We start from the raw sequence: 71,916 nt of genomic DNA, 5'->3' as shown, positions 1-71,916 counted from the left end.
CAGCCATGTCGCCTAGAGTTCACAGTAGGCCTCTCAGTTTTCGGGGACTCTCTCTCTCTGTTTCGTTTGATTTGTTAGCCTTAATTATATTATATTGTGTTATCTTGTATTTCGATATCATATTTAGTAAAATAAGTTTTTCCTCCTTAGATTGTCGCTGTTTTATCCCACTCCCCTTTTCCCCCTCCTTTCCGGGCCCCGGGGGGGGGGCACGGGGTGGCTTCCTCTGTCACGGGCATAGGTAAATCTAAGTAACCGGTGACAGATTTTTTTGGTGGAGAATGCGGGCATAGAGCTTTTTAGCTTTTAGAACGACTCTCTCTCTTTGCTCTTAAAGAGCTTCATTATGGGAGTGTTGGGAGTGTTATCTTTTCGTAGCTGCTCACTGAGAACGTGACCTTGAAATACCAGACAAATTGTCAACATTAAGGGCAGCTGCACATTCTCAACATTGCTGTCTAACTTTTGTGTAGAAAACAAAGGGATTTCTTTCTCCCTTAGAGCAAAGCTAGCTAGCTCTGACTTTTACAGAGCCTGCCAGCTATGAATCCACTCTTCATCCCAGTTGCTCTGTTTAAGGGATTGAAAGCAATTATGATCTTCTCAAAGTATTGGTCAACTATTAACACCATAATTTGGTGTTGTGGAATCGTGCAGGTATATAGCCTAAAAAGGTGGATACTGATGGAGACACCTGCCTGGTACTTTTATGAGATGTGGTATGGTCAGAATTTTGGCATCTACACCCCAGATGGAATTGTGAATCTTACAAACACTTGCATCCCAGATGGAATTGCGAATCTTACAAATACTTGCATCCCAGATGGAACAGGCAATTTTACAAACAGCACCATGTTTAATTCATTGTACAGGCTAAAAAAACCCTTTTTTTTTAGGTTGTACTCTCAGATTTCCACACGCCTTTCAATAACTGAGATAGCGCTCATACTTGCATGCATGTTATCACTATTAATGAATGCATATATGTTCCTATGCATTCGTTCTATGCGGAAGTCTCCTCCAGAACCAGAGAATGATGACTGGCAGGGAATATGGAAAGGTTTAGGAAAAGTCTTAGAAGCATGGGGACCCGCAGTGTCATGGGATTTCACTCTTGAACACCTAAGGGACCCTAAGAAATTAAGTGAGTATTTGGGTCAGAGATCTAAGGAGGTAAACCTTATGTGGGGTTTGGCTTATGCATACCGTGCTTTGTATCATACTATTCTGGAGAGAGAGAGTTTCCGATCTGAGATTCTAGCCCAAGTTAACTCTGATCAGTCACAGGAACCATCAGTAGCAATATCAGTTGCCCCTGTGGAAGGCAAGAAATGGAAACGGGTGTCCATGCGTCTAGAACGAAAAGAAGGAGAAGCAGAGGGGGGAGCAGCAGAAGACCCAGGTGCCGGGCATGGAGCAGTACCGAAAAAAGCAAAGGCAAAAACCAAGAGGCATGAAGAAGAGACTGATGAGGAGGAGGAAATCACCTATTGTCGACCTCTGAAGCTGACTGAAATCCAAGGCTCAAGAAAGGAGTTTACACGGCATCAAGATGAAGGTATCCTTGCTAGGTTGCTTCGCTGCTGGGACAACGGGGCCAACAGCTTGTCTCTAGATGGTAATGAAGCTCGTCAACTAGGAAGCATTGCCCAAGATGCAGGTATCGACAGAGGGATTAGCAGATGTTTGGATGGAGCTGTCACTCTCTGGTTGCGGCTGTTAGAAGCCGTGAGAGAAAGGTACCCCTATAAGGATGCTTTGAAGCCTAAATTTAATAGTTGGAATACCATCCAAAAAGGTATCCAGTACCTGAGGGAATTAGCCATGGCGAAAATGTTGTACGACCCTGATCCAAGCGAACATGATTCTGAGAGAGTGAGGGCCGATCCTGACATGTGGCAGAAAATCACAAGTACAGCACCAGAGAGAATTGCACAGTCATTGGTAACAGGATTTAAAGGATTCGGGGACAGATGGCCCTGAGTTGTTGAGCTGATTATAATGCTTCAAACTGTCAATCAGCAACTCCCCCGACTGCATGCCGCAGTTTCTGCCATCTCACGGCTAGAAAACCGAGTAGATGAAATGTGCAAGAAATTGTTTCCATCAACTAATCGTAATGATCCCGTAATAGTATCAGAAACAACTGATGAAGGTCAATCCTCGAACGGGCCACCAGGTCTAATGAAGGATCTGATCAAACTAGTCCAGTCCTACTCCTCACCTGCATCATCAAAAGTCTCAGCTGTTAAACGCACATGCTTCCCAGCTCAAGCAAAGAACAACAGTACAATTGCACTGCGTGTTTCCATGTGGCGCTACCTACGTGACCGTGGAGAAGACATGAGGAAGTGGCATGATCAGCCCACTTCTGCAATACGAGCATGGGTGAAAGAACTACTAGACATACCAACCACCAGTGGAGTTGCCAGTCATCACAGGTAACCAATAGAGGGGCACTGCCCTCAGTCAGGGGAGGGAAAGGGATAATAGAGTTTATTGGACTGTGTGGATTTGATGGCCTGGCACATCAGAACCACAGGAATATAAGGCGCTGGTGGATACCGGTGCACAGTGCACCCTAATGCCCTCCAGTCATGAAGGGACAGAATCAATCCATATTTCTGGAGTGACTGGGGGCTCTCAAGAATTGACTGTGCTGGAGGCTGAAATAAGTCTCACTGGCAAAGACTGGCAAAAACATCCTATTGTGACTGGCCCAGGGGCTCCATGTATACTGGGTATTGATTACCTCAGAAGGGGCATTTCAAGGATCCTAAGGGGTATTGATGGGCCTTTGGAATAGCTGCTGTAGACATGGACAACATTAAGCAGCTGTCTGTTTTGCCTGGCCTGTCAGAGGACCCGTCTGTTGTGGGGCTGCTACGAGTAAAAGAGCAGCAGGTACCGATTGCTACAAAGACAGTGCACAGATGGCAGTATCGCACCAACAGGGATTCCTTGCTCCCCATTCATGATTTGATTCGCCAGATGGAGAATCAGGGAGTGATCAGTAAAACTCACTCACCTTTTAACAGTCCCATATGGCCAGTGCGTAAAGCCAGTGGAGAATGGAGGCTGACAGTAGACTACCGTGGCCTGAATGAGGTCACACCCCCATTGAGCGGTGCTGTGCCGAACATGTTGGATCTCCAGTATGAGCTGGAGACAAAAGCAGCCAAATGGTATGCCACCACTGACATTGCCAATGCCGCCTTCTCTATTCCTTTGGCCGCAGAATGTAAGCCACAGTTTGCCTTCACCTGGAGGGGCATTCAGTATACTTGGAACCGTTTGCCCCAGGGGTGGAAACACAGCCCAACCATTTGCCATGGGTTGGTCCAAACTGTACTGGAACAGGGTGGTGCTCCTGAACACCTGCAGTACATTGATGACATTGTTGTGTGGGGCGATACAGCAGAAGAAGTTTTCACAAAAGGAGAGCAGATAATCCAAATTCTTCTACAAGCTGGCTTTGCTATTAAGCAAAGCAAAGTAAAAGGACCTGCCCAGGAAATTCAGTTCTTAGGTATAAAGTGGCAGGATGGGTGTCGCCACATCCCAACAGATGTGATAGACAAAATCACTGCCATGTATCCACCAACTAGCAAGAAAGAGACACAATCTTTCCTGGGTGCAGTGGGCTTTTGGAGGATGCACATTCCAAACTACAGCCTCATTGTAAGCCCCCTTTATCAGGTGACGCGGAAGAAGAAAGATTTTGCATGGGGCCCTGAGCAGCAGCAGGCGTTTGAGCAAATTAAACAAGAGATACCCCGTGCCCTGGCTCTGGGGCCACTACAGATGGGACATGATGTAAAGAGCATCCTCTACACTGCTGCTGGAAAGAAAGGTCCCACTCAGAGTTTGTGGCAAAGAGACCCAGGAGAGACGCAAGGCCAACCCCTGGGATTTTGGAGTTGAGCATACAAGGGGTCTGAAGAGTGCTACACTCCAACTGAGAAGGAGATCTTAGCCGCCTATGAGGGGTTTTAGGCTGCTTCTGAAGTAGTTGGTACTGAAAAATAGCTCCTTCTGGCACCTTGACTGCCAGTGCTGAACCGGATGTTCAAAGGGGAGGTTCTTTCCACCCATCATGCTATCGATGCCACTTGGAGCAAGTGGATTACCCTGATTACACATCGAGTGAGAATGGGGAATCTCAATCGTCCATAAATTTTAGAGGTGATAATGGACTGTCCTGAAGATAAAAATTGTGGAACATCACCAGCAGAAGAGGTATCATGTGTGAAAGAGGCCCCACCATACAACCAACTACCAGAAAATGAGAAGAAATATGCCCTGTTCACTGATGGATCATGTCTCATTGTAGGGAAGCATCGCAAATGGAAAGCTGCTGTGTGGAGCCCCACACAATGGGTTGCAGAGGCCTCCAAAGGAAATGGAGAATCAAGTCAGTTTGCAGAGGTAAAAGCTGTCCAGCTGGCCTTAGATGTTGCTGAACAGGAGAGGTGGCCAGTGCTTTATCTTCATAAAGATTCATGGATGTTCGCGAATGCGTTATGGGAGTGGTTACAGCAGTGGGAATGGAGGGGTAAACATATTTGATTTGCTGAACTGTGGAAGGACTTTGCTGCCCGAACAAAGATTATGGTATGATGACCTTGGGCCATCAAGGAAGAGATGAGACATATACATGAGCTAGAGACCGAGGGGTGGATTTAACTGTGGACGCTATTGCGCAGATTATTCATGACTGTGCCGTAATCCTGTGGTGGCATGGCACCCTAGAAAGAACTGAGTCTGATCATGGGACACATTTCAAAAATTCACTTGTGGATACCTCAGCCAGAGAACATGGCATTGAGTGGATTTATCATATCCCCTATCATGCACTAGCCTCTGGAAAGACTGAACGCTACAACGGGTTTGTAAAAACCATGTTGAAAGCAATGTGAGGCGGAACATTTAAGAACTGGGAGAAGCATTTGGCAGAAGTCACCTGGATAGTTAACACCAGAGGATCTGTCAGTCGTGATGGTCCTACCCAATCCAGCTCCATACATACTGTAGAGGAAGATAACTTCCCTGTAGTACACGTAAAGAGCATGTTGGGAAAAGCTGCTTGGGTCCTTCCAGCCTCTGGAAAGGGCAAACCACTCTGTGGAACTGGTTTTTCCCCAGGGAGCTGGGTGCACTTGTTGAGTGATGCAGAAAGATGGGGATGTTCAATGTGTACCACAAGGGAATTTGATGTTGGTGGATTGCAGTCAGTAATTCCATGTATATATATGTATAAAGACCTTTGTGTGTAATGCATTTTAATTACTGTTTATTTGCATTCAGATATGATTTCTAAACATGATATTGTGATGTAGAATAAAGGGTGGAATGCCTTGGTTTTGTAATTTTTCCTATTGGAATACTACATATCGTAGTTAGTAAAACAAGGTTTCCTCCTTCGGTCGTTGCTGCTGCTCTGTTTGTTTCCTTGAGCCCAGCTCCCATCTCCCCCGTTCCCTTTTCCCTTCCCATTTGTTGGGGGTCTGGGGGCACACGGGCCTACTGCCCCCACTGTCATGGACACAGACTGACCTAGATAACTCTATGACAGTGCCAGCAAGGAGACAAGCCATGATACAGCCATTCATATTGCTGGATACTGACTGCTGTCCCGAAGTGCTGCTGTAGAGACAACAGGACTGTTGTCAGACATGCAAAACCTTCAGGACTCCACAAATGTTAGGACTTGAGGGCACTGTGGCAGTGAAAATAGAACAGGACTGAAAAAGAACACGTTGTGCTGCTGTCCATGGCTGTACATCCCCCAGACCAAAACAAGGAAGGAAGAAAGAAGAGCAAAAGAAAAGTTTATTTTAAAAGATTTTTATGAAGATTTTAAACAATTCAGGGAATCTGGTTTCATGTTTGCATGAGCATTTAGAGTGAGAAAACGGAAAGAGTATTGGAAAGAAAAAATGAAATAAATTGCAAAAATACAAACAATAATAAACTATAAAGAACCATCACAGGGAATCATGTGAGGAAGTTGGGCATTTTAATGAAGCTGGAATAGTGCGTATTTCAACACTTTCCTCAGAGCGTGCTTGATCTCCCTGTTCCTCATGCTGTAGATAATAGGGTTCAGTACTGGAGGAGCCACTGCATAAAGAAGTGCCACTGTCAGATCCAGGAGTGGGGAGGAAATGGAGAAGGGCTTCAGGCAGGCAAAAGAAGCAGTGCTGAGAAACATGGAGACCACAGCCAGGTGAGGGAGGCACGTGGAGAAGGCTTTGTGCCGTCCCTGCTCAGAGGGCATCCTCAACACAGCCATGAAGATCTGCACATAGGACACAACTATGAAAACGAAGCATCCAAAGAATAAACTGGCACTAAAAATTATAAACACAACTTCCCTGAGGTAGGAGTCTGAGCAGGAGAGCTTGAGGATCTGGGGGATTTCACAGAAAAACTGGTTCACAACATTGCCTTGGCAGAGAGGCAGTGAAAACGTACTGGCAGTGTGCAGCAGGGAATGGAGAACCCCAGCGCCCCAGGCAGCTGCTGCCATGGTGGCACAAGCTCTGCTGTCCATCAAGGTCCCGTAGTGCAGGGGCTTGCAGATGGCAACGTAGCGGTCATAGGACATGATGGTGAGAAGGGAATACTCTGCTGACATGAAGAAGGTAAAGAAAAAGAGCTGTGCAGCACATCCTGTGTAGGAGATGGCCCTGGTGTCCCAGAGGGCGTTGGCCATGGCTTTGGGGAGAGTGGTGTGGTGGAGTGGTGGAGATGCAGCCCAGGTCGAGGAGGGCCAGGTTGAGGAGGAAGAAGTACATGGGGGTGTGCAGGCGGCGGTCGCAGGCTACGGCTGTGCTGATGAGGCCGTTGCCCAGGAGGGCAGCCAGGTAGATGCCCAGGAAGAGCCAGAAGTGCAGGAGCTGCAGCTGCCGCGTGTCTGCCAACGACAGCAGGAGGAACTCGCTGATGGAGCTGCTGTTGGGCATCTGCTGTTCCTGGGCTTGGAGTCCTGCTCAGAGTGCAGAAGATAATGACAAGCCCAGATCATTCTCAGAGACACTCCTCCTGCTATAATATGAAATGTTTTCATTCTCCTACAACAGTGTACATTTAGCACCATTACTTGCATTTAATTTCATGTTGTTCAGCATTTCTTAAGCAGAAGCAGTATATGGAGCTCTAACTTTCCTCTTATTTTCTTATTCCTCCTCCCTGGATATTTTCATGTGCTTCATGTCTCATATTTTTAACCCAGCTGCTCTTAGAGCCCCAAAACAGCCTCTGTGCCATTCAGTGTAAATTCTAAAAAGCTGCCTGCTTGCAGGTTAATTATTCATGTCTACTGAAAATAGGGATATTTTCAATTGGTTCCATCCTTCAGGAAATGGGATACTGAGAGCACATCATGTGTGACTGTTCTCAAAACAAGAAATTGATTGAAGAAAAATTCTCAGAGCTGTGACAGCCCCTTTTACATTTCTGCCTCCAATCCTTTCTGCATTCCCCCAGAACAGGAAATTGAAACCCGCTGCATTGGCTCTGCTCTTGCAAAGTACCCTCAGAAACATACTGTTGTGCAGTGAAGCTGTGATCCTCTGACCTAGGCAGCAGCTGTGGCAGCACAAGACATGCCGGGGGCTCCTTCCCCCCACCCGTCTCCCCGCTGCGCCCTGGGCAGCTCCCCGGGCAGGCTGAGTGCTGAGCCTGGCAGGCGGCAGAGTCCCATACCCGGCACACAGCCCCTGGGGCACAGCAGGGACCCTGCTCTGCAGGACAGCCCTGGGCACCCGCCTGCAGCCCCGGCTGCACAGCCTGCAACCGTGCTGGGACACACAGCCCTCAGGGCTGTGATTTCATACTGCAGTATGGAAGCCCTCAGCTGGAGCCGAAGTCTTTTTCCACAGTAAAGGAACATGCAGTGCCTGTGGCCATGTCTTCTATGGGATGTCCCACATTTATATAATCCTCTATTAAAAGCAGCTGCATTACCTACTGCAAGAGACTTACTATGTCATGATCTGTGAGCATTGTTCTTGCTGTGTGCTCACAGCTTTCTCACACAGTACCCATCTTCTAAGTTCTCTCCAATTTTTCTCCTCTCCTCTGTCACCTGCAGGCTGTGCTGTGCACAAGAGCTGCTCCTGGGCACAGCTGCCTCTCTAAAGATCTGCACACTTTTATGAGCTCCCTGTGTCCCAGGAGCCTGGTCCAGCTCAGCATAAGATGATGTCAGTTTTTATGTTTCCCACTCACCTCCCCTGAGATGTCCCTGGGTCCTCATGGCCATCAGCTCCTGAAAGACAACAGTGTGCTTTGAAATCTGCTCAATTATCCACCAGACAATTCCTGACATGAGGTGAATCGTACCAGGGAGTGTTTGATGAAACAAAAATTGCACCCAGACAACAAGAAGGAGGGTTGGACTTCCCCTGTGCAGGGCAGTGATCCAGCAGAGGCTGTACAGGCACCTCATCCCCAGATGGAAACCTTGGGGCTGAAATGGGATTCAGTGCCCCACGGACCCACAGGAGCTGGGATTCCTCTGGTTCAGCTAAGATGTGTACAAGGAGTTGTACAGAGCAGCTTTAATATCTTCTTTATAACTGTAAATTAATAAACTATAAATGTCTGCTAGATTCTGGCTCTTTAAGCTCTCTCTAGATAACTCTCCATTTTGCTGAACAAGTTTGAAAACCTGAAGAAGATTACAGAAAGGCACAAGACACAAGATGCTCTTTAGGTTATAATGGGCCCCATGGCGCATTTGATGTTTAGTCCATCAATCTCCAGTGCAGAGAGAAGTTTGCACATAGTGCTCAGCAAGACAAAGTCATAAGTAACAGTGAAGTTTCTTGGAGTATTAATGGGCCCACTGAGGGACATTACAGGCAAGATTCCCAAGGGACTTGTTAGAGAAGATAATTGGAAGACAAGATTACAGGCAATGAAAGGCACTGGCATGGTGGCTCTAATGCTAAGAAACCCCTCCTTTGCCTTACGAAATAGACAGGCCAAGCCCTGATCCCCATACCCTTGTCATGGAGATCTGGTCTCATGTTGGCTCAGGACCCTTCCTGGGGCAGTGGGATGGAGGTCTGTATGATGTTAAATGAAAGACATGGGGACAGAAGATCCCAGGCTCTGCATGGTGTGCAAGGATACTGTCAAGTTCATGTCCCATGTGTGCCCTGTGTTTCATTGCAGGTTGCGGGTTGTGAGAAGGGCCCAGTCTGAGCAAGCAGTCTATCCCAATGAAACTCTGAACTTCAGATCTCTCAGTTCCAGTGCCCTCCTGTGCACACTCTCTCATAGTTTGATGTTTTTGATGTTCTGCATTGCCCAGAAGTGCACCCAGTGCTCCAGGTGAGGCTGCAGCAGTGCAGAGAATACAGTGACAATCCTTTCCCTCACCCAGCTGGCAATAACTTGCTTGATGCACTCCAGAGGACCGTTGGCTTTCCTGGCTGCCTGGGTACACTGCTGACTCACATTCAATTTGATGCAGACCAGGACCCCCAATCCTTTTCAGTCAGACCACTCTCCAGTGTCCCATATCCAGGCAGTGTGTCCAGGGTTGCCCCTACCCAGGTGCACAATCAGGCACTTGTTATGCTTTATGCACTTGGTGCTTAGTACCAACTGGTACCCACTTCTCTGCCTTGTTCACATCTCTCTGCAAGTCCTCTCCACCCTCAGTGGTGGAAACATCACATCCTCATCTGGTCAAATCAGCAAACTTGCTCAGAACATCTTCTAGTCCTGCATTCAAGTCATACATAAAATATGAAAGAGAAGTGGCCCTAAAGTGGAGCTCTGGGGAACCCTGATAGTGAATATCTAACAGCCTTAATGAACCCACTGACTATAGTCCTTTGGGCCTGACCTATTGGCCAACTGTTCACCTACCACGTTATGTTTCTGTCTAGCCATATGCAGTACATTCTGTCCAGAAGGGTGCTGTGAGAAATAGTCTGAAAAGATCTACCGAAATACTCAAGGATTACATCAACTGGATTCTCTTGTTCAGCTAAATGGATAGCCATGTCATAAAAGGATCTATAGTTAAACAGGACCATCTCCGTTGGAACTTGTGTTGGCTGCAACCAATGACAGACATTCAGCAGGGCTGAAGCGGCTGCTTCCAAAGGCAGGGCTCCCGTGTGGACTGTGGGATCTCAAAATGGACTCCAAGGGGCCCGACTGGTCTGGCCCAGCCAGCAGGCTGCAGCACGGCCTGGTGAGGCTCAGTCCTGACAGGCCTGTCTCCGCAGCCCTGAGGGTTCGTACAGCAGAGCTTCTGCCCAGTGGGACCACATCCATACAGCAAGGCAGGCTTCGGCTGGTTAGTGAGCGAGGCTGGGAAAGCTCACTGTTGTAGTTTTGTAATGTGGTTGGTGTTGCTATTCCACATCAGAACATCATGTGGGATAATGGGAGTTAAGAAGACAAGTTTTTCTTTCTTTTCTTTTTCTGTGGACTGCCTTAAATGGGCATGGGGGGAAGGAAGTAGCACTGGAGGGAAGGTCAGGAAGGTGTCAAGGTTTAACCCGGTTCCCTGCAGGAGACAGCGTGGTTGGAACTTCCCACTTCCCGCAGCCCATCGGTGAGATTTGGACTTGTTTTTCTCCTTGTTGAAAATCTCTCTTTGCTGTTTAGTGTCACAGGGTTCATTAAAATGCCGCTTGTTCTCAGATCGTTGCTTTTTTTTTAAATTTTTTCCCTCCCTAGGGGGAAATTCCCATTCGCAATCTCCCTCACCGTCCCCTCTCTTGGGGCGCATGTGGCCAGGCTGTGCCTCCATGCAGTACCGCGCTGTTAGAGCAGGGAGGCACTTTGTTCCTTCTCTCCCTGTGTATATTCCCACTGTCACGGACTGAGCTCTGGAGAGAATTCCATGATAAAACACGTCAATCACATCACAGCTTCAACTATGGCACTTATGACTATTGGATTGCAAGCAACACGTATTGCGTAGCCACCACCTGCATCCTGATGAGTCCTTGGATGAACTAGAGAATAGTCGGTGTAAAGCATAAGGTCACAGAGCCAATTTCCAGCCACATGAGCACCAGTCGTGACTGATGTACCCTTTCTTTTCGAAGAGCCTCTGCACAGCATCCTTCACTCACTGCATGGCGGTAGTGGTGTTTTTTTCCCTGTCGGAGGTTCTATTCCTTTTGAGCATGTTAAGAACCTCAGTCATTACCGTGATCCCGGTGGCCTTGGTTAATGGCCAATGGAGGGTGGAGCAGCACCCTCTGAAGTTCCTCCTCTTCCTCATCCTCCTCATCCGCCAGCACTCGAAATGCCCCTGGCATGTTGCAAGACACAGCCACTGAGTAGGTGTGAATGAGGGATCGCCAAGGGTCATGGCATGTCAGGTTGTCAGTGGTGTTTACCGACACATTGAAGGTCATAACTGAGATATTAGGTCTCGTGCTGTAGTTCCCTGGCTTCAAGAAATATCCAGGGAGGGGAACCCCAAACCAGCAGAGTGAGAAAGGGTCCCCTACAGATGCGAAGGCCAGGCATATCACGCCATTCTCCTGGTGGGAAGTCAGAGTGGCCAACTCTTTCCAGAAATGAGATGCCACATGGTTGAGCAGAAGTGAAAGTTCGAAGGACAGGCATTGTAGAGGTCTTACCCTAGAGTTCATGGAAGATTCTATTTCATGATTTATGAAATCTAGTCGTGAACTGAACCATCTTTGTCTGGAGTATATGACTCCCTGATTGTCCAATCTGGTCTGATTCTGCAAACACAATGACAATGCAAAGCACCAGCAAGTCACTGCTATCTTTGCTAATTCTATAACTGACAATAAATGAAAAGCAGGTGTATCCTTCTATTCAGGCTTAAATATGGGGAAGTCTTGAACAGAGCACAGATCTCCTTGATGTAATGCTGGACAGTTTCATCAAAACTGGTGCCACAGGGGATTTAGGATCCATTAAGGCTGAGGTTACAGCAACAACCGTGGACCTTCTTGAACCGTTCTCCTCCGACTTCTTTGTCTCCTCTCCTCCCACCCCAAGTGCATTTAGCAGAGATGAGCCTGCTGTCTATCAAGAGCTTTCAGCCATGGAGCCCCGGAAAAATCTCCTGGGGAAGCAGTGAGGAAGAGAAACTCCAAACCTCTAGTGTGCTGATCTGGGCGGGCCCCTGGGACACAGGGAGCTCATACAAGTGGGCAGTGCTGCAGAGAGACAGCTGTGCCCAGGAGCAGCTCTTGTGCACAGCACAGCCTACATCTCCCAGAAGGAGAGAAGAGAAAAAGGAGAGAGCTTCCAGGATGTGTGAGGTGTGAGGAGGCTCTGAGTTTCCTGCAGGAGCATTGCTCACAGAGCATGACACGGTAAGTCTCACTTCAGACCATGCAGCTGCTATTGATAGAGAGTTATCTCTATGTGGGACATCCCATAGAAGACATGGCCGCAGGCACTGCATGTTTCTTTACACTGGAAAAAGCCTTCTGCTCCAGATGAGAGCTTCTGTGCTGCAGCGCCAGAGCACAGCCATGAGGGCTGCGTGTCCAGCAAGGCTGCAGGCTTTGCAAAAAGGGCTGCGGGTGTGTGCCCACAGCTGTCCTGCAGAGCAGGGTCCCTGCTGTGCCCCAGGGGCTGTGTGCCGGGTATGGGACTCTGCCGCCTGCCAGGCTCAGCACTCAGCCTGCCCGCGGAGCTGCCGAGGGCGCTGCGGGGAGACGTGTGTGGGGAAGGAGCCCCCCGGCATGTCTTGTGCTGCTACAGCTGCTGCCTGGGGCAGAAGGATCACACCTCCACTGCACAACAGAAGGTTTCTGAGGGTACTTTGCAAGAGGAGAGCCAAGGTAGCAATTTTCTATTTCTTGTTTGGATGGAAGGGGAAAGGATTGGAAGCAGAAATCAAAGAGTCTGTCAAATATAAACACAGCTCTGAGACTCCTAATTCTTCTTCAGTCAATTGCTTGTTATGTGAACTGTCACATGTGAAGTGTTTTCAGCCTCTCCATTCACAAAAAGGAACCTTTCCAGGGGTGGAAACTATTTGAGATTATCAATTTTGTTGACAAGAATAATGCACTTATATTGCAAATAGGCATGTTTTCCTGAACAGAAAGTGAAGGGCACAAAGGCTGGGACTGGGGATTTTAAGAGCAGTGAGGGTAAAGATATGAGACACAAAACAGATGAAAAAGTCCAGGGAGAAGGGATAAGAAGATGAAAGGAAGGTTAAAACTCCATAGGCTTCTTCTGCTTATAGAATGGTGAACTTAATGAAGTTAAATTCAATTAGTGTTGCCAAATGAATATTATCATAGGAGAATGAAAACATTTCAAAGCATATTAGGAGGAGTGTCTCTGAGAATGGTCAGGACATGTCATTATCTGCTGCACTCTGAACAGGACTCGGAGGCAAGGAACAACAGCAGATGTCCAACAGCAGCTCCATCAGTGAGTTCCTCCTGCTGCCGTTGGCAGACACGCGGCAGCTGCAGCTCCTGCACTTCTGGCTCTTCCTGGGCATCTACCTGGCTGCCCTCCTGGGCAACGGCCTCATCAGCACAGCCGTAGCCTGCGACCGCCGCCTGCACACCCCCATGTACTTCTTCCTCCTCAACCTGGCCCTCCTTGACCTGGGCTGCATCTCCACCACTCTCCCCAAAGCCATGGCCAACGCCCTCTGGGACACCAGGGCCATCTCCTACCTCTTTACCTTCTTCCTCTCAGCAGAGTTGTCCCTTCTCACCATCATGTCCTATGACCGCTACGTTGCCATCTGCAAGCCGCTGCACCACGGGACCTTGATGGACAGCAGAGCTTGTGCCACCATGGCAGCAGCTGCCTGGGGCACTGGGGTTCTCTATTCCCTGCTGCACACTGCCAGTACGTTTTCACTGCCTCTCTGCCAAGGCAATGTTGTCAGCCAGTTTTTCTGTGAAATCCCCCAGATCCTCAAGCTCTCCTGCTCAGAATCAAGTCTCAGGGAAGTTGTGTTTCTCATTTTTAGTTTAAGTTTAGCCTTTGGGTGCTTTGTTTTCATAGTTGTGTCATATGTGCAGATCTTCATGGCTGTGCTGAGAATGCCCTCTGAGCAGGGACGGCACAAAACATTCTCCACGTGCCTCCCTCACCTGGCTGTGTTCTCCCTCTTTCTCAGCACTGCCTTTTTTGCCTACCTGAAACCTCGCTCTGTTTCTTCCCCACCCCTGGATTTGACAGTGGCACTTCTGCTCTTTGTTTCCTCCAATACTCCATCCTATTATCCACAGCATGAGGAACAGGGAGATCAAGCAGGCTCTCAGCAAACTGTTGCAATACGCACTATTCCAGCTTCCATACAGTGCCCATCTTCCTCACATAACTCTCAGTGATGGTTCTTTATGTTCCATTTTTGTATTTTTGATTTTTTGTAATACTGTAATCTGCAAATAAGTTGCAGTTTATTTCACTTCCTCTTTCCTACCAAATTTCCATTTTCTTACTTCAGGAGCTCAAAGAAACATGGAACCATATTCCATGAATAGGTTAAGAGATTAATAATAAGCTTTAAAAATCGACTTTTCCTTCGCTGTTCTTTCTTCCTACCTTGTCTGGGTCTGGGGGGTTACAGCAATGGACAGCAGCAGAACGTGCCCTTTTCAATTCTGCTCCCTTTATACAGCCACAGTGCTCTCAAGACCTCTTATTTCTGCAGGCCTTGTGTGTCTCACAACAGTTCTGTTGTCTCTACAGCAGCACTTCAGGACAGAAGTAAGTAGCCAGCAATATGAACGGCTGTGTCAGGGCTGGTCTCCTTGCTGGCACTGTCATAGAGTTATCTAGATCAGTCTGTGTCCACGACAGGGGGAGCAGTAGGCCCGTGGGCCCCATGGCCCCCAAAAAATGGGAAGGGAAAAAGGAATGGGGGAGATGGGAGCTGGGCTCAAGGAAACAAACAGAGCAGCAGCAACGACCTAAGGAGGAAAACTTGTCTTACTAACTACTATATATGGAATACCAATAGGAAAAATGACAAAACCAAGATATTCCACCCTCAATTCTACATCACTATATCATGCTTAGAAAACACATCTGAATGCAAATAAACAGTAATTAAAATGCATAACGCACACAGTTCTTTATACTACCCCAGTGGCGCAGTGGTAGGAATGCCGCCTTGCAACACTGTGGCCCGGGTTCGAATCCCCCCTGTGGCGCAAGTGGTAGAAGTGCCACTGTGCTACACAGAAACTCAAATCTCGGGGGTTGGACTCGATGATCTCTATGTCCCTTCCTACCCGCACGAGACTATGAGACTATGAGACTATGAGACATATATATACACGGAATTACTGACTGCACTCCCCCAACATCAAATTCCCTTGTGGTACGCATTGAACATCCCCATCTCTCTGCATCGCCCACCAAGCGCACCCAGGTCCCTGGGCAAAAACAGTTCCACGGAGAGGTTTGCCCTTTACAGAGGCTGGAAGGACCCAAACAGCTTTTCCAACATGTTCTTTACATGAACAACAGTGACCTTATCTCCCTCTGCAGTATACAGGGGCTGGATTGGCTAGGACTATCACAACTGACTGATCCTCTAGTACTGACCAACCAAGTGGCTTCTGCCAAATGCTTTACCCAGTGCTTCAGTGTTCCACCACCCATTGCTTACAACATAGATTTCAACAACCCATTGTATTGATCTTCTTTATCAGAAGCTGGTGCATGGTAGGGAATATGATAAATCCAAACAATGCCATGATCTTTCGCCCAAGTATTTATAAGGGAATTTTTGAAAGTCATCCCGTTATCAGACTCTTCTTTCTGGGGTGCCATGCTACCACAGGACTTGTTTCTCAAGACCCAATATGGTGTTAAATTCAACAGATTTAGTGGTCAGTGACTAATTCCAGATATGTGCTGAGTCCTCCCAGAGAGTGTTTGCTCAAGGAGGGCACTCATACAAGGATGGGATATAATAGAATCATAGAATCACCAAGGTAGGAAAAGACCTAAAAGATCATTCAGTCCAGCTGGTCACCTATCACCAATAGCTCCCACAAATCCATGGCCCTCAACACAACATCCAATCATTCCTTGAACACCTCCAGGGTCACTGAATCCACCACCTCCAACCTAGGAAGTCCATTCCAGGTCCCAAAGTTCAGGACGTGGCATTTGGTCTTGGTGAACCTCATCCCATTGGCTTCAGCCCAGCTCTCCAGCCTGTCCAGATCCCTCAGTAGGGCCTTGCTAACTCCAGGAAGATCCACACTCCCAGCCAATTTGGTGTAGTCTGCAAACCTACATAGGATGCACGCAGTGCCCTCATCCAGGTCATCAATAAAGATACTGAAGAGGACAGGCCCCAGCACAGACCCCTGGGTAACACTAGGTAGGCACACAGGTGGGCGTCCAGGCTGGTCTTGAATATCTCCAGAGAAGGAGACTCCCCAACCTCTTGGGCAGTATGTTCCTGGGCTCCATCACCCTCACTGTAAAGATGTTCTTGCACACATTTGTGCAGAACTTCCTATGCTCCAGTTTCTGTTCCATTTCCCCTTGTCTTGTCTCCACACACTGCTGAAAAGAGCCTGGTCTCTCCACTTTGAACCCACACCTCACATATGAGCACTGACATGAGAGCAACCCTCTCCACCTTTCCCCTGCGAGCAGAGCATAGCAGAAGAGACACAGTCCCCATGTATCACGCAGTGTTACTCTGCTTACCAACAGAAGAGGCCAGTCTTTCTCTATGCTTCATCTGTGGCATACTCCAGAGTTCAATACACTGCAAAGCTATGGCACATCTATGTTCTTGCAATGATGACACCTTAGTATGCTCTGGGCTTGCATTTCAATTGCATCTAATTAAGTCTAGGGTCATACCAGTTGATGGGAATCTGGCAAATGTTGTCTCATTGTAAGGAAGAGCAAGAAAGATGACAGGGGCAATTATGGACCTGTCAGTCTCACTCCAGCACCTGATAAAATTAAGGAGAAATTGATGGTGGGAGTTATGGAAAAACAGCTGAAGGACAATTCTGTCATTGGTTGCAGCCAACGCAAGTTCCCGAGGGGAAGGTCCTGTTTAACTTCAGGTCCCTTTATGACACAGTTGTCCATTTAGTTGTACCAGGGAAGCCAGATGATGTTATACTTGAGGATTACAGTAGAGCCTTTGATACTGTTTCTCACAACAACCTTCTGGGCAGAATGTCCTGCATACGGCTAGACAGAAACAGAATGTGGTGGGTGAGCAGTTGGCCAATAGGTCAGGCTCAAAGGATTACAGTCAATGGGTTCCATCAGCCTGGTAGACGGTCACTATCAGGGTTCCCCAGGGCTCCATTGTAGGGCCACTTCTCTTCCATGTTTATGCAGATGACTTGCATGCAGGACTAGAAGATGTTCTCAGCAAGTTTGCTGATGAGACCAGATGAGGAGGTGCAGTTGCCTCCACTGAGGGTGGACAAAACTTGCAAAGAGATGTTGACAAGTCAGAGAAGTGGGTACCAGTTGGTACTAAGCACCAAGTGCATAAAGCATAACAAGAGCAAGTGCCTGATTGTACACCTGGGTATGGGCAACACTGGACATAAACACTGACTGGATATGGGACACTGGAGAGTGGTCTGAATGAGAAGGATTGGGGGTCCTGCTCAACATTAATTTGGAAGTGAGTCAGCAGTGTGCCCAGTCAGCCAGGATAGCCAACGGTCCCCTGGAGTGTATAAAGCAATTTCTTGCAAGCTGGGTAAGGGAAAGGATTGTCCCTCTCTGCTCTGCGCTGCTGCAGCTTCACCTGGAGCACTGGCTGCACTTCTGGGCAAAGCGGAACATAAAGGACATAAAACTATGGGAGGGTGTGCACAGGAGGGCACTGGAACTGAGAGATCTGAAGTTCAGAGTTTCATTGGAACTGATTGCTTCTTCAGACTGTGCCCTTCTCACATCCGACATCCTGCGATAAGACACAGGACACAAGTGGGATATGAACTTCACAGTATCCGTGCGCTGCATGTAGAGCCTGGGATCTTCTGTCCCCACGTCTTTCATTTAACTTCATACAGACCTCCATCCCACTGCCCCAGGAAGGGCCCTGAGCCAACATGAGAGACAGGATCTCCCTGCCAAGGGTCTGGGAAGCAGGGCTTGTCCTGTTTGCTTCTTAAGATAAAGAAGGATTTTCTTAGCATCAGAGCCACCATGCCAGTGCCTTTGCCTCACTGGAGTCATGGCTTCCAATTATCTGCCCTAACTAGCGACTAAGGAAGGTTGCTTGCTAATGGCCCTCAGTGGGCCCATTAATACTCCAAGAAACTTCACTGTTGCTTCTGACTTTGTCTTGCTGAGTTCTTTGTGCAAACTTCTCTCTGCACTGGAAGTTGATGGATGCAGCACCAAATGCTCCCTGGGGCCCATTAAAACTTAAAGAGCCTCCTGTGCCTTGTGCCTTCCTGTTCTCCAGGTTTTCAGAACTTGTTCAGCAAAATGGAGACAGCTTAAAGAGCAAGAATCCAAAATGCATTTATTGTCTATTTATTTATTGTTTGTTCTATACAGGAAGTAAAAGAAGCACTTTGCAACTGATGTCAATCCAGGATGTCCCCAATGAGTTCTATTCTGTTTCTGTGTGGACAAAGTTCCTCCTCAACCAATCTACCCCACTTCTACTCACATTGGCCTCATGGGACTTGCATCACTTTTCCTCACATCACTCTTCTCCTCTGCAGTCACCCGCTCAGTATTAAACCTCCTTTGTACCAACTCCCACTGGCTTTCCACAGAGAACCAGCTGCACATGGAAGAAGAAAGAGTTCTCTTTATTTACGTCCAACAAACAGAAGGAAAGGTGATGCAATTGAATGAACAGTCAAACACAGTGATCAACTGCATGCCATGTCCAAGCTGCTTCTATTGAGGTTTATCTTTCATAGGGAATATCTGCACAAGAAATGAGTTAGACACAGATAGGATGGGATAGACAGAATCACGTTGAAGGAGTTGAAAGCAGACTTTTGAGGAATGGAGCAAATTCCAGTAATCACCCTGGATAGATCAGCCAGGGAGTTGGGAGGTATCAACTTAAAATTGAACAGGACTCGTGAGTATTTCAGAAATTGAGACGGGCTAACACATTCTTCTTGATTTCTATTTATCTTCAACTTTTTTTCACATTTACTGACATTAATGAACATCTTTCAGAATTCATGCTTTTTTTAAAAGCATGAAAAAAAAAAAGAGAAAGAGAAAGAGAAAGAGAAAGAGAAAGAGAAAAAGAAAGAGAAAGAGAAAAAGGGGAAAAAAAGAAAGTGAAAAAGGAAAAGGAAAAGGAAAAGGAAAAGGAAAAGGAAATGACATAGAAAAAAAAAGAAAGAGAAAAAGAAAAGATAGGAAGGGCTAGATAGAATCACGGGGAAGGAGTTGACAGCACAGTCCATCAGACTTTGGCGAGATGGAGCAAATTTGAGTTATCCCCCTAAAAATCTGAAATCAGACAGATAATTGGGAGGTATCTGACTGAACAAAGAGCAAGGGATGGGGAAATCTGGCAGGCTGTGGCAGGAGCATGTGTCTAAGTGGCCTGCTGAAAACATGCCCTTAACCACAGCCATTTATTTAGGAGAGCTGAAGACATCTGGAGGATGAGGGACATCAAATAGGCTGCAGGGAAGAGCAGTGGCGACGCCAGGATTTCGTAACAGGGCATTGGCACTGGCACCACTGTCTGTGTCCCTGAACCTGAAGGCATTTGTGTCCAGCAAACACAGTTGTGGAAAACATCGTAGTTTCAGAAAAAGAACTAAAAAAAAAAAAAAAAGTCATCATATCACGCCAAAGATTCATATGTACAACTTAAAATTAAACAAGACTCATGAGAATTTCTCATGTCGAGAAGGGTTAACACATTTTCATTGATTTTGATATCTGTTTTCAATTTTTTGTCTCAGTTTGACTGACATTAATGAACATCTTTTAAGCTTATGGCCTAAATATAAATAAATAAATAAATAAATAGATAGATAGATAGATAAATAAAAAGATAAATAAATAAATAGAAAGTGATCCATTTGCGTCTTGCACTTGGCCTGATGCCTCTTTGACCTTCACAGTTCAAACCAGACTGTCATTGCCGGAGAGTATGAGATCCAGCAAAGAACAGGGACTTCCCACATGGTTTACAAGCACTGGCACACATCAGGAGCAGCCCAGGCACCTTGGGCATCACCCAGTGTCTGTGTGTGAGCTGCTGCCTCCCAGCTGAAGGACCAAGGACTCAGAGCAGGAGCTCACATGCAGGCAACTCCTTGTGCACTTCTGAGCTGAACCAGAGGAATCCCAGCTCCTGTGGGTGTGTAGGGAGCTGAATCCCATTTCAGCTCCAGGATTTCTGTCAACGGATGAGACTCCTGCACTGCCTCAGCTGTATCACTGTCCTGCACAGGGAAAGTCCAAACCTCCCCATCCTTGTCTGGGTGCCCTTTGTGATTCATCAAACGATCTCTGATAGTACTTGTTATATGTCTCCTCTCAGTCACTGACCACTGGACATGTGGTGGTTAATTGAGTGGATTTCAAAGCACAGTCATGAGGCTGTTGTCTTTCAGGAGCTGTTGGCAATGAGGACCCAGGGACATGTCAGGGGAGATGAGTGGGAAGGATAAAAATGACATCATCTGCTGCTTGCTTGTCCGGGCACCTGGGACACAGGGAGCTCATAAAGGTGGGCAGAGCTGCAGAGAGACAGCTGTGCCCAGGAGCAGCTCTTGTGCACAGCACAGCCTGCAGGTGACAGGAGAGAAATTGGAGAGAGCTTACAGGATGTGTGAAATGTGCGTGGGCTGTGAGCTTGCTGCAGGAGCATTGCTCACAGACCACGACACGGTAAGTCTCTCTGCAGACCGTGAGCTGCTTTTCATAGAGGGCTAACAATCTGGGACACCCCATAGCAGATCTGGCTGCTGGCAATGCATGTTTCTTTACTGTGTTAAAAGCCTTCTGCTCCAGCTGGGGGCTTCCATGCTGCAGTGTCAGAGCACAGCCCTGAGGGCTGTGTGTCCCAGCATGGCTGGAGGCTGTGCAGCTGGGGTTGAAGGCAGGTGCCCAGGGCTGTCCTGCAGAGCAGGGTCCCTGCTGTGCCCCAGGGGCTGTGTGCCGGGTATGGGACTCTGCCGCCTGCCAGGCTCAGCACTCAGCCTGCCCGGGGAGCTGCCCAGGGCGCTGTGGGGAGACGTGTGTGTGGAAGGAGCCCCCCGGCAGGGCTTGTGCTGCCACAGCTGCTGCCTGGGGCAGGGGATCACAACTCCACTGCACAACGGAATGTTTCTGAGGGCACTTTGCAAGAGGAGAGCCAAGGTAGCAATTTTCTATTTCTTGTTTGGACGGTAGGTGAAAGGATTGGTGGCAGAAATCTAAGAGTCTGTCAAATTTGAACACAGCTCTGAGACTCCCAGTTCTTCTTCAGTCAATTGCTTGTTATGTGCAGTGTCACATGTGAAGTGTTTTCAGCCTCTCCTTTCACAAAAATGAACCTTTCCAAGGGTGGAACTATTTGAAATTATCAATTTTGTTGACAAGAATAATGCACCTATATTGCAAATAGGCATGTTTTCCTGAACAGAAAGTGAAGGGCACAAAGGCTGGGACTGAAGATTTTAACAGCAGTGAGTGTAAAGATATGATACACAAAACAGATAAAAAAGTCCAGGGAGATGGGATAAGAAGATGAAAGGAAGGTTAAAGCTCCATGTGCTTCTTCTGCTTATAGAATGATGAACTTAATGAAGTTAAATTCAATTAGTGTTGCTAAATGAACATTGTCATAGGAGAATGAAAACTTTTCAAAGTATAGTAGGAGGAGTGTCTCTGAGAATGGTCATGACTTGTCATTATCTGCTGCACTCTGAGCAGGACTCCAAGGCAAGGAACAAAAGCAGATGCCCAACAGCAGCTCCATCAGCGAGTTCCTCCTGCTGCCGTTGGCAGACACGTGGCAGCTGCAGCTCCTGCACTTCTGGCTCTTCCTGGGCATCTACCTGGCTGCCCTCCTGGGCAACGGCCTCATCAGCACAGCCGTAGCCTGCGACCGCCGCCTGCACACCCCCATGTACTTCTTCCTCCTCAACCTGGCCCTCCTCGACCTGGGCTGCATCTCCACCACTCTCCCCAAAGCCATGGCCAACGCCCTCTGGGACACCAGGGCCATCTCCTACACAGGATGTGCTGCACAGCTCTTTTTCCTTCTCCTCTTCATGTCAGCAGATTTGTCCCTTCTCACCATCATGTCCTATGACCGCTACGTTGCCATCTGCAAGCCCCTGCACTACGGGACCTTGATGGACAGCAGAGCTTGTGCCACCATGGCAGCAGCTGCCTGGGGCGCTGGGGTTCTCTGTTCCCTGCTGCACACTGCCAGTACGTTTTCACTGCCTCTCTGCCAAGGCAATGTTGTGAACCAGTTTTTCTGTGAAATCCCCCAGATCCTCAAGCTCTCCTGCTCAGAATCAAATCTCAGGGAAATTGTGCTTCTCTTTTTTGGTTCCAGTTTAGTCCTTGGGTGTTTTGTTTTCATCGTTGTGTCATATGTGCAGATCTTCATGGCTGTGCTGAGGATGCCCTCTGAGCAGGGACGGCACAAAACCTTCTCCACGTGTCTCCCACACCTGGCCGTGGTCTCCCTATTTGTCAGCACTGCTGCTTTTGCCTACCTGAAGCCCCCATACATTTCCTCCCCACTCCTGGATCTGACAGTGGCAATTCTGTATGCAGTGGTTCCTCCAACACTGAACCCTGTTATCTACAGCATGAAGAACAGGGAGATCAAGCACGCTCTGAGGAAGGTGTTGCAATAAGCACTATTCCAGCTTTGATGAATGCATGTTTTCCTCACAGGATTCCCAGTGATGGTTCTTTATGTTTTATGTGTTTTAGATTCTTTGATTGTGTGTAATATGGCAACCCCCAGAAATATGCTACTGGACAGATAAATAAAAATTTATTTCACTTCTTTCCTACCTAATTTCCATTTTCTAAATTTAAGAGCTCATGTAAACATGGATCCAGATTCCCCGAATAGGTTAAAATATACCTAACATGCTTTCAAAACAGACTTCTCCTTAGCTCTTCTCTCTTCCTACTTTGTCTGGACCTGGGGGAGGTACAGCCACGGACAGCAGCACAACCTGCTCTTTTCATTCCTGCTCTCGTTACACTGCTACATTGCTCTCATGTCCTCTCATTTGTTCAGGCCTGATGGTCTCGTGGGTCTCATGACAGTCCTGTTGTCTCTACAACAGGAGCAGCACTCCGGGGCTGCAATCAGTTGCTGGCAATATATACGACTGTTTCACAGCTGATCTCTTTGCTGGCACTGTCAAAATCCTCAGGAGCTATTGGAACTAGCTCTCGATCTCCAGGACATAAAGAAGTGAGGGCGAGTCAAGGGGACTACTGGAAAGTGTCCTCCCTTCTCTCCTCTGTAGCCAGACTCCCTGAGGACTCATAGTAAAGTGTGTAATTACTAACCTTATCGACAGTGTTACTTCCGTAACTCAAAGATGACCCCAGAGATGAATGTGCGCAAAACTTCATCTTCTCAGCTGCCAATTTTATCATGATATAAACCAAAGTCAAACAACACAGCAAAATAAATATCCTAATCCAGCCCCAAGAGTTGGCAAACACTGAAGCAGGGAAAAGAAGCTGCAAGGAATGAGCTGTGCAATGCCTGTGTAATGCCTGTGCAAGGCTGAATGAGCTCCACAAATAGGGAAACAAACAGCATCATGGCCAGCAATTCTACAGCTCCCACAAAGCTCTGCGTTATCTCGCTCTGCATAGATGTACTGTTATGTCAAGTCCTGGAGCTTCACATCGGGCACCAAAAATATGATGGTAGATGGAGCAGCAAACAGTGCTTTGTGCACTGCCCCATTCCCAGTGGGATGGGGAAGGGAACTGGGGGAAAAAAAAAAAAAAAAAAGTACAACTCATGAAATGATGCTATTTACTAAGCGAGATGAAAGGAGACGTGTAATAGTTCTCACTATATATCCAGATATATGGGATGGTATATAACAGCTGATGCACAAGCACTTGCTCAGCACCACCAGAAAGATTCCAAGCTGGTCTCTGGGCAGCAGAAGAGAGTGAGATGAACTCCCATCCTTTCAGTACTCCTGCTTGCTGTCAGTTTGCACGGAATGTCCCTTTGACTACTTCCAGTCAGCCGTCTGCAGTCCACTCCCTCCCAGCTCTATGTACCCTCCATTGACCATGGCCTTAGCTCTCTACAACACTGCTTAGCAGCAGCTGTAAACACCACAGTGTTATCAGTTTTTTTCTTGCAGAACCAAAACACTGCACCAGAGCAGACAGTCTGAAGAAAACAATTCCATCCCAGCTGTAACTCAGATACCTGCTTGTCCTCCTCCTCTTGTTCTCCTGATCAGGAAGCAAGGAACAGAATCTGCCGCTCTCCTCTCTGAGCCCTTTCCATCAGTTCTCAGCTGGCTCCTCTGCCATCCCCAGGCAGAGCTCAGTGCACACTCACAGAGGGCAGCAGCCTTTCCTCACCTTCCTTGCCCATCCGTCATAAAGAATCTGTGCCTGCTACACTACAGTTCAGAGGAGGGAACCATCCCACCATGTCTCTGTGAGACAAACAAGACCATAGGCCTGCAAAGGCAAAGAGATTGCGAGCTCACTGAGTGAATGTTTGTGGTCCTCTCATTAGTGTAAAGACTTCAGAAAGCATACCTTCCAGAAGCATGTTTTGATTTAGCCTGGCTGGGCTTTGCATCTGCACCATGGTACTGGTGTTCAGAAGGTGTCACACAGGTTAGAGACCCATTGTGGGACTCAAATTTTTTTGTCAAGCACTGACACTACCAGGACACGGCTTTCTTGAAGGTCTTCGGCTGCATTTACCAGCTGGCTGGGGGTATGCTGAAGACCTTAGGGAACTGCTATTCTGTTGTAATTCAAGAAGAAATTTACAGAGCAGCAGCCATGGATCAAGATAAGGATTTCACAGAGCAGCAGCTGCGGAGCAGGATAAACAGCATGAGAACTAAGGACACCTCTAGGAAAAGAAAGAATGCCTGTTGGCTTTGAAGGAGTGTTTAGGTTTGTTATTGCAGTAGCTTTCCTCTAGTTAATGTGTGTGATTTTTGAACTCCCTAGTCTGTGTGCTATAAAAGTATGGCTTTTCAAGCAATAAATGAACACAACTATATTTAACCATATTGGTGTGTGGCTGTTTGTCCCAGCGCTCTGTCCTTTTTCCTTCAGGTTCACATGATCGCCAACATGTTGGGTCCTGCAATATCATGGGATTTCACTCTAGAACACCTGTATGATCCCGAGAAACTAAGCCAGTATTTGAGTCAGGGATGGTGTAGCCTAGATAGGTCTAAGGGAGTATGACTTATTTGGGGCTTGGCTTGTGCTTACTGTGCTCTATATAACACTGTTCTGGAAAGAGAGAGTTTCCAAGCTGAGGTTCAAGCCAAAAAGGGAAATCCCCAAGTCAATTCTGATCAGTCACAGGAGGCACCAGCAACAATATCAGTTACCTCTGTGGAAGGCAAGAAATGGAAATGGGTGCCCTCACATCTAGAACGGAAAAAAGAAGTGGAGGAGGAGGCAGCAGAAGATGCAGGTGATGGGTCTGGATCAGCACTGCGATAGGCAAAAGGAAAAGTGAAGAGGTACGAAGAAGAGAGTGATGAGGCAGAAATCTCTAGTTTGTCTCTGAACATAACTGTCTCAGTGCATAAAGCCAGTGGGGATGTAGGCTGACAGTCTCTGAAACAGAGACTCTAGAAGTCTCTGTTTGTTGACCCCTGAAGATGTCTGATATCCAAGGCATAAGAAAGGAGTTCACATGGTGCCAGAATGAATCTCTTGTTACCGGGTTGCTTCACTGTTGGGGCAGCGGGGCCGGTAGCTTGTTTCTAGATGGTAACAAAGCTCGTCAACTAGGAGGCATTTCCAGAGACCCAACTATTGACAGAGGGATGAACAGATGTATGGATGATGCTGCCACCATCTGGGAGCGAATGTTACTGGCTGTGAGGGCAAAGCTTCCCTTCAAAGACAATCTGAAGCCTCTGATGAAAAAGTGGGATACAATTGAAAAAGGCATCCAGTACTTGAGGGAAATAGCAGTGGTGGAAATGTTGCATAACCCTGATTTTCATCCTAGCTACCTTCGCCAAGAACATGATCCTGAGAGAGTGAGAACGACATATGGCAAAAACTCACCAAAACATCACCAGAAAGTTACACCATTACTTTAGCAGCAACATTTCAAAGGAACGTGAAACAAGATGGAAGACCCCTAGTTTTCTAATTGGTTCTTACACTGCAAAACTTTGAACAGCAGTTACCTCCAACTCACGTCTCCATTTCAGCCATCTCAGAAGTAACAAACAAACTGAATCAAGATGAAGAGTGAGTGTCTCAGTTCATTAATCATGATGATCCCGTAGTAGTATCAGAAACAACTGATGAAGGTCAATCACCGTACGGGTCACCAGTTCTAATGAAGGAGCTGAACAAAATAGTCCAGTTTATTAAAGGTGATGAACCCTCCTCCTCAACTGTATCATCAGAATTCTCAGCTATTAGACACATGTGCTTTCCAGCTCAAGCAAGGAACAACATGAAGAATGCATCAGGTGTTTTCTTGTGGTGTTACCTATGTGACCACAGAGAAGACATGAGGAAGTGACATGATCAGCCCACTCCTGTACTGCGAGCATGGGTGAGGGAACTACAAAACAGACCAACCACCAGTAGGGCTGCTCCAGTTATCACAGGTAACCAATAGAGGGGCCCTGCCCACAGTCAGGGGAGGGAAAGGGATAATACAGTTTAATGGACTGTGTGGATTCGATGGCCTGGCACATCAGAACCACAAAAATATAAGGCGCTGGTGGATACCGGTGCACAGTGCACCCTAATGCCCTCCAGTCATGAAGGGACAGAATCAATCCATATTTCTGGAGTGACTGGGGGCTCTCAAGAATTGACTGTGCTGGAGGCTGAAATAAGCCTCACTGGCAAAGACTGGCAAAAACATCCTATTGTGACTGGCCCGGGGGCTCCATGTATACTGGGTATTGATTACCTCAGAAGGGGGCATTTCAGGGATCCTAAGGGGTATCAATGGGCCTTTGGGATAGCTGCTGTAGATATGGACAACATTAAGCAGCTGTCTGTTTTGCCTGGCCTGTCAGAGGACCCGTCTGTTGTGGGGCTGCTACGAGTAAAAGAGCAGCAGGTACCAATTGCTACAAAGACAGTGCACAGACGGCAGTATCGCACCAACAGGGATTCCTTGCTCCCCATTCATGATTTGATTCGCCAGTTGGAGAATCAGGGAGTGATCAGTAAAACTCACTCACCTTTTAACAGTCCCATATGGCCAGTGCGTAAAGCCAGTGGAGAATGGAGGCTGACAGTAGACTACCGTGGCCTGAATGAGGTCACACCCCCATTGAGCGCTGCTGTGCCGGACATGTTGGAACTCCAGTACGAGCTGGAGTCAAAAGCAGCCAAATGGTATGCCACCACTGACATTGCCAATGCCTTCTCCTCTATTCCTTTGGCTGCAGAATGTAAGCCACAGTTTGCCTTCACCTGGAGGGGCATTCAGTATACTTGGAACCGTTTGCCCCAGGGGTGGAAACACAGCCCAACCATTTGCCATGGGTTGGTCCAAACTGTACTGGAACAGGGTGGTGCTCCTGAACACCTGCAGTACATTGATGACATTGTTGTGTGGGGTGATACAGCAGAAGAGGTTTTCACAAAAGGAGAGCAGATAATCCAGATTCTTCTACAAGCTGGCTTTGCTATTAAGTGAAGCAAAGTAAAAGGACCTGCCCAGGAAATTCAGTTCTTAGGTATAAAGTGGCAGGATGGACGTCGTCACATCCCAACAGATGTGATTGACAAAATCATTGCCATGTCTCCACCAACTAGCAAGAAAGAGACACAATCTTTCCTGGGTGCAGTGGGCTTTTGGAGGATGCACATTCCAAACTACAGCCTCATTGTAAGCCCCCTTTATCAGGTAACGCGGAAGAAGAATGATTTTGCATGGGGCACTGAGCAGCAGCAGGCTTTTGAACAGATTAAACAAGAGATAGCCCGTGCTGTAGCCCTGGGGCCAGTACGGACTGGACAGGATGTAAAGAACATCCTCTATTCTGCTGCTGGAGAGAAAGGCCCCACTTGGAGTTTGTGGCAAAGAGCCTCAGGTGAGACCTGAGGCCGACCCCTGGGATTTTGGTGTTGAGCGTACATGGGATCCAAGGAGGGCAACACTCCAACTGAGAAGGAGATCTTAGCTGCCTATGAGGGGGTTTGGGCTGCTTCTGAAATAGTCGGTACTGAGATGCAGCTCCTTTTGGCACCTGGACTGCCGGAGCTGAACTGGATGTCCAAAGGAAAGGTTCCCTTCACCCATCATGCTACTGATGCCATTTGGAACAAGTGGATTGTTCTGATTACACAACGAGTGTGGATAGAGAACCTCAGTCATCCAGGAATCTTAGAGATGATCATGGAGTGACCTGAAGTTAAAAAATTAAGCACATCACCAGTAGAAGAGGTGTCACGTGCCAAAGAGGCCCCACCATACAATGAACTACTAGAAAATGAAAAGAAATATGCCCTGTTCACTGATGGATCATGTCGTATTGTAGGGAAGATTTGCAAATGGAAAGCTGCTGTATTGAGCTCCACATGACAGGTTGCAGAGGCCACTGAAGGTAAGGGAGAATCAAGTCAGTTTGCAGAGGTAAAGGCTGTCCAGCTGGCCTTAGATGTTGCTGTATAGGAGAGGTGGCCAATGCTGTATATTTATACTAATTCATGTATGTTCGCAAATGTGTTATGGGGGTGGTTACAGCAGTGGGAACAAAATAACTGGCAGTGGAGGGGTAAACATATTTGGGCTACTGAATTATGGAAGGACATTGCTGCCCGAACAAAGAATATGGTTATAAATGTGCATCATGTAGATGCCCATGCACCCAAGTGTCGGGCTACTGAAGAACAGCAGAATAACAATCAGGTAGATTGATAAGCCAGAATTGAGGTGGCTCAAATAGACTTGGACTGGCAGAACATGGGAGAGCTATTTCTAGCTCGATGAGACCCATGAGACCTCGGGCCATCAAGGAAGAGAAGCGACATATAAGTGGGGCAGAGACCGAGGGGTAGATAATAGGGTTCAGTGTTGGAGGAACCACTGAGTACAGAAGTGCCACTGTCAGATCCAGGAGTGGGGAGGAAATGGATGGGGGCATGTTTGTAAGGATCAGGGGAAAGACCTGTAGGTGTGACATCTTGCTAAAAGTCTCTTATAGACTGCCTAATCAAGATGAATTGATGGGTGAGGCATTCTATGAGCAGCTTACTGAAGTCGCACGATCGCCAGCACGCATTCTCTTGGGAGACTTCAACTTCCCTGATATATGCTGGGAATATAATAAAGAGCAGAGGAATCAGTCCAAGAGGTTTCTAGATTGTATAGAAGACAGCTTCCTTACTCAGTTGGTATGAAGGCCTACCAGGGGTGGTTCCTTGCTAGACCTGCTCTTCACTAACAGTGAAGGACTGGCAGGAGTTGAGAAGGTTGGGGACTGTCTTGGGCAGAGTGGCCATGAAATGGTAGAATTCTCTATTCTTGGAGATGTCAGAAGGGTGACTAGCAAAACTACTATCCTGAACTTCTAGAGGGCGGACTTTGACCTGTTCAGGACACTTGTAGCACAGGTCCCTTGGGAGTTGCTCTTATGGGTAAAGGGGTCCAGGAAGCCTGGACACGCCTCAAGATGAAAATCTTAAAGGCACAAGATCAGGCTGTCTCTGAATGCCATAAGGTGAGCCATAGGGGAAGAAGACCAGTGCAGATGAACTGGGAACAACTGTTGAGACTCAGGAAGAAAAAGAGAGACCCGAGGCCGACCCCTGGGATTCTGGAGTCGATCATATAAGGGGTCTGAAGAGTGCTACACTCCAACTGAGAAGGAGATCTTAGCCGTGTATGAGGGGGTTCGGGCTGCTTCCGAAGTAGTTGGGACTGAAACACAGCTCCTTTTGGCACCTCGACTGCCAGTGCTGAACCGGATGTTCAAAGGACAGTTTCCCTCCACTCATCATGCTACCGATGTCACCTGGAGCAAGTGGATTACGCTGATTACACAGCGAGCGCAAATGGGAAACCTCAATCGTCCAGGAATCCTAGAGGTAATCATGGACTGGCCTGAAGATAAAAGGTTTGGAACATCACCAGCAGAAGAGGTATCACGTGCTAAAGAGGCCCCACCATACAAAGAATTACCAGAAAATGAAAAGAAATATGCCCTATTCACAGACGGATCATGTCGCATTGTAGGGAAGTATCGCAAATGGAAAGCTGCTGTGTGGAGCCCCACACGACAGGTTGCAGAGGCCACTGAAGGTAAGGGAGAATCAAGTCAGTTTGCAGAGGTAAAAGCTGTCCAGCTGGCCTTAGATGTTGCTGAACGGGAGAGGTGGCCAATGCTGTATCTTTACACTGACTCATGGATGGTGGCAAATGCCTTATGGGGGTGGTTACAGAGGTGGGAACAAAATAACTGGCAACGGAGGGCTAAATCTGTTTGGGCAGCTGAATTATGGAAGGACATTGCTGCCCGAACAAAGAATATGGTTGTAAAGGTATCATCATAGTATCATAGTCTCGTGCGGGTTGGAAGGGACCTTAGAGATCATCGAGTCCAACCCCCGGGATTCGAGCCTCTGTGTAGCAGAGCAGCACTTCTACCACTTGCACCACAGGGGGGATTCGAACTCCGGGCCCCAGTGTTGCAAGGCGGCGTCTTTAACCACTGCACCACCGGGGCACACAAAAGGTGCGTCATGTGGATGCACATGTGCCCAAAAGTTGGGCTACTGAAGAACAACAAAACAACCATCAGGTAGATAAAGCTGCCAAAATTGAGGTGGCTCAAATTGACTTGGACTGGCAGAATAAGGGTGAACTATTTCTAGCTCGATGGGCTCATGAGACCTCAGGTCATCAAGGAAGAGACGCGACATATAAGTGGGCCAGAGACCGAGGGGTGGACTTAACCATGGACGCTATTGCGCAGATTATTCATGATTGTGAAACATGTGCCATAATTAAACAAGCCAAAAGGATGAAACCTCTCTGGGAGGAAGGGCGATGGCAAAAGTATAAATATGGGGAGGCGTGGCAGGTTGATTATATCACCTTGCCACGATCTCGCAGTGGTAAGTGTTATGTGCTCACCATGGTAGAGGCAACCACTGGGTTGCTTGAAACATACGCAGTACCCCATGCAACTGCTCGAAACACCATATTAGGTCTTGAGAAACAAGTCCTGTGGCGACATGGCACCCCAGAAAGAATTGAATCTGATAATGGGACACATTTCAAAAATTCCCTTATAAATACTTGGGCCAAAGATCATGGCATTGAGTGGATTTATCATATTCCCTACCATGCACCAGCTTCTGGTAAAATTGAACGATATAATGGGTTGTTGAAAACTATGTTGAAAGCAATGGGTGGTGGAACATTTAAGCACTGGGAGAAGAATCTGGCAGAAGCCACTTGGTTGGTCAATACTAGAGGATCTGTCAATCGTGATGGTCCTAGTCAATCTAGCCCCCTACACACCGTAGAAGGAGATAAGGTCCCTGTTGTACATGTAAAGAACATGTTGGGAAAAGCTGTTTGGGTCCTTCCAGCTTCTGGAAAGGGCAAACCTATCCATGGAACTGTCTTTGCCCAGGGACCTGGGTGCACTTGGTGGGTAATGCAGAAGGATGGGGATGTTCAATGTGTGCCACAAGGGAATTTGATGCTGAGGGAGTGCAGTCAATAATTTTATGTATTTATATATATATGTTTGCATGTGTAGTGTATTTTAGTTATTATAGTTGTACATTTAGTTATGTTACATGCAATTCTACTATTTAGCTATCACAATTTTACATACGTGTATATATATATGTATATATATTAACCATGATGTAATAATGTAGAATAAGGGGTGGAATGTCATGGTTTTGTAATTTTGTAATTTTGCTATCAGTATTCCACATCATAACATCATGTAAAGCATGGATACTTCTGTTGAATGTGCAGTCCACAGAAGAAGACTACATATCCCAGAGAACAACAGGGGTAACAATAAGTCACGGGACCAGGACTCTATATAATCTCGTTCCCAGGCTGGAGTGCCCTCCTTCTTCTCTCGAACTTCTCGGAGAGTGGGAAGCGTTCCAGCCGTGTCGCCTAAAGTTCACAGTAGGCCTCTCGGTTTTCGGGGACTCTCTCTCTCTCTCTGTTTCGTTCGATTTGTTAGCCTCAATTATATTATATTGTGTTATCTTGTATTTCGATATCATATTTAGTAAAATAAGTTTTTCCTCCTTAGACTGTCGCTGTTTTATCCCACTCCCCTTTTCCCCCTCCTTTCCGGGCCCCGATGGGGTGGGGGCCCACGGGGTGGCTTCCCCTGTCACGGGCATAGGTAAATCTAAGTAACCCGTGACAAATACCCAGGGTACCAACTACTGTGGGCAATCAGCCAGCTCAGAACATCTGCCTGTAAATGAACAGACGCTTTGTACTTTGAAAGCATCAATGGAAAGCCAGTGCACCTACACCACTGTCCATTACCCATCAGCTCAGCACCCCACTGCTCCCAGCTCCCTTCTGCATCTGTCTTGTCAAAAGAAACCTTCCCCAGATATTAACTGGAAGAGGAACAAATTTTCTTCATCATCCCTCTGGAAGGAATACTTGTTTGTTATTTGTTTTGCCTACATGACTGAGATTCATTTCAGAATACAAATCCATTTGGATTTTTTTTCTCTGTTTTGTTTCCATTTTGCAGGAAACACACAGGGAGCTTGCAGCATCCTCAAGGGATGGCTGGATGGCTCTGCTCTGCATCCCAGCCTCCAAGTGATGGTCCATTACTACCTCTGAAGGGCAGTGACTATGATGTTAACAAAGCCAAAAAGCCAGCTTGGAGGAATGCAAGCCAAACAAAAGTTATATGAGTAACACAAACAGTAACAAGCTTAATTTTCAGAGCTAAACATAGCAGAGATCAAAACTTCCTATTTTTATCTTGTTTTCTTAAGAAAAATGTCTGTCTCCTGTTGTCCGTTTCTCTCATCTCAAACAATTTTTGACCTCACCAGCAATTTTAGCCAAACTTGGCTGCACAGAGGACTTGGTAACATTAAAGCCTTATGCATTTCATAAGAACGGATGGCTGCAGAATGCAAACATCTGGACAATGCCCCTATCAGGGAAAGGCGATCAAATCTCACCCCCTGTCCTCACCACATGGCTGGAGCTATTTGGCACTGGGCTGCAGGAAGGCACCAAACAGGAGGAGGGCTACAGCATAGAGGTGGGACATAGTCATTGAGTTCATACAGCATCGAGGTGGTAAGAGAGAGGAAGGATAAGAGGAGGCAGTGAGAAAATGGAGATAGGAGGGCAATGAGAAAGGAGCTGGGATGTAATTGTGGAAAGGGAGGGTTTGGGGACATTAATCTGCAGGAAAAAAAAAATAAATCATTCGTTTCACTGCTCACAACAGGCCTAAAAAGGAAAAGAGATGAGATTTTTTTCTGCCATTTCCCCACCAGTCGTAAGGACAGATGATCGATGCCTTTTAACTTCTGCTCTGATCATGGTTTGTGCCTCACTTGCACAGCTGCAATCTGCAAAGCATTCTGGGACACAGTTTGCATGAAAAACATTTCTGCAAAATAATGCTTTAATTGGGTCTGTGCAGAGAGCTACCTGTGACCCTATGGGGCTCTGTGCTTCTGTCAGGCTCACCACAGTGATCTGAGGGCAGGACGAGCCTCTGAAGTTGTACTTTTTTGCTGCCTGTGCAAACAGCTCAGATGATGAACCAGAAAGACAAGCGTGGGTCAGGGGATGTAAAACAAGGGACAAAGGAGCCATTCTTACCTTATAGATCTTCCCCTCTTCAGTACCAACAAGAAACAAATAGTCTATCGTTTTGTGAAAATCAAATGATGTCCCACAGCCTGTGAAAAAAAAGACAGGAGTCATACAGAAAATTTGTTCACCTGTGCAGCTCCCTGCCCATTATACATGCACACTGCCAAAGTTTCCAAAAGCAACTGATTAGCCAGAAGCTCCTCAAAAATGCTAGAGCCACCCCTTCTTAAAAGCCTTTCCAAGCTGCACCTTTCTCCAGGACCTTCCATATGACGAAACAACATACACAAAGGGGAAAGGGAATTGAAAGAAGGGTGAACAGACTTGGAGTAAAACACACAGTAGGTCAGTGGCAAATTTAGCTCTTGGAGCAGTTGCCCTGTGCTCTACCCACACTGGGTCTCCCCTAAGCTGGCCACAAAGATCGCTTGGTGAGGAGATCCAAAGCCTTGCATAACAACAACCCCTGGATGCCATTTGCTTTCTAAAGCAACAAATGCCTTAAGACTGCCTCTGAGAATTCTGTCTGTACAAAAAATAACTCTGTGATCCAAGAAGAACTGACACAGACCTGTGATTAGCAGTGCCTGCCAGATGGCCTCTAAAGGCAAGGGTACCCAAGGGAGTCTCCATTGTTCTCTTTGGGATCAACTTCAGAGACTGCAGCTTCTGTTTCAGTCTCCTCTCTCAGATATAACTTCAAGGACGTTGCCAGACACAGAACACAGATCAGCATTGCACTCTGCACTCAGTCACTGCTGCTCTTTGGTCCTACCAAGCCCATTATTGTGTCTAGTATCTGTCTTTGATTCCAAACATCTCTAAGGTGACCAAGACTCCAGTTACATCTGGACCTCCAGCAAATCAGTATCCTCTAGCACAATAGAGGGAGTAGCAAATAGTTTACAAATGTAAGAGTGGTGAGTACCTGGTCTGCCTCCTGTTAGAGAAAACAAATCTCTTCTGTTCAGTTGGTTTTGACAACCACATAAACGTTTTCTGAAGTGTTAAAGGGTCCGGAGAGGAAACACAATAATTCCTTGTACCCTATCTTGTCTTTGGCTCAGAAGCCACTTAGCAGGCTCACTTCAGTAAACCCAACAGTAAAGGATGTGATTTGAGAACAAATCTTTTGGCAGTCACACAAGGATTGTTCTTATTTCAAAAGCCCCAAATCAAGCAGCACTGTTACCCATAAATAAAACAAGCATCCATCACAACAGGATGTGGTTCCTTGATATCCTCTGGCTTCTGCTCCCCTAACAGATGCAACATCATCCAAGAAACTAAACTCTTGTGGTGGTGAAAGAAAATTTCAGTAAGGTTCTTGAGCAGAAGATTGGATGTCTGCTTAGTGCCAGAGCAATCTGGGTCTGCTGACCATCAGGGAAATGCACAGAAATCATCAGAGGAGGAATCAGAACAAGCAAAGAAGGTCCAGAAGTACATCATTACAGAGAACTTTCTGCAAAGGCAGCTGAAAATAGCTTTATGTCTTAAACGTTAAAAAAATGTAGACCTCAAAGGAATTGCTAAGGTTGTTTCAACCCTGTAATACTGTCAGCATTTTTTAACATTTAAATAGATTGTTAAATATTCAAGGCAAGCCTTAGAAAAATCCATTTCCCAGCAACACTAACAAATAATCCCAGTGCCTCTGGGAGTTCTGCAGTGTTCAGCTTTAGCTAGTCTCTTACAATCTGTGTGGCAATGCAAAACTTTCCACAAACACACATTCAGGAATTACTAGCCTAGAAACATTTCTAAATGCAGAGCAAGTGCCTTCTGCAAACCAAGACCACAGCTTCAAAGCAAGAAGCAGGTACAGTAGGATGATTAGTGGAATCCTCAGGGCTCCCTGTGTAGTCTGGGACTTCCACAGCTGACTCATCTCATCCTATACCAAACACAGGATAGTGTAAGTATAGTAAGGATAAGGGGATTCAACCTAGAGAACTGCAGTCTCTACCTTGCATGGAGGGAGTCTAACACAGTAGCTCAGAATAGGCATTGTGCTTTTAGAGAGCCAAAGCCATACGCGGCACATCACACTGTAGGTTGGGTAAGCTGTGCACTCAGGAGAGGCTGCCTTTCATTTTGATTTGGCCAGTTCAGATCAGCATCTGGTAGGAGGAATACAATTGATTTAATCCTGTACTACAGGTAATTCCCTTGCCATGTCTGCACCGAGATGTCATAGAATCATAGAAACACCAAGGTTGGAAAAGACCTACAAGATCATCCATCCAACTGTCCACCTATCACCAATAGCTCCCACTAAAGCATATCCCTCAACAACAATCTCCAAACATTCCTTGAACACCTCTAGGGTCGGTGACTCCACCACTTCCCTGGGCAGCCTACCCCAACCCCTGACCACTCCTTCAGAGAAGAAGCATTTCCCAACATCCAGCCTGAATCTCCCCTGGTGCAAATTGAGGCCATTCCCTATAGTCCTATTTTTAGAATTAATATTTATCTTATTCTGCAAGTAGAGGCAAGCAGCAAACCTTGACTCAATCAGTGGCCATTGCTACAGACAGCCTTTATCCTACTACATGTTCAAAGCCAGGAGGAGTCACCCTTCTTTTGCTCTTCTCTTCCTCAATATCCCATTCCCAATTTAATTCCCCAGAATGCCTGATAAGAGGTTTTGAGTCAGTGGTTAATCAGCATGGCAAGGACTTGGGCTCCTACCAATTGTTTGCAGCTGCAGACCCTCTGGCCCCTGCGTCGTTGTTCTCTCTGCTGACAGCTTGATGACATCTGTATGAACCAGCTCATTCTGCAGGCAGAGGAGATTCCACATGAATAACAGGCTTTACAGCAACAGCAACAATACAGAGACATTCAGTACTTTCAAATGGCAAATTTTATGAAGGAATTTTAAAAAGCTTTCCAAAAATTGTTTAATGTTTCATGCCCACAGCTGGCAACTTGCTAACATGCTGCTTTACATAAGACCTCCAGGAAACTGATGCTTTGGTGCACTGGTGCTGAGAGCCACTTGTACATCTCACAGGCACAGGCATCTGACCTGGACAACTTTGGGTTTATAGGTCAGTACTTTCAAGTGTAGGGTGACACTGTCAGTGTGAATTGTGACAAGTGAAATTCCTCTACATAGTGGAAGATGGGTATTGTGTACAACAGCTAAAACCCACACTTGGGGTTAATAACAAACCACCTCACCAGGTTTCTCTTCTTACCATCTCCCTGTTGTCCCTAGAGCAGACTCAGGTTCTAACACTCACAGCTTCTCAGACTCTGAGATTCAGCCAACAAGAATATCCAGCAAACAGCTAGAGTGCACCATGTTGTTATCAACAGAGCTCTAAGGAGTGCATTGCAGGGCACAGCACTGCAGTGCGGGGTTTTGTGTGAACATAGGGCAAAAAGGCTCTGTCCCAAAGAGTTTACACTCAAGGTAGGAGGCAGAAGACAGATGAAAATAGACACCATGTGGGTGAGTCTGAGGAAACAAAGAGAGGCCAAAGATTCATCCTTAGATTAGCTCTGGGAATTAAAATACCTCTGCAGATTGGAGTTGGTTGTGAATATAAGAATACCCTGGGGCTAATAAAAAGAACAAAGAACTAAAGATTGAATTAGTGAGAAGTGTGGGCTGAGGACTGGATGTTTTCATGAATCTGCAGATTTCCCACTGGAGCACTGCGAGAACAAAACATAACTTCTTAGCTCACTGAATCAAGCTTTAGTTGGAGATTCTTAAACCCAGAGCAGGACTTGTGTGAAAAAAGAGATTTTGCCTGGAAAAGTCAGTCCCAGGGATTTGCGTTAGGAATGGGTGAGAAGGCCTTCAGAGTATTTATTCAGTACCATTCAGAGGAGACAGTTTTCTAAGACGTTTTAATCATATTTTAAGGGGACATATTGTCAGAAGGTCCAAGAAAGGTCAAAATCCGTAACATAATTAACTTTCTTCTCATTAGCTTGCACTGCTGACTAACCACATACCTTTGCCTACTGATGGGAGTAACTTTTATATGAGACTGCAGCAAGAAGTCTTCTGCAGCCTATGAAGTTAGTAACTCTTCTTGCAGCACATGGGATAAAACCAGACAGATTCAGTGAGTATAGGCAGAAATAATATTAAGAAAGAAGTCGTATATGCTGGTATGTGTGTGCAAGAACTGGAAAGAGAAAGCACAAGTTCTTTTGCAGCCTTTCTTTGAAGATGCCTCCCAGCACCTCCACCAGGCCAAGGCCCACACTGTAGGCAGCTTCTGTAGGCTTTTGCCTTTACAAAGGATCTTATATATGCTGTGATCCCCATTGTGCTGCTTTTTATTTATTTATTTATTTAGTACACAGCCTTGCAGTCTGTAAAATGCATCTGTTCCTGGGGCTGTTTACCGACAGAACCATTCACATATTCCTCTGAGTAAACAGACTGTTGACAGCCTGGCCTTCCAGGAATACTGAACAATAATATGCTACTTCTGCTGAACAACTGTAAAGCATTTTGAAAGCATTAGAGAATTAGGTCTTGCAGCTGCCCATTTCCCTTTAGTTGTTGTTACTAATCCCAAGTGGCAAAGGTGGCCCGCCTGGACCTATTCAGCAATTCAGCTCCAGGTCACAAAAGAAAGGTGGGTTGTGGCTGCTAGTCAAACCCAGGAGCAATGAGGATCACCCCAAGAAGCAGTGCCAGACTGCATCCCAGCCAAAACATTCCTGCCATCATTCCAACAGCTCTCCTCAAAAGTCACTGCATGAATATAAGGAAGGAGAGCACAGCTTCCAAGCTGCAGAATTTCCACATTCTTCCTCAGTTTTACACCGTCCCAATGACCCAAAACCAAGACAAGATGACAACACTGACACATGAACATTTCAGAAAGCTCATCCAAAATGATCGTGCCTGTTTTTAACAGAGATGAGAACTACAGCCAAGGCAGCTCAACCATCCTTAGCTAAAATTCGATTACTTTTACCCAATTTTTGAGTGGTGCTTGCCAGTTGTCCAGCTGGAAGTAAGAATTCATTTATTCACTTTGTGCTCTCAGCTTTGTTAGTGTCAAAGTTATCACTGTCTGAAGAAGCTTTACTTCTGGATAGTCCTGTCAAAAAGATTAATTGAGCTCCTTTCATTTATTCTATATTTGCACAGTGGATTTGCAAAACAGAAAATCTCTGCGGTGTCATTAATTATATTCTAAATAAAACTCAGAGATCAGTCTCTTGTAAGACTGGACTTCAAGCAAATCATTCATTCTTCCTTGCTGTGCATAAAGCCATGGATTGTTACAAAGCACCCTTTTTGTTCTATTTCTTGCTTGCTCTTTGGAATTTCTCTTGGAAGAAAGAAACAAGAATGTATGTAAAACTTGTATTTCACCCTGCCTGCTAAGCACATATCAGTTCTGGCAATTTCAGAGGTAACTTCAACTCAATTTCATGCAGGGGTGTAGCCAAGAAGTGCAAGTAGTAAGTAGAAATAACACTGTGCTAACCTGGTCTTAGAAGTCATACCAGGTGACTCTTAACTAGCTACACCAACATGTTCAAGGGACAGGAGAAAAAAACAGCCTTATGATGTGGGAACATAATTAAGCACTGCTGAATCACAGAAACATTGCATAAAGCCCTTCAGAGGGGAGTTGTCAGTAGAACCAATCTGCAGATTCTTAGTTATCCAAGCTGTAGCACTTCTCGGAAGTTTAAAGTAAAAGATTTAATCCAGCGTGTCCCACCTCCTGTGTGAAACTGGATCACTCAGTTATGTGACCACAGCCAGTCACTGGGACCCAGGCAATAGGTGTTAACATCCAAGTCACCTTACCTGGCTGTGTTCAGCTCTAAGAGGGTACTACCCAGCGTAAATCCCTTTGGCTTTTCTATACAGGGGATAAAACAGGAGTTGAATGCTGCAGCAGTATTCATCTGTCTCTATCTGGGGAGCTCTGAGCACTCTTTTCAGAAAAGGACTTGGGACACGCTTAGCGGAGGGATTTTTGTAACTAAAGCTGTGTGAATGAATCTGGAGGAGTTTATGAAAGAACCTAATTGTCAATGCCCTCTGCACATTCCTACTGTGTTCATTAGAAGGGGCTCCAAGTCCTGAGGTGAACATGAGACTTAAAAAATAAACATAATGTTAGATATGAAACCCTTCCCATGGCAGCAAGGCCTGAAACTCTCAGAACAGACAAGCTTTGAATGGCTTTGAAAGGTTAAAGAAATGAGTATCTGAGGATATAAAGAAATTTCTTTGCTAGCTGGGAAATAATGGGACAGCTGCTTCAAACTCCCATTCAGTGTAATTTGATTATTTCCCAAGTATAAAAAATAAATAATAGTAATAGTAATTGAACTCTTCAAAGTGTAAAATCAAGTACCCAGTACAGAAAGCACGCGTTAAGACTGAGAGAATTAAATCTAAGGGTTGTTTACGAACATTTCTGCCAATGCATGTACTGCAAAAGAAAAAGTAATCAAAGGAGGGGAACACAAATGAGTTAACAGATTTTCTAGGGTGTAAGCAGGCAGTGTCTTGGCAATGGGAAACCCTCTGCCTGTCCAGTTGTGCATTGTTGTCCCACTGCAAACACAAGCTTTCTCCCTGCTCCATGGCCATAGTATTTCAACTTGATATTCCTTGTACCAGCTGCTCTGGGGAGCTGGGCAGCAGCTACCAGTTCCTGTCTTGCAACCCGAATTACTCTGTACCACTTTGGTCACCCACTTGATCAGTGTTTATGTATTCTCCTTTCCCTTTCTGAATTGCAGTCTGTAAGACAGCATTTTGGGAGCAGGAATTATGAAACTATAGATCAATGCAGATTATTCCACCTTGTCTCTGTATGATCCTCCCGGAACAAGGAAGGTTTCAGAGCAAGGATAAGACTTGAGTTTCAGCATCTGTGAAGCAGAAAAATGTTCTCTCATAATCAAGCCAATGGGATGCTGCAGGTGCACGTAGGATGGTTGGGCCCTGAGCAAGAAGTAGGCTAATTCTGCTCAGTTCAGAGTTTAACACAGTGCTCCACATTCAGCTGAAGGTTGATATCAGCAAGCTGTGATTGAACCAGAAATGTTCACTTCTTTTCAGATCTTGCTCATCATAAATAATACAATTAATACATCATTGAACTTTGGAAAAAAAAGTGGTTATAATTTGGACAGGAAAGAAAATTGCCACTTACTGTTTACCTTAACTAAAGTCCATGACACAATCCGTCCATCCGAGGAGACAGAGAAGAAATTCAAATTGTTGTCCATGTCATCTTTCTGCCACTTCGCCTTCAAACAAGCAGATAACCCCAGTTAGTACGGAGCACTCTAAACTAGCAGCAGAGCCACTGGCCCTCAGCAGGGTTCTTTCCCACCCTTCGTAAAGAGCACCTGGTTTCCACCCTGGAGTCCTGATGCTGGCTCACAGTATGTATGAACACATTCCCCATTCCTCACAGGCAATTTCACAAGTGCCCCCACAACTCCCATCTCTCACAGTACCACAGGGAAGCTGCAGATGACATATCACTGCCCTGTGCAAATGAACCCCTTCCCATTTGGCTAATTACTGCAAATACAGCGTTATATGTCTACCCTTCAGCCAGCTCACCTCAAATTAGCTTTCTGTGCCTGTGTGGGACACAGATGAGCCCTTGCAAGCAAAGTGCGACATGGGTCTTTGGGGCACTTTGTTTTAGGGGGATCAAAAGGTCTCCATTAAAACTGAAATCCTCCCTACACCTTCAGAGCATCTGTGTGCCTAGTAAGGAGATTTGCCTTTTGACTGTGACAGCTCAGAAGGAGAGATTAGAACTCAGATAAATGGCTTACAGTTTAGAAGAGACATATCAGTTAGACGAAAAGCATTAAGAACGCTCGATTTTCAGATCTGGAATTCAATCAGACTGAAGGGAAAAGGATGACTTGCCACTGGGCCTGTCAGCATAACCTCCTGTGGGCATCTGTCAGTTCAGGAGAGGGACAAGCACTTCGGCAGGTTCTGCTTTGGTTTTCAAAGGCATATTTGTTCCTGTCCAAGCAGTGCAGCAGACACATTTCCCTGAACATCATCTATGATAAATGGGCACAAGAATCCCAGAGCTTATCAAATACTCAATCTGTGAACAGCTATTTATCTGGTACCTATTCCAGAATGCAAGCAAGCGTTCTCAATACTTTAATTACACAGGATTGGGTATCCTGATGTTACTTCCTTGGAAAAACTGTTAATTCTGTTTTACAAAATTGTTTGTACCGTGAAGTTCTCTGGAGCATGAAAATTCAGCAAGAGACTCACTAAAGAGTAATTAATTCTCTAGTGAACCTGTTTCCTACCTAGAACACACTGTTCTGCAGAAAGAAAAATAAAATGGAAGGGAATGCTCACACAATGACAGTTTCAAGGCCATAATATGTGACCAAAGAGTCTTGAGTAGTTTTGAGCATCCATCCTCACATTGCAGAAATCAAAAGACTCCAAGTGGAACCACTTCTGTTTGACATTAAGTAATGGCATAATCCAGTATTGCTCAGAATAAATGGCTAGTGATGAAAGAACAGGTCCAGTGTAACACACAGAGAACAGTGATTTCCAGTGGTGGCCACTGCACACATTTGTGCTGCATATATCTGTTCCAGGAACATCTCCCCAGTATCATGAGCTGCTGCTGATCATGGTGGCCATGAGCAGCTGCTTCAGATAATGAGGTTGGTGTAGTAAGGAATTTTAATTCAAAGAGAAAAATGCAGGCTTCTGAGGAACTGGTTAACAAACATGTTGGCTTATTTGTCTCATGAAGGGCACAGGAAAAGAGATGTGCTTCAAATCAGAGCCTTTTAAAATGCCATTCTAAACTTGTCCAATAATAAGGTGCACTTATTTGTATGTCTAACTTGACTCTCCTCTAACTCAGGCACTTTCTACTTTCCAAAATATATGGAAAAATCAGTCACACTTCCCAATCTTCCTCTATGGCAAAGTTGCTTAGCTTGAGGTAGGTTTCTGTGGAAAAGAAAAAATCCATTTAAACCTGAAAGCAGTTAACACAAGCAACTTAAATATCTCCTATCAGGAAAGGGTCACAAGTCAAGAAAAGGGGTTCTCCAGAATCTGACATCTGCAGGTTGAACCCGGCAACACCTTGATTTGCACAGGGAAGGGAAATGCAAGAGACACCTCTGTGCTGAAGGCAGCATGGGTCTGAGATTAGGCTTGGAGTTTAAACACTGCACATGCTAAGAGCTGAACTGGTCCAGACTTCTCTAAGGGAACAGCCCAAGTCTGACTACTACCAGAGCACACATCCAGGTGCTCCCTAGTGAGCTTTGCTGGAGCTCTGCAGCTGAGTTCCCTGCTCTGCTCTGGCTAAGCACAGTGCAGATGTTTTGCACCCAAACTAGAGCCAAGCAACAGCCTGTTACATCAATGGAAAATGTGCAAATAAAACAGCTGGAGTCCACCTCTAATCACACTGCAGACAGCTCTAGAATCCTCACACAGTGTGTTGAAGAAACCTCATCTGGAGGCATCCAACAGGGCAAGCACTTCAACAACCTTATGGGATTATTACATAATCCAATTCCTTCCAGCATTTCCCAGCTGGAGAGCTTTACTCAGGGTTTGCTCACTCCAAATACCATCTCTCTGACTGTTATCTATGCAGGTTTTCTGTTATCAGTTAAGCGTCACAACTATTTCTCTTCATCTGTTATATGGTGGAGTCAAAAGCAAGTAGGCTGATTCTCTTGGGTACTCTTGCTCCTAAACCTGAAACCATTAACAGCATCTGAGTTAGGCACATAATGTAGGCGGTTTGAACTCAGGCTCTCAGGGGCATCAAGATCTGCCCTCACGTGACTGTCAGCAGCTCTCCATGGCATTAGCCCGAATTTCAGGAAACAGAAATAGGCACTTGATACTTTTAATTTGCTGTCAATACCTCTGATGCCTTAATATTGTTTATGATATTTTTTCTCCTGATCACTGAATTCCACAAACACTTATTAAGGTAATTAGCCTTCATGATACTGCAATCAAATTAGGCATCTGCTTAGAACTGGCCTTTCTCCTGCTCCCAGAGGCCCACAAATGTGGCATGGACTCCAACCATTAGCAGTATCCGTGCTCTGAGAAGTGGCACATTTGACAAGAAAAGAAGGCGACTGAAATAAGGTTTTCTTTTCTGAAGCATGTGAGAATGATCCCAGAATTTTGGCTGCCTGAGATGGCTTAAAGCAAAAGTTCAATTAGGATATAGTAAAAGCAAAGCATCACACAAGAAAGAAAAGTGTATGTCAACAGTGGAAAGGAGACAGGTAAAGACAGTACTGCAAATGACTGATCCTGATGGGTTCTATAAAATAAAAAATAATACCGTTATCTTTATAGTTATCTTCAGCCTGACTGCTCCTTCAGTACAAAGTCAATTTGTGAAACATTGCTGTGGGGTACCTGTGAGAAAAGCCTATCATTTCTTAAGTTTTATTTCGCAAAGCCTGGTTATTCATAGAGAAATGTAAGATATTCAAAACTACTATTTGTTCACAGAAAAATAAAGGTAAAACGCTGCATGTTCACTGCTACGTACAGCAGGTTAGCAGGGCAATAATCTATCAACTCTTAGCAAGAGAATAATATCATCTTTGTCTATAGCAGCTGGCAGTGGCTCCTGTCCAGCAGAAGATTAGACCATCTATCCAATCTGATTTGAAAACTCCCATGTTTCTAATGTCATTCCTAGAACAGAAATAGTGCTTGATCATTTTTTTCCTGGCATGGAGGCTGTTAGTCATTCATGCTGACAAATAAAATTGGTCAAAGCCACCCTGGCCATGAAGCTGACCTGAGCACTTCGCAGACAGCCACAGGCAGGATCTGCCTTCCTTTCTTCTAAGGGGACACACGCTACTGCAAGCACCAGCCCCTTTGGCTGGTTGCTGGCTTGCCAAGACTCAGCTGTGGGGTGCCACATGTGGCACATACACAGTAAACAACAAGCAATTCCTTTCCTTCCTATTAATTATACTCCATGAATCTTAGCCAACACTGGGATGTTGCGCCCTGCTGACTCCTGCACAAGGTGAAGCAAAGGAGTTTGGGTCATTCAAAGTTAAAAAATAGAATAAGGTCTGTCAGAGGTAGGAAGTGGGAATGACACAAGCCTTATGAAACCCTGAGGAGCTGAGTAATACACACACAGATCAGTGAGTGAGCCCCCAGGCTGCTGAAGAAAATCCCTGCCAATGTGACCCAGAGACAAAATCCTTCCTGCACCAACCTGGCAAGCAGTATAGTCCTAAGCAAAACTGTCGTGGCAGCAAAGGGTTTGGGGGAACAAAAGAGGACATCTCTTCTGAGGTGGGGTTGGATACACGTGACCACTGGTGGTGGTTCACATTGCTGTTTTCTCCAGCCTCCAAAAACAGGCACTCAACAGCTGCCACCTACACAAGCATCAGGACTTAACTGGCCTTATAGAGGAAATCTCCTTTACCATAAACTCCTTCCAGTTCATGCTCTCTAAGCATTCCAGTTCTTCTCTTTCAGCCCTTCTATGCAGCTGGAAATATACAGTACAGGGCCTCCTCTCTTAGGCACAAGCAAGCAGGATTTACAATCTCCTCTACCTTGTATTCCTGCAAATAAATCAGAATTATGTGCCTCTGTGCAACAGGATGGCATTGCTGACCACTGATGATCCGCTATTACCCCTTCTGGCACCCAGCTGCCTAACTGCTCATTCCCTCGTTTCTATCTGTGCATTTAATTTTCCCTTTCTAAATGCAGTATTTACTCATGTCTTTATTGAATTTCATCACATTGATTTTTGGACCGTTCTTCCAATTATCAAGATGGTTTTGAACATAATCATGTTCTGCAAAGTCCCTGGGCCTCCCAAGAGGGCTTCCTTATTCTTAATCTGAGTTGTTAATGAAAGTATTGATCAAAAGAAGACCAGGGCTGATAGCTGGTGGGTCTCACTTGAAGCATCTTCAGGGTGTGACAGCAAGCCCTGGATACTGCTCTTGGAGCACATGGGCTGAGCCACCTAAACAAACTCTTTACAGAGATTTTATCCAATTCATATTTCTACACAGTGGTAATAAGAATGTCACTGTGGGAGCTTGGATCAAATGCTTTAGTCAAGTCAAGATGGATTGAGATGATAATGTTGACTGCCTTTCCCTTCTTCGTGATGTCCATTTCTCTGAGACAAAAGAAAAAAAGAAATTACAGTAGCTTAACAATTTATTCTGGACAAATCCATGTTGGCTTCTCTGAATTACCTTATTATCTAGACATTTACAAACCACTCTGCCATTTGTCTAAGTGTTTTTCCAGTGACTGAAATTGGTCTGCCTGGTCAATAATTTTCTTGGTCCAAACCTAACATTTTAACCTAGATTTTTTTAAATTCTTCCAGTCCATTGTGACCTCTCCTCCTTTTCATAGCCATGTTTGTCCTACAGGCCAAGCATTTTAGTGCAACTAATGCACTGCTATGTTATAATATACACTTTGCAAGTCACTACGGATGCCTGCAGCATGGGTAAATTGTTCAGATACTGGTTTCTGGTCTGTGGTACCTCATCCATACCATGTCCCCTCTACATTCAAGAATACAACCTTCAAGAAAATCACATGCAGAAATGTCTTTTGCCAGACACTGGTTCTGTGGCATTGCTGAAAATCTGCTGATGACATTTATTGTTATTTTGGTCAGTTCACACTACAAATACATGAATGTGCCCCCATCCACAGAAAAAAGCAGGACAACACTTCCCTCTGTCCATGCCTCAGGAGTTCTGCCTTTGAGTAGAGGCTTGTATTCAATTAGATTGGAAGCTGCGTATGGGCTTGCACAAAAAATCACTAGTCTCTGCTTAAAATCAAGGATGTATATAGTACAAAGACTTCCTAAAATTCTCGCTAATGGTCTAAAATTGCTCTGGCTAATTCTTCAAATACTGCAGGGTATATTTAAGCTGATCCTGATGATGAGCACATACCTGTCTCATCAAAACATTATTCAACTTGCACTTCCCTATTCTGAACTGTGCTTTCACTCCCTTTTTACATTAATCACATTAAACAGTCAGCCTTACACACTTATTTTAAGATTAAACAACATAGCATCAAATAGTGCATTCTTCTCTATACTACTCAGTATTAGCTGAAAGCTGGTTTTAGTAATGAACGTATATTCTTCATTCCTCCAACTTCCAGTACACTTCCCAAATATCATCCTTTCCTTTTTATGACCCTGGATAATTACAGCTCATTTTGTACCTTCATCTCCTTTAATTTTCTTTGTCTTCATGCCACATTTGGTCTGCATACAAGAGACTTCTTCCATTTTATTGCTATCCTATTTTCAGCCTTCCAAAGCAGCCTGCTGCAGGCTGATCTGCAATAAATTGCTCTGTAGGTCACACCTTCTGGAGCCAGGCTGATCTCTCTTGTGTTCTGGTGTGAATACTCCTTGGATTTCTCTACAGCAACCTTTAGTTTGATCCAGGAAGCAGTTCTCATTTCTTTCCACCATCACAAGAAATGTGTTTCTTGTTGGTTCCTGGCATCCAGAAACACCAGCTCATTACCAGCAGAGAAGAAATCTTTCACAATCTCCTCCTGCTAATAACAAGCTGCCTTTATTTTTTATTTCTCTCCCTGTATCACTCTCCTCCAATGTCCTGGGATCTGCTGTGGTGGAAGTCTCTTCTGACCATCAGCTGACCAAGTATGTTGACTTCTGGTTTTCTTGGAGTGAATAGCTTGTCCCCCCCTTGCTGCTAAGACAAGGTAGCACCTCTATAACAACTTCCCCAAGTACCCTCCATCAAAGCACTGCCAGCTATTCTTCATTTACCGCTTACCAGACTTCCCAGCCTGGCCCCATTCATAGCCCTTGCTGCCTCACTGAGAATCTCTTGCTAGCTATTAAAAGTGAAGCCAAGGCCAGGCACCTGGAGGAAAGCATGCAAGAAACAAGGCTGCTCTCCTGAAACTGGTCACAAGAGACCCTCCAAAATGTCTGACCTAGAAAACACAGGTTACTTCACTCACATGCAAAGTAACTCCAGTGTTAGTCAAAACACAAAAGGACAAAAGGATTCCTTCCCACAGTTAGTTGGGATAAAGGCAAAGAGTGAGCTAAATCCAGATGACTCACCTCAACTTGCAACAAAAATGACAATTTTAATGAGCTGTGATAACGTCATGCAGACTGCTTACTCCAAGATATAGGTCAAAGGAGCCCAGTCAATGTTTTTCACCAAGTCTTCATGCAAAAGCTGCTCCTGGGTCCAGAATGTACTTTGACTATATGATATCACTATGCTGGGAGAAGATCTGGCTGTGCCATAGCTTCTTGTATGCTAAGCTTCCTGCTTGATGTAAATACACCAGGCAGGAAGGAAGCAGCCATGGTCGGCTCCAGCCAGTCTCTAAGTGAAGAAGATCTGAACAATGAGGCGGCCAGCTTGCCCATCTTGGAGCCGAAGTGTCTGGGTACAGCATAATGAGCTCCTGCCCCAAGGTGCTCACTTGGCCAAAGGGATCACTGGGCTGCATCGAGGCTTTTTACCATTCTTGACTATTACACTGGGAACCCGACAGCATTTCTGCTGTGGTACATTGAGAAAGAATGTGACAAAATAATAGGTTTCGTCAACATTACCTCAAAATACATTAGCACTTGATTTTGTTCTCAAAAGACTTGCAGTAAAAACATCATCCCCATCCCTGATCTCTAGACATGGTACTGGTAAAAGCAGAGCAGATGGGTGAATCCAGGTGCAATTAAAGAGGAACAGCTGCTCCCAAGAGGAAGAATCATGTCTGCTGAATGGGGAAAGTTGGGCTGCCTCTTTCAGGCTGAAGAGTCTTTGCATACCCAGAAACCTCAAGAAGAAAGCAACTGTCAAGAGTGCAGTGCCACTAATAATACCTTTCTACTACTGCCTGAGATGTCTGTGTGGGGAAGAAGCTGGAGACTCTTTCACAAGGGATGTGACTTTCTGGGCCAGGAGACCGGTGCCTGCCAGGAGCCTGTATCAGATATCCCAGGAATATCCATCTGAGCCTCTAACTCTAAGACCATGTTTGTCATTTACAAAGATTAAGGCAGGTGCCACCAAGTGCCACAAATAAAGCCCTCCTTCTGTCACTGCCATACAAAAATATATTGTGACTAGATACTTAACAAAATGATCTTTAAGCAGCACAGCTGGAATGCGAAGACAGATATACCCAGCTGAGCAAGACCAGATGATATTCACCCTAAGGTGCTCAAGCAGCAGGTGAAACAATCTCTAAATCATACATAATTATCTATGGAAGCTAGGAGAGGTCCTGGAGGATAGGAACAAGGCAAAAATGTCCCCAGAAACCCCCAAACAAAAGCTAGCATGAAAGATTATGTTAAAAGACCGTGGACCTGTAAGCCTACCTCAGAACCTTGAGAGCTGGAGCAAAGTATTAAGTCATCAGTATGCATCTATTGTCCAGGAAGATAGGGAACAGTGAGTATGGGCTTGTCAAGGAAAGATCTTTTCAAACAAAATTGATTACCTTCTCTGACAGGGTAATGGGTCTACAGGATTAGAGGAAAGGAGCAGATGTGATTTACCTTTAATTTAGTAAGGCTTTTGGCATACTCCTTGCAATGTTTTAGAAGCAAGCTAAGAAAATTAAGTCTAGATGTAATTACAGTGAAGTGGATGAGTGATTGAAAAAATGAATCTGCAAGAGTAATGACCAGTGACTTCCTGACCAGTTGAGAACAACAGTAGATGGTTCCCACAAGGGACCATCCCAGGTCTTGTTCTATTCAATATTTTCATTAGTAAGTTGCATAATGGATGGCAAAATACACGAGACAAAGGTTTCTGTTATTATTATCAGAACTCAAAGATAACTTGGCAAATTGGAGACTCAGTCTGAAAACAATAAGACTAAATTTGATAAAGACAAGTACGGAGGTACACAGGAAGAAGAAAGCACATAAGTAAGTGGAAATTAGGGAATTTCTAGCTAAGTGGCAGTAGTGCAGAAAAGGATCAGAGGATGGTGCAGGAATCAGCAAAGTGACACTGACAGGTCAGGGGGATTACAGAAATCTTTTTTAAAGGGATTAACAGGTATGTTACATCTAAGACTTTCCAGATAATTACTTCAGTCCATCAGTACTGGTGAAGACATCCAGACTAACTCATTTTGATGAAAGCACTTCAGGAATGATACTGTAGAATCCATGACACCATAAGCAGAAGAAGAGGACACTCTCAAGGGCTCTGCCAGTTCTCATTTCTGTGAATCAGGAACAGTCTCCTTTTTCCAGAAATGAAGGCTCACTCTGATTCTAAATTCAGTCTCACTTCTCACGAGTGTACTGCACGTCGAGTTCAACCATACTGTGACTGCTTCATCCACTGCAATAGATGAGACTGCTTTGTACAGCAGACAAGTCTTTTGAGTGTAAGAAAAAGTTGATGGAAAGATATAAATAAAAACTACTTTGATTTACATTCATATAAATAAACACTTAAAAATAAACCCAGTGAAGAATGTTCCTATTTGGAATCTGGATTTTCTTTTAAATGCAAATGTTTTGGCTATGACAGCAAACTAGAGATATGGGAGCTGCTAAGCAGAAGAGAGTCCTTGGCGCTCTTCCTTCCACTGTAGAAAAATATGTCAATGCTTTGCTGTAAAATTATGCAACAGGGCAGAATGGATCAGATCAGAGAGCAGTGGAAGCAAACTTGTCCCCATGACATCAGCTGTTAAAGAGACAAGGTTCGTAATTAGTACCTATTCCTAAAGGTGAGTAATATTTAACATTTGGATGTACCAATTGTATTAGAGAGAAAATGGTTTAGACAGCTGATGAATGTAAAAATGTTCAGAGATCCCAATACCCTTCAGTCTAATTTGGGCTTCCTTCTTTTCTCTTGCATTTGTAGTGAGCAGTTCTGGTCTATGGTACTGCCCACTGGAAGCAGAACAGAGATTTAATTGGCCGCCTCCTAACTCTACCTACCATCATTTTGTGTAACACAGCTTTCCTGATAATAAATATGCCAATCACAATGGTTAGAGTGGCTCACAGGCTGGAAAACAGTAAGCAGGTACTGAAATGAAGGTAGCTTCTTCACCTACAAAGAAGTTGGGCATCACCTGAGCCAGTCTGGCAGGACTGCATTTCTCCAAGCAAAGAACTGGAAGGAAGAATTCCTCAGCATCTGGAAAGGAAAGCACAGCACAGGTGCATCTGGGTGCTCCCAAAGACCATCCGTCACCTGCACCATGAGTGTGAGGTTGGTGTAGGCTATTTCACAGGTACAAGCTAACAACAGGCTTATCTGATGAAACAGAACTTGCTGGAGGCAATAGCAAGAACCAAGCTTTTCTGAAAGCCTTTTTGTTGATGATGGTTGGTTTTGGTTTTTTTTGTCTTTTTAGTACTTGAAAGCTTATTGATAGCTGAGAGAAAACTTTCAGATATGTTTACCAACACTGAGGACTCCTTGTAAAACAAACTTCCACGTCTGATTTAACCCCATAGACGCTCCTCTTTGGAAAATCACTTCTCCCCCACAGCTGGACCAACTGCCTTCCACCTTTATGCCTTTATCTTGGAAATCGCTACATTTTGGAAGCCCACGAACCCAGGGGTGCAAGATCAGCTTACAGTAGTAAAGAATCAGACCCACTGTACCACAGTGCCTTCAAACACCACACATGAATCTGGGATGCAGAAAGAGGATAGAGAAAGCTCTAGCAAAGAGAGTACTTGGTGATAGAGGGACTCAGCACCAAGCTGAGCAGCAAGCATGGCATGGAAGTGACGCTGATACAGGGCAAAGGCCCAGCCTGGGGCTTGTGCATTGCTCATGCTTCACAGCCTCAGATTTATCTGGAGGAAGCAGAGTTCAGTTATAAATAGCACTGGATAAGGGCTGGCCCTACTTTCAGTTTGTTTTCCTCCTGCTGGGAGGCGGTTGCTCTGCTTTGTACCAGGGATCTGCTTGCTTATTCCCCTCACAGCACTCCTTGCTGCATTTATTAGGCTGGTACACCAGCAGCTGAGGAGCACGGACCCAGCCATCAGACTCTCTCCTGTTTGTCCTGTCAGTGGTAGAGTTTTCATGTCAAACAGAACACAGCTGAATGATGGGTGCCAGAGGCCAGAAAACTCAGGCATTTTGACCAATTGGAATTCACAGCTCCTGGTTTCAATTCTGCTCACTGGGCAAGATATTCAATTTACAGACAAAATAAGAAGTTCCCCACGCCTTGCGCAGGGAGAGCACATGGCAGGCAGGCTCACATCCAAATCCCCAAGCTTTCTGACGCTGCTAAATCAGAGACAGCATCTGCAGTGTTACTGACAGAAGGTGCCCATCATTGCAGGGCTGGGGCCCTGTCCCCAAGCACACCAAGTTGAGATGCTCACTGCAGCATGAGAGGGGTGGGAGCTGTGGCATCCCCTGCCCCCTGCAGACCATGACTTTGACCTCACCATACCTGCTCAGCCTGCTCTACCATTACCCTGCCCTTACCTCTACATCATCTTCCTTGTTGTTTTGCAGGCTGTGTCACTGTTGTTAAGACCCACATGTGCTTTCTACACCTAGTCTGAAAATCCTGCTATCAGCAGTCATGTATTACAGGCCACGTTTTTTCCACAGAGACCCAACGGAGCTTCTCAGTTTCTTTTAAATATTTAGTTAACGTTTGTGATGGCCATAAAGCAGCAGAGGAAGATTCAGAGATCCATGTAACCAAACAAATGCATTACAACTTCTCCGGACTTTGAAGCCTCAGGCTAACATTTTACAACATCCCACGAACTGACTTTATGTTCCATGAGTGAAGATTTCTCTGTGAACTAGCACCAGTACAACCCATGCAGAAAGCAAATTACATACACTTTGCTTGCTGTTACTGAAAAGAAATAAGCAGCTTGGCAATCCACGGTGAAGTGATCTGGTTCTTGAGTAAAATGGATGGGGAGAGAAAAGAACAACACAGCACTAAAGAATAATCTTTTTAGCAAGCAGCAGTCAGAGCAAAAGAAAGAAAATAAATTCAGCGTCTGTATGAAGTACAGAGGGAAAAGCAGCATCAAAGGGGAAAAAAAATTTCTTCTCAGACAAATGTTACATGATCTGCAATGCTTTACAAGAGAATTTCTAACCTGCAAGAATCCCCACTCAAGGTGCAGTTTAGAAGAATAGTTAAAGAAACGAAATCTCTTGCAGATACAGTCTGATATCATCCCAAAACATATAACATTGAAGTTAAAAAACAAAGGACTTGGTCTATTATTGTCAAAGATACTTAGAAAGAAGCATTTGGGCATTAACTTTTCTAACTTGAGAGTGCCTCACAAAGTGTCAAAAAGGATTTCAACAAGGTATAAACATGATGTAAAAGATTTTATCTAGCATTTCCACCACAGCGCTGCCTTGCAGTTTCTACCACCTTCACCATCACTCTAAATGAGTGTAAAACTTTGAGACAGACTCCTGTGGTTCAGCAGAGCATTCCCTAAAGGGCACTGAAAATTGTCAACATGGGGACAAGATTTCTTACAGCAAAACCATGACCGCAGTAAGTTCTCCCAGCTCTAACAATGACCACAAAACTGCCGTTCTTTACCATTTTCTACAGCAAGCAAATGGCAATCCCAGCCTGCCCCTGGTATTTGAGTTAACTGCTGGGAACAGAAGTGCAGTTAACAGCTGCCCCAGCAAGGAAGACTGTGACAGACGTGATCCTCAAAGCCCCCGTTTGCTCCATGGACACTCTTCTCAAACCTCTGTACTTCTGTGCATGCACTCAGTGACTGAAGTCAAGCTGCCATTCTCATGTGAGGATACAGGGGCCTCTTTAACTCTTGGGACATAAGAGGTTAGCAAAACATGTAGTGTTTGTGTTGGGCCAGGAATGCAAAGCAAGGCTAGCAGCAGAATAAAAGTAGGAGAAACATGCAGGTGAAGACACTGAACTGACCCAGTACGAGATGCAGTTTGCTTGTATTATCCTATAAGTTTTGTGTTAAATGACCCTTGCCATCAGGTTTCATCTCCCTTATCCCCTACACTCTCTCACTTGCCAGCTCACATGCCAAGCCATCCTGCTTCTCTTCATCCCTATTTCCAGCCCAGTCTTCTTGGTCTAAGGTCTATGATGCTCTTCCTTCTCCAAATTTCTGTTTCTCCACTGAACTTATCCCCTAACAGTATCTCCATGGAGCTGAATAATGCTTTCCCATGGCACTGCCCACAACAAACACATAGTTTGTGCTTCTTAGCAGTGAGAGTGACAGCAGAAGAATCGAGCTTTTTCTGAGATAGATGATCTTTATTCTGACCTTGATAACAACCTTCTGCCTCTTCTTTTTCTTTTATTTTCTTTGCAACAAACTCTTTGTTTGCCTGAAGCCAAAGAAACAAAATATTATGCGAAGCAGTAACATCTTAGAAGCAAAGCAAGCCACAAAAGTTGTTTGTCTGACTGCAGATGACAGATTTAGGAGACTGGCCATCAGAAATGTGCTGGTGTGACAGTGGGTTATGAACAAAATGATTTTGCTTCTAAGTAAGTGCAGCAAATACAATCTGCTTCCTAGAGGGGCCTTTTTTGTTTGCATGTGAAGCTGTGCCCAGCAGCCTGAAGAACAGCAAGCCATACTGGCTTTAAAGGAGCTCTGCAACTGATCTCATTTACTTTCTTCAGCAAGCCAAAACCTCACCAGGTGAGCCTGGGGTGGCTTCATGAACTGCTATGATTCACTGCAGTTATTTAAGGATTTATTACCACAGAAAGCAGAGATGGAGAAGAGATCAATCAATTACAGAATTACAGAGCAAGCTCCAGTGAAAGAGACTCAGAATCACTAAATATTCAGAGGGACCTGTAAGGCTCAACCACTCCAACTCCTGGCTCCATGCAGGACGACCCACATTCAAACTCTGTATCTGAAAGCACCGACAAAACACTCCTGGAGCCCTGGCTGTGCCCGCTGCCCTGTGCAGCCCATTCCATGCCCACCGCCTCCTGGTGCAGAGCCTTTCCCAAACCCCTGCCCTCCCCTGGCACAGCTCCATGCTGTTCCCTCAGCCCATCACTGTCATACAGAGCAGAGATTAGCGCTGCCCTCCGCTGTGAGGAGCTGCAACTCCATACATTCAACTGGTAAAGCAACGTGCAAGCTGGCATTCACTCAGGTTTCCTTCAGGAGTTCGCAGGCTCCTACTGTGCTGCCTTGCCCATTTAGTTCTAACCACGAGCATCACGTTTAACCTGAATGGCATTTGGCAAAGAGTTAGTAGGCAGCAGCCAGCCTTTTCTCCTCCCATGTACAAGCAGAACGCAGAAAACAATTCTTTCAGGATGCCATCTCAAGCTCCATGGCGCCAGCACCACGGCAGGCCAGATCAGATACAGTACATGCACAAAGAACCAGGTTGTTTTTCAGATTGGTGATCTCTCCATAGCAATCCCAAACCAAGCTGTGCTCGTGGGTTGGCCTGCCACTGCTAAGACTTGCTCCAAGCACAGCCAAAATAAATATTCCCTTTACAGACCTTAGGGTCAGCGCTCTGCACTGAGAGTTTGGTCAGTACTGCTGACTGGAAAAAAAGGTGAAAAAGAATATGTCAGTCCTCTGCAGCAGTGCTGGCACTGTACAAATCCCAGAAGCAAGCAGAAATAAAGTCCTATGGGAAGGTGGACAAGAAGCACGTGGCAGAAACAGATCTGTTGAATAAGATGTGCTTTAAAAGGGAAAGTGAGCAGAAGAACTTTGACACAGCAAATACTTTATCACCCAATCCCTGTTTCTGAACTGTTCCAGCTTCCAAATGCTTCAAACCTAAAATATTTCAAATATTCAAATAATGAGGAGTAAGAAGAAAAGCACTCTTTTAAGCTGTGAAGAAAAAAACAAAAGGCCTTTCTTTTTTTTAAAAGTTGAGAAGTGAAAACAAAGCTCAAAGGCTGACAATGGGAGGGGATCTCAATGCTGAAAGTCTCTTCCCAGCAGGTTGATTCTTCTACCTGGAAGAGATTGCTCTTGTGGGTCCCGCATGCCAAAGTCTAGTCAAGTTGTGCCGCTTTGGCTACCCTAGTTAAGATCCAAAGCCAAGCTCTGTGACTGAGACACTGTCTGAATGATGGAGATATCCTGTCTAGGGGCACGCTTTATAGGAGTACTCAGTGATGGAGATGATGGGTTTGAGGTGCGTGCTGCTTGTTCAGTGCACTGTTTCGATTAAAATGGGGTTTAGTCCAGCCCTACAAAAACTCTTGCCCAGCAGAACATGGTATGTTTGGCACAGCATCCCAGGATATGACAGCTTTTAGCTCACTGATCTGCAAGATCATTTCCAATTTTATGTTCCCATAAAAGCTAAAGCTTTGGTGACTGTGATAGCCACACTGCGCTGTATGCATATACATTTGTATGCCTTTGTAATTGCTTATTCCTTTATTTTCTTTCTTCATAGTTCTGACTTTGGAACTTAATTGGTAGTGAAGAGTGAGAAATATCTTCTTTAAAACAAGCCAAAATTTTCCTCCTTTTATATTGCAGTACAGCTAAATATAAAGAAGACATTTGCCAAATCCAGAAGAAACCACTGTTAGGATCTTTAAAAATACAGGAGCCAGCATCAGATGTATGAACTCACTAATAGGTAACAGAATTATAAATTCTACATTAGATTATTTTTTATCTTAATAATGGGTTATTTCATTGGCTTTTTTTAATCCGAACTTTCTGATATACTACTAAATTACTGAAGATGAAATGGCTAAAGAAAAGAGCTGTCAGGCTGTTTTACTCACTTCCTATTTTGCTTTCACTGCAAAAACAATGCACTGTTTCAAAACAAAGGAGCCAGGCAGTCCAGAGAACAGAGGTTTTTAATTGTTCTGGAGAATTTTATTACTTTTCTAATTATTCTTCGTAGGCATGGGCTTGCAGTCTCTATATCAGTGAGGATTGCAGAGGATAGTCTAGACATAGAATAGGCTTTAGACTGGTGGGGGTATTGGTGTGGGTAGAACAGAGCATCTTCTTTGAGCCAAATCTGAGAAACAAGACATCACTTTCTAGAACCATTAAATGTTAGATGAGGAAGAACAATACAGTGTCTCAACATGACAAATCATCCTCCAGGACTGATTTTCTCCCAACAAAAGGAGAGAAAACTCTCTATAATCCTTTTGCCTAATATTGACAAATAGCTACAGTTCAGATCATTCCAACAAGGTGTACAAGCTCTTTTCCTGATTGCCGTGCTATCTCCTTATTACTAACTTTGCACACTCATTTTACAGCAAGGTAAGCCAGACACTCAAAAGTTTACTAAAAATACAGGTACTTTACTGAAGAGAAAAAATAAGGATAATAATTCTCAGCACTCAACCTCCGGAAATAAAACAAACAAATGGGAACTTCAGGCTACTCATACCTACTTCTGTCCATATCCAATATGTGGTTTCTTTCCCTTGCAGAGATATCTCCCCGGAGTGCCTAATAGTTTTCTTCACCTCTGAGCTGTCAGGCAGTACACTACAACTTCTAAAAGCTCCTTACAGATTGCATCTACTGCTGCATGTAGCTGCTGCTTTTCTGTATGCATGAGGCCAACTTGAGAATGCTCTGTCTTTCCCCATTTTATCAAGGGCACAAATGATTTGTGATTCTGGCGTCTCTAAAGTGCAGTAGCAACCATGACCACCTCTAGCATGCTGCAGCAAGGTCATGGAAAGCTCCATGTAGGATCTACTACTTTGATTTTATTTATTTTGTACTGGAAGCCTGAATGGCAATTGGAGAAGCTTGGAGTTTTCTGCCTTTGGGGGTGTGCATGTGCAAAGATAGATTCTGTGTATGTGGAAGTACGACACACTGTACAGTGAGAACAATCCAATGTTGGGGTATCACATAAACCTGTAAGAAGAGCTGAAAATGTCTGCTGGAAGAAAAGCTTTGTCCAGATAGGCAGCAAATACTAAATTTAGATGTCCTCCAACATGTTACTTTTGCATCACTTATCTGTTTATCACAAACACCACTGTTGCTTCTGGCAGGTCCCACATTTACCTGCAAGCCCCATTGGGATGCCTTGATTTATTTATTTATTTTTTAATTGAAAGATGAAATGACAAGGACCTGTGATTAGGGGACAAATCATACATTATGTGACAAAGTACAGTGAATACTGACCGTGTGCATAGAGGTATGTCTACATTAGGCAGCAAAGCCTAAATCAGGTGCCAGCAAAACCTGTAGTCCAGACCACAATATGCACAACTGCACCTCAGCAGACCCATGCAGACTGTGCTAAAGTCTGTGCTGCCACACTTTCACTGCTATGAACAAGATCAGACCCATATATTCCTTTTAGTGCTCCAGTCCTAACTCAGATTATACTGTAGACATAACTACAAAGCTATCTGGATGTAGCAGTATATTCACTCCAGTCCTTTACAATATCCTCTCTTTGGAGGACAGATGCTATGGAGGCATTTTAAAAGGCATTACTTTAAGAGCATTACCTGCACACTGCAATGCTTAGCTCACTAGAAAACTTCTCAGTCAACCACAGGATGCTGTGTTTTGAATCTCAGTGACAGTCATTTCTGCAGACAGCTGTCCTTGGGTTTGTTGTGCTCAAAAGAAGTTGTTTTCAAGGCTGAGGTATGTGTTTTAGATGGTTCTCATTACTTATTGCCATTGGATTCTGTGTTTGGAGCACAGAAAGCACTGTATGCTGGTATATTCAGAGGTGTTCAGTTTCTCCCCAAATGTAAATAATTTGTAATAATGAAAACTAAGGAGAAATAATTCTGTAAGTACATTTTGTAAATGTGTTCAGTTTCTGTTGAGGACCAAGGATTCAAGCAATTTCCTTGCCTTCCTGTGCATTTCAAAACAAGCTTTAAATACAACTTAAGTATCATACACTAATGCATGAATTAAGCCAACACTTTTGCCCATACAGCGTATTTTCCTGCTGTGCCTGCACTCAGCTCAATTAAACGTTCAGTTTGGGGAAAGAACACTCACCTGCCACACTGGATCTGAGTGCTTTCCTGACTTAGCTCTGCTCATGTAGCTCGGCTGGGAAGTTGCCTTCTTAAGGTTGTAGATGGCCACATTGCCATCATAGAAGCCCACTGCCATGAAGTGGGGGTGGTCATTATGGATATCCAGGCACATGATGCCACTCTCACTGCTGAAGACATACTCTGGGAAGGAAGGGTTCTTCATAGTGTAGAGCACAAGCATGCCACGACTTTGCTTCATGAAGTCATCTAAACAGAAAAGAGTTTTGCTGTTAAGTCCATTCCTAAGATTCTCTGCTATTGAGATATATGATCTGACAACACCTATGCCCCAAACCAACCTGCATGCAAGGTTATGAGAAACATGCTGCTGGTGGGACCAAATGATCATGTTGGGGTGCCTGCATCTGAACATCCTTTCCGCCACTGATATGTCAGAGATGTAGGGACAATGTGTGTATGAAGAGAAATTACTTGTTCTAGCAACTTTTCTTTCTAGGATGGAAATTTGAGAGGCCTTGGAGGAAAAGCACATTTCAATGTCCATGACAATTCTTTCTGTAGGTTTGGATTTCATTAACACTGCACACATTCAGGCAGAATCAAGGATAGATATATTTCCAGTTCTGCACTGCCAATATGTGATGTTAAAGCTCGCACTCTTTCTTAGAATCATAGTCTCATTTAAGTTGGAAGGGACTTTTAAAGGTCAGCTGGTCCAACTCCCCTGCAATAAGCAGGGGCACCCACGGCTCCATCAGGTCCTCAGAGCCCCTCCAGCCTGACCTTGGGTGACTCCATGGATAAGGCATCCATCACCTCTCTGGGCAATCTGTTCCAGTGCCTCACTGCCCTTTAGAAATCTAAATCTCCCCATTTTCATTAAGAGCATTTCACTGAAGTATGTGTAAAGCATCAAATCTACTGCCGATACAGAGAACTGTACAATGCACAAGTCACTGCACCTTTATGTTCAGCTTATGTCCTACATCTCTTTGTGTGGCACAGAAGTTCTTCCTAGATAAGACTTTCCATTTTTTTCCTTTCCTGCCTACTTTTACCTCTCCTCTGCGCTGCCTGAAATTCTCTCTTCTAAATAGGATGATCTTTCTTTTGTTTTCTTTTTCTATTCTGTCCTGACTGTCCTCTACAGGTTTTTCTGCTTGTCTAAAAACCAATTTCTAAATTCTTCTAACAGGGAAGAGAAGCTGCTGATGCAGATAACCTCTCCAGAAGCAAAAGAGGAGCTTTCCTAATCTATCAGCCAAGTGCTCTCTCTCAGGGCATCCTAGCCATCTCTACAAACATTTTATTTTTATGGTCAAATGCCTTCTGAGAGACTGTATATAGGAAACAAATTCACTGTTCTCTGTACTGTAGGTACACTATACTCATCTTATTTCCAGAACAGAGCTTCTTGCCTTGCCTAACATTTTGACTACCCTGTAGGATAAGGACTGTGGTAAATGTGTGCCGTAGTGATAACACTAACTTCAGAGTACTCTCCTTGTCAGGAGGCTGAACCCAAATCAACATACAGGTAGGTACAGGCACTGCTGACCTCAAGTTTATCATGCCCACATAGAACATCCAAAGAGTTACTTTACTAACTCACACATCAGTAAAACTACTGTTTCTGCATTGTGTTTGGATGGTCGACTTTCCAAGTATGCTGCAATGCTTCTCATGGGTCCTTCTGTACACTACAGCCAGGCAGGGAAAAGGGTTTCCTTATTTTGCAGAAAGACAAGATTCCAAAACTAGCATCACTTCAAATGTATTTGACCACAAACAGCATTATTAGCATATTTTTTTTGGAAGAGGGAAAAACTTCCTAGAATTCTAGATGAAAAGGAAACAAACTTGCTTTCCCCTTCAGAGATTTTCCCTGTCCTCAGAATCCACAGACTTGACTTTGCCAAGTAATGTTACTGAACTGGGATTAGGTTGAGGTCCAGTCCTGACAAGTAGAATCCTTCCTCTCCTCAGAAGCAAAGACACCCAGGAGGCTGTAAAGATGTCCTACTAGCAGTGACTCACATTAAATGGACTAGAAAGTCACATCTGTTGGACAGCCTTTGAGCTCAAGCTGAATTGTACTCTTACTTCTCCTGAGGTATGCTGAACAACCAGGCATATTTCCAACATCTCCATGATGCGTGTTCATTTTCTACCTGTTGGCACTGAGTTGAGGTGTTTTGGATGGCTGTTTCCTGTGTTCTCTATGCAGAGAGCAGAGAGACACTGCTTCAGAGAGTGATTCAGCCCACCAAAGATTTGAATTAATCTTGTCCCGGCCACCACTGTGGATGCAGGCAGCTTACTGAGATAATGTTGTAAGAACACAGCGAAGCAAAGGGTGCAAACTCAAGAACTGGCAGTAGTTGCTGCACCCCAGCTAGAGTCAAAAGCAGCAGCTTCAGATCAGAAGCAGCTGCACTGTGCTGCTCTGCACTGCATGGATACGCCATCACACACTGGAAGAGGTTAAAGCATCTGCCTTTTGCAGACCCATAAAGTGCAACTTGAAATGTGGCTCTTTTTCAGAGATATAAGGGCTGGAGACACTAGAGATACTGGACAGTTATTCTGACAAGCATGCCAGCAGGAGTTGTATTCCACTTTACAGGAAGACACAAAGCAGTGCAGCAAAAAGAGAAAAGTGAACAGACTCTTGCTGTAATGAGGAAGAGCTGTATGTGATGAGGATCCTCAGTGTTCAACTGAGCAGAGGTTACATATCAGAGCCTGACACATAACAAGTCCTTTTTGGAAGAGAAGCTTTGCTAATGACAGATGCAAACGGCATTATTACTGGTCTAAACCGGGAGAACTGAGCCTGAAAGTATCACATGCAATCAGAAATAGGTTTCAAACCAACCATTAATGCAATCTAAAATATTAATCTGCATTTGCATATATAGTTGGGCAGATTCGACCCAAAGCCTTTTCAGAAAAATACTGATTTAGAGGGAGAACAGTACCTTGAAATATCACCCTGCTATCTGCCATCACCCCATGGCTCATGCATATAAATCCTTTGTTCTGAGGTTTACAAACCTCTGTTTATAAATCTGTCTGCATTAACAGATTTTTTTCATTTATAGTATTCCATAGCTGAACTTAAAATCATCATCACTATGTGTTCAGTATCAGATGAAGACATTATGTTCATTGGACAGAATCATTTTTTTTCATCTTTCCCTTTCGGATCACCAAAAAACTCATGAGCCATCCATGTTTCTCCTCCACTTCTTATTACATACTTGTTGGCCAAACCTGGAAGCTCAACACAACAGCCAGAGAGTAGTGCCAGTAACAATGCTTGGGGTAAATCCCGTATTCATCAAAATTTAATCTTCAATGGTCATGAGTTAAAGTAGAGATTTTTTACTACAGAAGAAGGCAATGCTACAGTTTCTTGTGTCTTAATCTTGCAAACTATTTCATCTCTGTAGGGCTTAAAACCCCAAACAGCACTGCCTTCTATCTTAAATCCTAAGATACATGTCTTTTTATAAACCAAGACCACCAGCTGACTCACAGATACAGCTTGTACCAAGAAATCACCACGCTAAAAGGAAACACCATTGCTTAAAATCTGCCCATCTATAAAAAGAAGCAAGACGGGGAAGAACGGCTGCAAACAGCTGCTTGTATCTGAGCATCGCAGCTGCAGAAGCACATCTACATTCCTTTCCTAGATATGCCCACACTGTGATGAGCTTGCTGGCTGGGGCTCTCTCATTTAGGGGTGGATTTTGGAGAAGCCAAGGGCCGTGGCTGGCTGTGCTTTTCACCCAGCTATGTGATATCCCCCAATGAGCAGAGATCAGTTTCAATGACAAAAGTTTTGGTACCCAAAGAAGCAGCTCAGCTGCTTACTTGCCTTTCAACTGTTTAAACAGTAGAGGACAAAAAAGGTTATCTGCAGTCCACTGAATGTCCCCAAGTAAATTATTATTATCACTCAGTGTTATAAAACCCTGTGCATAGTCTAAGCGTATCCCCATGCTACAACCTGCACAGCACAGATGACTGAGCAAGTCACAAATTAATGAATTCTCAATACATTTTTCTTCTATCAGTGAACAAAACCTGTGCAGTGTGGCACTGAGCACAGGTTCATCTACCCTGCTGCAAAACACACTGGGTGAGCTTGTGCTGCTTCAGCAAGGCTCTCTCCTCACTCACTTAAATAGCTCTGGCAACTCCACACTTCCCTGCAGTTGCAGAATGGGCATGCTTGTAAGAAGTGAAACGGCTGGCAAGTCGAGCATTACTGTATGCCAAATCTTCAGAAAAATCAGGAAAGAGCACATTTTTCTGTGCAGCTCAGAGAATCTGAGTATGTGTTGAATGTGTTTTCAAAGGCTGACGAGGACTAACAATAATAACTGGAAATTTTATAGCACATCAGAGTTCTTTAAGTATCTGCAGCACTACTTCTCATGGCCACGGGAAAGAGAAAGGTGAATGGAGGGACTGCCCAAGACATCACAGCAAGCTGGGAGTAGAACTGGGAGTAGAACCAGGACATCACAGGGCTCTGCTCAAGGTTGCCTCAGCCCAGGACCCCTGAGAGATTTCAACTGGAATCAGTGAAGCTCACTCTGCTTCTACTCCTTATAACAGCCACCAAGTATATTGCTGTTTTGACACAAACATTTATCTCTGTGGATGTGGCCATGAAACTCACTGTGGGCAGGGGAAATTCAACTTACACCAAACAACCCAAACAGTCCCTTCTCAGAAAAGAAAATGTTTTGAGAATTCCTTGATTTGTAGCTCGGGGTCAGAAAGCCTGGCCTTTTCTATTTCATAGCTCACTGGTGTTACAGGTATATCCTGTTTTGAACCCTATGACTTGTTTTTGTCTGCACATGCATTCTTCACTTGAAAATCTTGAGATACAGAGAAGCCAAATCATTTTATAGTTTGAATGCATAATAATGTGAAGTGATTAAGAAGTCACACCTAACTCCTTATTGGACTTGTCTGTCTTGCCACTATTAATTCTCACTCTCCTTATCTTGGTTGGATGGAGGAGTTCTTTCATACCTGGCATTTCTATTCATTAAGTTACTTAAAACTGAATGTAAGTCAGCGTTCAGTGCGTATTTGATAACTTTCTCAGTCTCAAGTTAAAAAAAGTTGATTTATTTTCACCAGATTGGCACAGAGATCAGCAAAGAGCTGGGTTTTGCCATACCAGCCAAAAGTGCTGCCTTCAGAGCTGCAAAGAGAAATCTGCTTCTCAGTTATGTGGGGAACTGTAGAATATTAAGGAATTTTCCAATGATGCGGAGTCGTTCAAGTGGGCAGGACTTGTGCTCAGGTCAGACAAAATTCACATTCAGCCTGGATTTCAACTGGATATATTGTTCTCTCTCCACCTTTATAGCAACTTCTCTACCTCTTGAAACAGCTTGGGGCTCTTTCTGAGCTATCTGCTGGTTTTTATGCATTCTTTGAAAAGCACTGGCTCCAGAACCAAATGTGGTATTCCAGTATCCGTCTCAGTAATGCTTAAGTAATCTCTCTGCTGCCACTCAGGCTTCACTGTTTGCGCTCCAAGATCATGTCCACCCTCCTTGTCAAGGTTTCACACTGGAAACTCAGATTTATTGCTTGTCCACAAAAGCCTACTTTTTATTTTTTCAGAGTTACTGCCTTCCAAGACACAGCACTCCTCCTTGTTTAGAGAGGTATAATGTTATATTTGGATGCATTAAAATGCATTTGGTTTGAGTAACTCCCGTTGACCACAGAATTAATCACTGACAGCCCTGTTCCCAGCATTTGCAACTCCACCTGTCTTTTCATCAGTCACACATTCCTTCTGTTGTGACTTTGTATTTCCATCTTGAGGACCAACAAAAATAAAGCCTAGCTCCAGGGCCACCACTGAACTCAACAGCATCCCCTCCAAGATGCTGTCTGAGCTGATAACTCCACCAGTATTTGTTTTCTGCCATCTGTCAGTGGAAATTGAATCCCGCTGTTAAAACCACCTGTGCTGGGCTGAGCTCAGTGAGCATTTCCCAGCTCCAGGGATAAGCAGATGCCCTCTGGTCAGCAGCAAGCTCTGCAAGCTTGGGGCAATCCCCTCAGTCCAGCACTGGCAAATTGCAGACCACTTTGGTTTGTGCTGATTCAGATGTTGGAATGTCACATTTAGTATTCTGCCTGACACCTTCCACCAACTGCTGGACTAACTCCTGGTACTCCTGATCAAGTTAATGTTATTAGTTGTGGCTCTGTTTGGGAAGCACAGAACTTGCAGTTCCGATTGGAGAGAGACAAAAAATAGGATTTTAAAGTCTTTTGGAAATTTTAGAAAAGACAAAATTGACAGGCAACAAGGAAGGCTGTAATTTACACATGACCTGAGGCCATGCCACAGCCGTAATTACTGCTATGGGCTCCACACATGTCAGAATCAAGACTCAGACTCCAGAAACCCAGACTGATAGATTCAAACAGCTGGTATGGAAACAAGCTGACACGCATGTTTGCATCTTACTCTAAAACACAGTCCAGCAAAGAAATACTAGAGACACTGCAGTCAACTGGTACAACAAAAAATAGATTTGGAAACACCAGTGCAAACAAGTTCAAGTAAGGCAACATTTGTTGCTGCATGCTACTGGAGAGTCTCAGAGGCAGACAAGAACAACAGAAAACAGGATGAAAAGATACCGTGCCTTCCTGAAAGCAGCAGGAGTATTTGACTTGCAGCTCAGCACTCCTCTGGTTCACATGAAGGAGAGCAGGTGAGCAGTGGGAAGAAAAGAAGTACATAACTGAGCTGAATTCACAGAGCTATAAGTAGTGCCAGACTTTTCTCATACTGATGAGAAAGAGCTTTGCATTATAGGTTTAGCAGATTTGGTTTTGCAATGTAAACAGTGCAACCTATTGTTGTGAATACTAACATACACACTGAAGATACTCAAATAAAAGGGAGAAAGAGTCCACACAATGAAGAGCAACAACTGGGAGATTTGTATTCCAGACCAGCTAATGTGGTCTAGGCTCTTTCTTCTCCATACTTCTCATAGACTCCTGAGGATATACACCTCAGAAGAGAGAAGAAAAGGATGACTGATGGGGGCTATGTAATATCTATCAGTAATGTCAAGAGCAACACTCCTGCTGTTTACAGGAATATATTCACGACCCTCAGACAGACAAGTTACCAGTCTCACACAACACATAGCTCCTCAGAAACCAGGTGGTGAAGGACATTCCATACCCCAAAACTCAACAGGACACTCATCTCTGCAGAGCACTCCAGAGCTGGGAAGTCAGACTAGTGCTGAACCAGCTGGCACACAGCTGGCAGCCACTGAACAACCGACTCTACTCTTGCTCCTGCCTTTCTTGTTTTGGTCAGCTTAAGCTGCAGACTTTATAGTGTTTTATTATTTAATGCACGAGGCTCTACATCCTCTAACCCTGTTCTGAAAAAAAAAAAAAAAAAAAAAAAAAGGCATATTTTATGGCGTTTGCAACTCACTAAATATTTAAGAGTGCCATCAAGTGGCAAAGAGCTTGTTAGCGGCAGGAGGCTTTGAGGAGGCGCACATCATTCAGAAATCCCCTGGATCACACAACAATCAGACCCCTACAAATGTTCCGCTTTCCGATAATCACACCAGCCTGCTGTTACTGCAAACAAGCCAGGCTGCTGGCAGATCAGTACTCCTGGCCTGATGGGCAATGAGGGGGTGCACACGCTGCAGGAGATGCTGATGTGTTCTATAATTAAAGGACAGACACGTTAGAGTTTTATGACGGTGCTGCAGTCTCTTGAAAGCAGACAGATGCCTGATGAGACAGACGTGTGCAGCCTAGACCTCAGAGGTGGCAATTAGAAATGATACCACAGCTCAGAGAAATTTCCTGAAGGCATTTGGCAGAAGTCTTAGGTTTCACTGAGGAGCACCGAAGTGGCAGAGATGTCTGCACAGGTCAACCTGTGTTCTGTTTTGAACAGGCGTGCACTTTCAGTAACAGTGAATATGAGAGCAGCCATTAAGGCTCAGACACCTGTCCCTGTCCTATTTTCAGCAGCAGCTGACATCAGATACTTAGAAAAGTGTATAAAAACAAGGCATTGATGAAGTGATATTTTTTTCCGGAATCCTGTCTAAATCCTTATTAATTTGTCATTAGGCATCCCCCAGGTCCCCAAAGGTCCTCCTCCCACTGTCCTGTGCAGAAAAAGGCAACTGTTGATTAATTCTGGACAGCATCTTTCAGCATTCCTGTTTGTACGTGGATGGAATATAGGCCAGATATTCAGTTCTTCTCACATTAACTTATTTCTTTTTGGCTTGCTTTTATTTTTAGTGCATGAAATATGGTACATCTCAAGCAGATCTGTGAAGAATTTAATTGGTGATTAGTGTACACGTATGAGTGTTTTTTAAGAAGTACTAAATGTAGATCTCTCAGCAAAACAATCCGTTTTCTGAAAAACTGAGTTAAAATAAAAGTAACTTTTAAAATAAAAGTAACTAACTTGTCAGTCTTGAATAAAGGCAGCCTGTGGTGTAAATGGCAACAAATCAACAGCTTTCAATCCTTTGATCAGGTAACAAAAGACAGGGAAAAATGAGAGTTACAGCAAGGGGAGGATCTTTCAGAGTGAAATTTCTGAACAGCAATCACTTGTTATAAGAGAATGGAACGGGCAGAAAGGCACATAAAGAAAGCATCCAACACCTGTGCAAACCGTGAGCCAACTTTTAGTTCACATTTAGATATGATGGGAATAAGGTAAGAAAAAAGGAAAGAAGCATATAACCACTGAATAGCTGAGGTTGGAAGGAAGCAACCAGTCAATGCTTAAAGCAGGGCCAACTACAGCCAACAACCCATGTGGCATCCACAGTTCTAGTACCTTGAGAATCTACTGTGCTATATTCTCTTTTATGTACTCATCAAACAGTAAGAACAGGTGATACTGTCACTCTACAGATATCTCCTATGTAGTGCTGCAAAACAGCTCATCAGGCACCGTGTGGTTAGAGGAGCTGACAAATGCTAATGAATCCCATTTGGAAGCAGATCTCCAGTCATTTCTCTTATATCCTTAGGAATCTGATGAATTGATGAATTCAGGGCTGAACAAGTTGGCAACAGCATGTTGAGCTATACCTGCAGCCTGTCTTTTATGGCAAGTAAGACTCCAACAGCAATTCATTCCTAAAATTTAACTATGACCTGAATCCAGTGTAATACTTTTAGAAAAAATAAGGATGCTCTGTGCACAAAGTAAACCTCCAGTTCTCCACACAGGAAATTCATGTTCTTCCTGTCTTGTAGCTGGCAAAACAGAAGTGCAAAGCAGTCATCGAAGAAACAACTGAAAACTGTTGACGTGTTTTGCAGATTAGATTTCTCCCTGATACAGAGCTGTAAACGTCTCTGAATAAATCTCATTCCTACCTTCTCTAGTTGAATTCATGTAACAATATCCTAACACTCATTTTATCATCTTTCATCTATATCACTGCAAAGTGATATCCTTGAGGACAAAACGTGGCACTCACTGAAATAGGGAAAAAACAAAAAGAAAGTGCAGAGATTTAGAAGAAGATTCTCTTCTAAAACCTCAGAATTTTGTCTGTACTTATTTTTCAGACGCCATTTTTTTTTAAGTGTTCCTGATGGAATCACAGCATAAGGTGGTCTATGATACGAGTCAGTGGAGGTTAAAATCCAGATATTCCTGGGCATGTTCTGATGGTTTAGCAGCCTGCCAAACGCTATAAGGCAAGAAGTTAAGAATTAAAACTATGACTTAATTCCCTAACTTGCAGATCAGTACAGATAAAAGTTATACTGAATAATGCATATTTTTGTTGTGAGTGGCAAAACCAAAAGGCTGCTGAAAAACAGTTTTAATGTCTCTCAAGTTTCAGCTCTAATGAAAACATTACATTAGACAGATTTCCTTCAGGTTTTTACTGATCCCCACTGTTGAAAAATGATAATCTTTCATCTCCAGAACAAAAGACAGAAAAGCTTTAGAAGAATAAGCCTTTATTGGAGTACTATGCAATTTCTTTGTACCATTCGGCCCTACAAATAATGACAAGCTATCTAAACTCAGGAGCTTACAAAGTAACTTACATATCACTAGAATTAATGATGGAACAAGCCCTATGCAGATGTGTAAATTCTAAGGCCAGAAGAGATGGTTGTGATGAAATAATTCAGCACATGTCCCTAAGCTTATTTACTTCCGCTATTAAAAAAATCAATTCATTTCCAGTTTTCTGATATCCCTGAATTCCATTTCAGAGTGTACATCAAGGCAGAAGAATATAGCCCCCACTGTAAGGGTAGAGCAAGTCCGAGAGTGCCTCCTTAGACTGAATGAGTATAAGTCTATGGGGCCAGATGGCGTGCATCCCAGGGTCCTGAAGGAGCTGGCTGAGGTGGTTGCTGAGCCGCTCTCCATCATATTTGAGAAGTCATGGCTGTCAGGTGAGGTCCCGGATGATTGGAGGAAGGGTCACGTCACTCCCATTTACAAGAAGGGGAGCAGGGAGGACCCGGGGAACTACAGGCCGGTGAGTCTCACCTCTGTGCCTGGGAAGATGATGGAACAGATCCTCCTGGACAGCATGCTTGATCGCATAAAGAAGAAGCATGTGATCCGAGACAGCCAGCATGGCTTCACCAGGGGAAGGTCATGCTTAACTAATCTTGTGGCCTTCTATGATGGAGTGATGGCGTTGGTGGATGAAGGGAAGGCGATCGATGTCATTTACCTGGACCTGAGCAAGGCCTTTGACATGGTCCCCCATCACATCCTCATCTCCAAATTGGAGGGAGGTGGATTTGATGGGTGGACAACTAGATGGATAAGCAATTGGTTGAAAGGCCGCAGACACAGGGTGGTGGTCAATGGCTCTATGTCCAGGTGAAGGCCGGTAACGAGCGGCGTCCCTCAAGGGTCTGTCTTGGGACTGGTGCTCTTTAACATCTTTATTAATGACATCGATGAGGGAATGGAGTGCACCCTCAGCAAGTTTGCTGATGACACCAAGCTGAGTGGTGCAGTCGATACGGTGGAGGGAACAGATGCCATTCAGAGGGACCTTGACAGGCTGGAAAGCTGGGCTCGGGTGAACCTAATGAGGTTCAACACGGCAAAGTGCAAGGTTTTGCACTTGGGCCGGAAGAACCCCAGGCACCTGTACAGGCTGGGAGGAGTTGTCCTTGAGAGCAGCTCGGCTGAAAAAGACCTAGGGGTCCTGATAGATGAGAAACTTAACATGAGCCAGCAGTGCGCTCTGGCAGCCCGGAAAGCAAATGGGATCCTGGGCTCCATCAGGAGAGGGGTGGTCAGCAGGGATAGGGAGGTGATCGTCCCTCTCTACTCTGCTCTTGTGAGGCCCCATCTGGAGTACTGTGTCCAGGTGTGGAGCCCTCAGTACAAAAAAGATATGGAGATTTTGGAAAGGGTCCAGAGGAGGGCCACAAAGATGATCAGGGGGCTGGAGCACCTCCCCTATGAGGACAGGCTGAGGGAGTTGGGTTTGTTCAGCCTGGAGAAGAGAAGGTTGCGGGGTGACCTCATTGCAGCCTTTCAGTACCGGAAGGGAACTTACTCCCAGGAGGGGAGTAAACTCTTCGAAAGGGCTGATAATAGCAGGACTAGGGGAAATGGTTTTAAGTTGAAGGAGGGAAGATTTAGGTTGGATGTTAGGGGAAAGTTCTTTACTAGAAGGGTGGTTAGGTCCTGGAACAGGCTGCCCAGTGAGGTTGTGGATGCCCCGTCCTTGGAGGTGTTCAAGACCAGGTTGGACGGGGCCCTGGGCAACCTGATCTAGTAAATGTGTATGTTTGGTGGCCCTGCTAGGCAGGGGGGTTGGAACTACATGATCCTTGAGGTCCCTTCCAACCCGGGTAATTCTGTGATTCTGTGATTCTGTGATGTAATCAATGCTAGAATCTACCAGAATAGCTCTTTCAATGTTTTAGTACTGTTTGGTTATGATGTTATTAGCCTATTAATTAGCTTTTCTTAATTTGCAAAGACAAAACCTGGAAAGGAATCCCAGTCAAAGAGAAGACCCTGTATCATAGAATAGATACCTCTCTTACATCCAACTAATTGGGATTTTCAAAATATAACCATGCATCATTTTAGACAAAAGTGCACGCTAATAGAACTAAATTTGATAGTTTATTCTGTTTTCCAAGCAGGTGTTCCACTTGGGCTCTGTATCACACACTGGCCATGCGGATATGGTGTACAACTGGAAGAAATCCTTCAGACCCTGAATGCAGGAGAGAATCTGTGATGGGTGAGAGAGGAAATGTGCACCTTGAAGCAGGGGATGGCCTGCTGGCACTACCTGTCACATCCACCACCAACATGGCTTGCTGTTTCTTAAGGGTCAGTAAGTATTAATGCCCCTAGTGATACTCTAGTACATTTGTCCTCTAAAATTGGTTCTATTTGACATGCTATTCCATTAAATTGTGCGATCATTAATCAATTATTAGCCCAGATAACTCAGTTGGTAGAGCATGGTTATGAGCATCCTAAAAGCATTTATTGCACAAATTTTAGTGGTCATTAAAAATCAATGTATCAGAGTATATGAAAATTGAAGAATTTTCCAAATCAGTTACAGATTAACACAATGGGACCCTCACGGATTTATTTTCAGGTTGCAGAAACTTAGGTTGCAGTACAAACATATTTGTTCTTTTTAGTGGGTTTAACAGTAATGTTGTTATGTTGTATTTGACTTGTCTCTTTTTTCACTTTTAGAGTATTGTCAATCGAGGCTTTGATTGAGTTATAATACTTATGTTATTAATTTAAGTAGTGTTGTTACTC

At 44.8% G+C, this 71,916-nt stretch overlaps 2 protein-coding genes across 2 annotated transcripts; one reads left to right on the top strand and one right to left on the bottom strand.

The window, feature by feature from the left end:
- Nucleotides 1-30,132: 30,132 nt before the first annotated feature.
- LOC146755395 (uncharacterized) lies at nucleotides 30,133-32,145 on the top strand. The gene is made up of 2 exons (XM_085525673.1): nucleotides 30,133-30,672; nucleotides 30,867-32,145. The coding sequence occupies exons 1-2, from the start codon at nucleotides 30,187-30,189 to the stop codon at nucleotides 31,863-31,865; spliced, it is 1,485 nt and encodes a 494-aa protein (XP_085381799.1). The 5' UTR covers nucleotides 30,133-30,186; the 3' UTR covers nucleotides 31,866-32,145.
- Nucleotides 32,146-33,586: 1,441 nt separating this feature from the next.
- On the bottom strand, nucleotides 33,587-59,322 carry LOC146755394 (dynein axonemal intermediate chain 1-like). Its single transcript, XM_085525703.1, has 5 exons — nucleotides 59,044-59,322; nucleotides 41,153-41,242; nucleotides 36,674-36,761; nucleotides 33,848-34,062; nucleotides 33,587-33,604 (listed from the first exon to the last, which is right to left on the bottom strand). The coding sequence occupies exons 1-5, from the start codon at nucleotides 59,281-59,283 to the stop codon at nucleotides 33,587-33,589; spliced, it is 651 nt and encodes a 216-aa protein (XP_085381829.1). The 5' UTR covers nucleotides 59,284-59,322.
- Nucleotides 59,323-71,916: the final 12,594 nt, after the last annotated feature.

This window comes from Coturnix japonica, chromosome 33, assembly GCF_054131305.1.
Source record: "Coturnix japonica strain WE chromosome 33, WE-NBRP24, whole genome shotgun sequence".
NCBI lineage: Eukaryota > Metazoa > Chordata > Aves > Galliformes > Phasianidae > Coturnix > Coturnix japonica.
Note: the sequence above shows the minus strand (reverse complement) of the source record. Positions and strands in the feature narration are given on the sequence as shown.

What these genes read in the sequence shown, in the direction of transcription:
- LOC146755395 (XM_085525673.1), top strand. Translation starts at nt 30,187, where the DNA reads ATGGGAAACCTCAATCGTCCAGGAATCCTAGAGGTAATCATGGACTGG. An exon ending in CAAAGAATATGGTTGTAAAG is followed by an intron (nt 30,673 to 30,866) that starts GTATCATCATAG and finishes GGCACACAAAAG; the next exon opens with GTGCGTCATGTGGATGCACA.
- LOC146755394 (XM_085525703.1), bottom strand. Translation starts at nt 59,283, where the DNA reads ATGAAGCAAAGTCGTGGCATGCTTGTGCTCTACACTATGAAGAACCCT. An exon ending in ACTCAGATCCAGTGTGGCAG is followed by an intron (nt 41,243 to 59,043) that starts GTGAGTGTTCTT and finishes GCTTGTTTGAAG; the next exon opens with GCGAAGTGGCAGAAAGATGA. An exon ending in TGTCATGGACTTTAGTTAAG is followed by an intron (nt 36,762 to 41,152) that starts GTAAACAGTAAG and finishes CTCTGCCTGCAG; the next exon opens with AATGAGCTGGTTCATACAGA.